The following is a 72,089-nucleotide window of genomic DNA, read 5'->3' on the forward strand; positions in this document are numbered from 1 at the left end:
CCAAACACAAAGGCTTTTTGTGTTAAAGAACGATCCCTGTACGGCAGCAACATCGAGGCTGCAAGTGCCCACGCTGTGTGCTCGCTTGCGTGCTAGAGCTGTTTAACCTCTGCAGAGCAGAGCGCAAAGTGCTGGGCGGGTGCAGTGCTGACCCTTGATCTCCTCTCCTGCAGCTGCAGCCATGGTGATTCGTTTCCTGCAAAAAAAGGTGAGATGCCAAACACGAGGAGCAGATTTTAGTTGCTCAACTGAGATCCGGTGTATAGTCAACAGAGCTGTTTCCGCTGGTTTCCATCTCACTGCTGCCTTTAGAGCTGACAGATCCAGAAGATCCAGCTGGCAATGACCTAAGCGGTGATGACAACATAGAAACCGGTGCCATGGCATGTGAAGCAAGCTCCTAATGTGTGGTGGGACCTTCTGATTCCCAGTGTGGGGCTGAACCCAGACAAGCTGTTCAAAACTGACACAAAAGCTCAGCATGGGAGGATTTAATAGCTGGAAAAAAATTTCTTGATTCACCCAGAAGTAATTTTTTGCGGTTTCTCTAACATACATATTGCAGATATTCTGTGTCAAAATCACTTATTGTCAGAAGTAGAGAAGTTAAAAGGAAAAATACACACTATAATGATACTCCCACACGCACTTTTACAGAAACTAGCTCTTTTCCTGGATCATTGAACGCGCGCCTTGAATAAATGTGTATTTGCGACGCACAACTATTGGAAAAGCTACGCGTTGGAAAAAAAAGGGTATGGCCGTTTTTCAGGTCGGCCGCACAAACGAAGGGGAAGAGTGTAATGAAGTCTGCAAGGAAGCCCACGTTTACAGTCTGACACCACAGGTTAACTATTGCTGCAAGGTTGACTTCATGTCCTACGGTGCCAGCTCCTTTCTTTCTGTTCCTCTTTCACTGTCAAAAGCAAAGTAAAGCAAAACCTTGGCATCATTTGGGTTTTTTGTCTTTCATCTCATAAATATTGAAGAGCTCATAATATGGAAGTGTGTCTTATATGAATTCTCGGAGTATATGAAGAACATTATTGAAAACTCCTTTATCTCATTGTACTGATCAAGGGGAAAAAAAAAAAAGGCAACAGCTTCATAATGGTACTGATTGACTCAGACTGTGCTGTTTTGGGCTGTAAGGTCGTGATGCCTTCTCAGAACATGTGCTTCAAAGAGGAATTACGAAGCTTATTATAGTGGTAGCCTGAAATCTTATGGCATGTGTTATCCCGAGGTCACACTAGATGATTTAGCAGTCCTTTTAGGAAAATCTGAGAGTCTAACCAAAGTGTATAGATCCCCTTTGAAGACTGCTTGAGTAAAGCACTAATCCTTTTTCCTAGTGATGGAAGAATCGTTTTTATTTTGTGCAAGTGATCTGCAGCGTAACAAAGACGGTCCGGCTTTAGAGAAACAACTTTATAAACAGCTTCCTATATAGCCACCCACTCTGGGACCAAATATATTGTCAGTAATTGAGGTATAGTATGATCAGGAAAGGAAATTTCTAAGTGAATGTTTTTGTCTGCATGGAAATCAATTTGATCTGGTTCCTCCTAACTGAATATTAATTGAGCTAGAATGTATTTCAAAATTTTGCTTTTGCTGGCTGAGAGAAGCCTTACTGTATTTTTGGTGAGCTCTAAAAGGGCAATGAATCAGTCAACTTTTCTGTTCTGAGAAAGCATCTCACTGTTTTTGTGGAATACATGCTTTTATTTCATTTTATTTCATTTTCTCTCTTCTCTCTTGCTCACTGTAGAAATTGTCTGGGACGTGACTGTTCTGTTTGGTGACAGATTTTAAGCTCCAGGTTTGTTTGCCCGGTCTCAGAATGCCGTAAAAGAACTTGTGGACGTGTTGTGAATTGGACTTTGCCAAGGGCCCCTTACATGGGGGTATGTGCACGCTGGTTTTCTGCTCCATCCATCTCTTCCACCCAGTAGATTTCAGCAATAAGCCATGGTGGCCAGATTTCCAATTATCTAGAAGGCGGTAACAAGCTTCGCTCCAGGCTTTAGGAACTAACTCTGCAGACCCTCTAATCCTGGAGTTCGCTTTGTTTGTAAAATCTACACCGTAAGGAATTACCGTGAGGCACGTTCCTAAAAACAATAGAAAGACCGAGCACTGTGAGACTGTCTCCCAGTCTTGAGACTCTGACCTTCGAAGTCTGGTATTGAAACAGCTGTGTGAGCTTTGCACTTATAGCTCATTTCTGTGAGCTCCTCTCTCATTCTAGAGCTTACCAGGGATTATAACAGCAGTGATCAGCACCATTTCAGGTTACAGTTGCCCTAAATGCTCTCCTTCCTTCCTTCCGAGATAACCCTCTTGCTTCAGTCATGTTAGGCAACTGTAGCACACACAGGCGTTAAAGGATTACTGTAAAAGTCACCCACTAATACAAAACAGTTGCTCAACAGAATCCACAATTACCATCTCCCCATGCAACTCCACTTTATAGCTTTATTTTGCATGACAAAATGTTCTTAAATGATCTAATTTAGATTGACAGCACATGAGCCGCAGTTCTTCACAGACGGAAAAATAAACGAGCACACATTTATTTATGTATAAAAAGCAACGTGAACACCTTGTCAGTACTGCGACAGATCAGAATTCTGAAAATACATGACAGTTCGGCGGAGATGAGCCAAGAAGTCTGAAGCATCCCAAACTGCTACGTACTGGAAGCAGAAAGATGGCCTCAAGAGCAACGGGTGCTGCGCCCTGAACCTTCCACGCTCTGCAGAGCGAGACCTTGATAAGGGCTGACTGTCCTCTGGAGAAATACACGGCACAAGTTGTTGAAGGACGGAGGGGAAGAGCCTACCTTCCAGTAGCTGCTGGAAGCAATTGATCTCCCATTAGCTTTCCAAACCGACCAAAACCAAGCCAGAGCCTAGATAACTGGCTTTGTGCATGACTGCGTTCGGAAGTCTGATTAGAGCTTTTTGTAAAACACAACCAGCTCAAAGTGGAGCAGCAGGCAGGATTGTAGAAAAAAGCTTCTTTAGGAGCATGAGAAACAGAACCGGGGGGAAGTTGAAACCTGAGTGAGCTTGGATGAGTCGCCGGTTTGGGCAAAAGGATTTTATTATTTTTTCCCTGGCTCTTGTATGGGAACGTTAGTGAATGAAGATAAATCTGTCCTTTGGGCTGCAGAGAAGACACTGGAGTGGACTTGGGTTAGCTGACGTGGAAAAACTAAGTAGGCAGATCACAAACTTGTAAAGGTGATGAACTGTAATTTAATAACAAAGGACTTCCAGCAGATGGGACTCAGACCATAAAGCCAGTACTGGAACCCAGACTTTATCTCCAAGGAAACTCTAAAGCCCATGGGTGGTAGAAAGGGTCTTCATTCCTTTGTCAACTTTAGCTCTCTGGGATAAGTAATTTCCAAGGAATACTTCAGTTGGTGGTTGTTAACATTTATCGTAGTCCAATATATTCTTGCCTGGTATAAATTAGAGTAAGTCCTTTAAAAACATTCGACCTATACTGGTCTACACCTGCCCTAGAGTTTACTCTGCCACCTATTTTAAATTCGTTGCTACTTCTGACAATTTCCCCCTCCTCTCTACTTTATTCCTGATGAATTTTTCTCTGACTTTGTTCCCATCGGATTCTATTTTACCCCTACAGATGGGTCGAGAAATGTTATGCTGTCATCCAGATTATGCTGGGCTGGAATCATATAATTCTCTTCATTTCTCCCCAGTTGTTCTTCAGTATGTCGGTACATTTGCATGAGAAGAGGATCTTTGTGATCTTTGTTCCTTAAGGGCCCATCTGCTCTTGCTGCTTATTTTCCCCACCTGAAGTCATAATCCTGTTTTTGATATGATAGTAGCGGGGAAGAAATTATAGTGATGTCACAGAAAGAGGATTATGGCACTTTCAGGTACGGGAGCAGATGGACTTTACACAAACAAGGTTGCAACGTTCTCACTTGTAGAAAGCAAAAGGATGGGGGAAAACACAAGAAATGGGTATAAGCGTTCTGCCAAAATGGGTCTATATGTTGCTAAATGGATTTTTTTTTTTTCTTCCAAAACAATTAGGAGACAGTCTTAGCTCTTGAGATCCAATGCTGATTAAAGCAGAATAATATTCAAAAGGCAGCTGTTTTATTAATTTCTGTCTGGAGAAACAAAGCGATCTCAAAAGGAAGTCAGAGCCTCAGCATGCTACATATGGAATGCAGCCGTGCTAAGAGATTGCACCTGTCATTAAAAATTTGCAAAAAGAAAATGTAACACGCCGGTGAAAAAAGAGTTTGGTTTGCTTGTGGGTTTGTTTTTTGGTTTTTTTTTTTTCCTCCCACTGTGGTTGCTGAGGCACAAAGCAACTTCCAGGAGTCAATGAGTCACTCAGGGTATTGCTCAATACGACGTGGCCTTTTGCTTGTACAGGTTGGTTTCCTGCACAGACGTTCAGGAGAAAAAAAGCCAGTTTCCCATGCCAACATCTTGATCTGCAAGTATCTTTCTTCTCTGCAGTATGTGTCCTAACCACCGTCTGTGTGGAAGCAAATTCTCTCCTGATGCTGATCAGAAGTTAGAGTAATAAAATTCCTCCTAAAGTTCACTCCTGATAATTCAAGCTCTTGCTGTCCTTTAGCTGTCATTGGAGCTACCCTCTGCTGAGAGTGTATATTCTTTTCATTCCCATAGTCTTGATCTTCTGGAAATGTTCTTTTTTATATTTATACACATATTTCATTTGTTATTGTGGTGCATTGCTTATGAACTAGCCCCAGAGCAATACTTTTGACAATATTTTAGGCTTTGATGGTATTATCTGTTCCCTGTATAGAGAGAGAGAGAGAAAAGCTAGTGACTTTGATTTTGAAGGATAGTAACTGTATTATCCTGAAAGCACACAAAGGTCCCTGCTCCCTTTCTTAGACACTCCCTATGGTCATGGTAACATCTGAAATCAATGCTACTAATTCATCCCTGACATAACTCAAGTGATGGCAGCTGGCCTCATGCCCTGTTAGCCCACGGATGTCTCTGCTTACAGAGCCTGGAGAACTCAGTATTTTGGAGTTTCCCAGTTTCACCATCAGTAAATCCCAGTAAATCCTGCCCTCAACACATTTTGTTCACTCTCTTTAAAGCAATCAGATAACAAACAACGTTTGAATTGAAAATAGACTGGATGGCAATGGAGAAATTTTTCACATGAGTAATGCTGACAGCTTAGGGAGGATAAAATTTCCGAGGCTCCATCCTTATGCTTTGAGGCTTAAGACTCATTGCCAGACTCAGAGGTGCAGAAGTTCTTCCTTAGTGGGACTCCATGCCATGATTTTGGCAAACTTTAGGGGATTTGCTTCTATTTGCAAAGAATCCAGGATTTGTCGTTGTTGGATGCAAGATACGCAAAGGATTATTATTGCTGGGTGCAAGATATGCGAAGGATTATTATGGCAGGTCCTGTGATCCAGTTAATGTGACTCCATATGCTTTTAATAGAAGGGTGGGAAGTTATCTGTTGCTGTCTCCCTAAAGCATTCCCTAATGCTAGATTGAGGGTATTTGCATGTTTGAGTCGTGCTGAGACAACCCAGATACGCGACAGGCCCCTTCGATTCAGCTTGCAGTGATTTTGCAGACTTCCCTCTTACAAGCATGGACTTTTTTCCCCATGAATTTTCATCTGTAGGATGGAAGAGGGATTTCTTTCTTGAGTTTTTATGGTTGCAGTCACACGGTGCGCTAAAAGGGAACGGAGCTGTTTGGAAAGGGCTCGATGCAGGGAGGAATGATGAGCCCTGGCTGTAGGTATCTGCAGCCTCTGCAACAGAAATGGCAGGAAATCAAAGGAAAAATTTAGGCTGAAGGTGAAGGCAAAATGTTCGTGTGTGGGTTTATTACTGGGGGAATGTTTCTCACGCAACAACCATTCCCCACTGACTGCCATGCTCTGTTTCTTGACAGAGCGCTACAAAAATAGTCTGGAGTGGGGAGCCAGGGAACTGAAATCCATAACGTAGTATTGACAGTCCTAGAGTTCGTAACAGAATGATTTTTATGATACACCTTAACTTTCCTTCTGTCGTTCTGCCCTGCTAGGTCCGGTAGCGGACTTATCAGGGTTCAAGTGCAGAGATGAGAACAGAGATCTGGGATTTCAGGAGTCCACTTCTGCTGCTCACTTGGGACACAGCTTTAAAGAAGTCATTTACGCCTCTTGGTGCTTTAGCTTACGCTTGGTTAAAATGGGAGGGGGTTGTACCGCCAGCCTGCCAAGACTGGCTAGCAGCGTTTTATCAAGTGATGCTCAGGCAGGGTGCTGTATGCCTAGGCGGTTCTCAGTGTGCAGAGGTTATTTTTGTCTTCTTGTTTTATCCTGGAAAGGTAGCGTACAGCTGGTTCCCTTTATCTGGGCAGTGCCTGCAGGTATGGGGTTTCTCACACGTGAGCAGTGGACCACTTGGAGACAGCTGTGATTTATCTGAATCATGCATGTGTGGTGTAGCTCTTTTTGAAAGCAAAACCTCCTCTAGGCATGAGCTGATCTACCACCGGAGGGAAGATGCATTGCAGACTTTTCTCCTCCGGTTAATTTAGCAGGTATCCAAATTGCCTCACAGGCAATCCATGTCCCACTGAGTTGATGTTTTCCAGCTGGAAAGATACAGCCTGCAAATAAAAATGGAAAAGAGAAGCAGAAAGAGAAGTTGGCTCAGGAGTTACCAGGGCGGGCCTCGGCTTCTGCTGACCTTGAGTAAGTCACTTAAGCTGCTCTGAGCGAGGAGCCACCGTATCTATGTACTCTGTTCCTCCAGCTCACCTTCCTTGGGCACTGTTGTCTTCGGTTTCCCCTAAATTCTTCATCCTCTTGTAAAGCTTGGTCATCTTGCTTGGGCCTGCACTGCAGCTCCTTCATCAGTGGGTGAGGCAGCCAAGGATTTTATTGTGGGAACGAGTTTCCGAACTACTCTAAAAACACTTGCTCCAAGTACACGTGTCCATGGCTTAGCAAACAAAGAGGAGATGAACCTTGTTCTTTACCGTACTCTTTAGATGAGATTCCTGTAAAGCAGCTCCAAGGAAATGGATAGCGTTTGTGTGCGTGCATGGAAGCACTAGCCACTCGTTGCTTAAATTTAAATGTGAGCAAATGCAATTTGGTAACTCTGTTATTTATTGCTCTTTATCTGCAAAATCCTTGGGTCTCCATCCAGAACTGTGTTAGGGAGAGTAAAGACACTTTTTCCGACCCTCCACAATAGGCTCGTATCTTGCGGTCCAAAAATCAAAGACTACCGATAGGAGAGCGAAAGAACAAGAGAGAGACTGAACTGAAGTCTGAAGGTGAGCAGCAAAACTGGAAATGTAGCCTTCCTAGCCTAGGCTACAGCTATACTGTGGGCAGAGCCGATTTCGCTCGTCCTGGGGGCAACACGGTTCACGCTCAGGCAAATGGGAACACCCCTTGGTTTCTTTTGTCCCTTGATCCTGCTGTGGGGCACTGCCCAGGGCTCATTTCCCTGGGCCAAAGGGAATCAGGCTGATAGCTGAACTGTCTGGATGCCTGTGGGTCAGCGTCCGAGTCTCTGCTGTGACCCTGGTTGGTGTACTACTGCAGATGTAGCCCTGCACGTCAACCTGCTGTTGTATCTGCTGAATCGCGTCCTGCCCCACGCAGTCTCAGCAGTGAGCACCAGCCAACACGCGCTGATTCTTGGTGTGCTCTGGCTGCTTAGCACTCATCTGACAGCACGGAGCAGCCAAAAATATGTTTAAATGGCTCTTGAAAACTACCTTTGTGCAAAGAGGTTCTTGAGAGCATAATATTGCCAAAGCAGCTTTCTAGTAAAGGGGGAAAAAATGGGACTTGGCAGCGATCCTCTTGCCAGAATGCTTCCTTGGGGCTACAGCATCCGGCCATAAATCTCATTAACCTTCTGATTACTACATCACCTTGAGATGTAGATGAGTCCCAGTTAGGCTTCTGTTTGGGAGAGCCCAGTGAGTGGCTTTAACTTCTCACTCTCCAGTCAGCCCACCACGTCTGGACATGGTTTGGCCAAAGTTCTGACTCCCCGTTGTCTTCTTTCTCCTCCTGCTCCCAACCCAGCTGAAACCCTCTGCTGTGGGAGTCTACAGGTTCTGACTGTGCCCCAACTCAGTTCAGTTCATTTGGTGATGGTGGGAAGGCATCTCCATGCCTGCCTCAGTCTACCCTGCCTAGTTTAGACAAGCTTTTTGAGACAGAAACTCTTAAGTCCGTCACATAAGACACAGAGACCCTTTGTTCTCAGAATGCTATAATCTGAGAAAGCCGGCCCGGTATGCATTAAGAACGTGGGAATTAAATTATTTAACTTGGTGGGGGGAAATGAAAACACTGAAAAATATCAAGTTTCCTTAGGAAAAATAAAATTCATCCTTAAATCACACCTTGTCAGAGGAATGCTGCAAGCCCTCAATCTTTCAACAGCAGCCGAGTTTCCAGTTCCGTGTAGGTGATCATTGCAGCATATAAATAAGATAGTCCACTAAAACTAACCTGATATTTTGGGATTTATTTCTTCCCTCTCCTGTTGTGATACTTAACTCTGTTTTCACCTCAAGTCACTCCTGCGTTTGTTCTCTTTTTATGAATAAATATGCATAGAAATAGGTACCCTGCGGCAGGCGGTGCCTGGGAAACTGTCGTGGCTGTTGCACGCTTAGGGCAGAGATGTGCAGGCTGGGGAGAGGGGCCGGGATGCTCCACCGTGCTCTTCATACGAGGGGTCCTGCAGCAAAACAGGGATCCCTTTCCGAACGGAACACACCCGGCCTTCCCATCTCTTGGTTGAAGCGGGAAATTGTCTTTCATAGAATCATCGAATCATCAAATAGTTTGGGTTTGGAGGGACCTTAAAGGCTGTCTAGCTCCAGCCCCCTGCCATGGGCAGGGACCCCCTCCACTAGCCCAGGTTGCCCAAAGCCCCATCCAACCTGGCCTTGACCACTGCCAGGGAGCCAGGGGCAGCCCCAGCTTCTCGGGGCACCCTGTGCCAGGGCCTCAGCACCCTCATAGGGAAGAACTTCTGCCTCACATCTCATCTAAGATTTCCTTTTCAAAAAAAGGAAAAGAAATGCTGCCCAGGTGCAATCATAGGTCTAAATCCTTGGGTCTGGCGTCCTCATCCAGAATTAATGGCAACGATCTTTGAAATGTAAGGGAGCTATGGGCTACTGGGAGGAGGCAAGTGAGAGTTTAATGGAGGAGATTTGGCACGCACACAGCAAAGTACTTACAGCATATGTGTAGCTTCACTCATGGCTCCCGCGTTAAAGTTCAGCACGTGCTGAAGCGTGTTACCAAATCAACACCTTAACGAAGGTGATGAGTGGTGGGATGCCCTTTTCAGAGCAGCACTACAATCACCTTTATCAGCATACCTAAGACGAAACTGGATATTTGGTGGCAGACACTGAGGTTCCTGATAGCTCCTCTCAAACTTCCTCTGGGTCTCATACTACTTTCCTTTCTCTTCCTACAGGGGGAAAAAAAAAAAAAATAATTGCTTGTGCCCTGCCTTGTATGTGCTAGCCTGCTGCAGCAGACACTGCTCATGATGCAAAGCAGCCTTCCCACCACACTGGAGCATCCAGGCAGTAAACTCTTTAAAATAATGCGAGGTTTTTGAAATTTCCATTAAATTAGAGTAGGGAGAAGTGACTTTGAGTCACTTCTTTTTTTGAATAAAAAGCCAGTGGGACTTTCTGTAAGCAAAGATCCCCTTGGATGCGGTGTGGACAAAGATGCAGATTGAAGAAAGTTTGTTTTGTTAAAGGAACCAATGGAAAAAACACAGTTTGCAGCATATTTCAGTATCTGGGGAGGAAGGCAAGGGAGTGAGATGCTGTGTATTGGGGAGCCGCGTCTCTACCTAAGCTCCACAAATCGCAAGAGCAAGTATTAGCACCGGGCTGTCGAAGGTGAGGTTGGCGGGGCTGCAAGCGTGTGCGGTCCAGCGCGGAGGTGCCGTGGGGAGGACGCCTTGCTCAGCATCACCTCCGCGTGAACGTTATAAACTCTCCTGGTTGCTCAGACTAAAGCGGAGGGACCAAGCTGACCTTTAGCTGAATTAATCCTCGCTGGATGCAATGCCTCAGGAGGAGCAGAGGTAGCAGGAGCGGGTGGTGTGGCAGGCTGGAGCAGTGCCCGCAGGCATGGGGACGGTGTGGGTGCTTTTATTTTTTTTGTTGAATTTGCAGGTTTTCTCTTTCTGTCCTGGTCTGTGAGCACCCTGGCTGTGCACCGATTAACCCACCATGTTGAGACAAGTGGACTTTGTGCGCACTTGGCAGGGCCAGTTCCAATCTTGTGCTGTAATAGCATGTCCTTACGGGGTCAAAAAGTTTATTTAGAGGCATTTATTCTACTTATATCGAAATTAAAGACATAAATCCTATAGTAAAATCAGTTTGGGATCTCAGACCACTTCTTAGTGCGTAAAGATGATACACTGACATGGTGCACGCTTAGGGAATGAAGAGGGAGAGAAATTAAACCTTACTCTCATTTATTTTCTCTAAAGATTTATCTTTATGAATCAAATAGTTCTTCCAAATGGGCTGACGTCCTGTTAGCGGTGTCTTGGGCACAGGAAGATTTCCTCTCACCTCCATAGAGGGTCAGCTTTGCTGTCTAGTGCATTGCTGAGGGTGGATTGATGGACTTGTTTCCTGGTTCAGAAGTCTTTTATGTGTATGAAACACGAAACGGGAATAACATTGTCCTTGTTTCCTTTGAAGAAAAAAAAAAAAAAGCTACGAACTCTTCTTTTTATAAGTAAGCTTCTAAGCGCTTGGGTTAAGGACAACATTTTCCTGGGCGTGAGTTGGTGGGTGCTGATGTTGCAACAGTTGGTCTGACTCCTTGGGCAGGGCAGAGTATGAAATGGCGGCGGTATTTACTTTTTGTTCCAGTTCAATAGGTGTGTTGAGAGGAAAGATGATGTCACTGAAGAAGAAAAAGTACCCATGCCAACGAAATGAATGTTGTTGATAGAGAACCCACCACAGTCCGTGCTAGCCTGGTCCCATGGTTACATTACTGTCACGCTTGAAAACTTGTACCATACTTTAGGTTGAATTTCCTTTTGTGGCCAGAACTTCCAGCTGCTGGTTCTTGTCACAACATATTGCACGCTAAACTGAGAAGTCCTCTCTTAATTTTGAGTCCTCTTTAGTTATCCTTATTTACCCCTTGATCTTCTTTCTGACAAGCTAGAATATTACAGCTTTTCTCGTATTCTCTAATTAGCCTTGAGGCTTTTGTTTGCATCCTCAAAAACTTTTCTTCGTGACTGGTAGCACAGGGTAGGACACGGTGGTGTTACCCCCAGCATCGTTCCCAAAGGTAATTTCACTTCTCCTACTCCAAGATTATTTAGTTTTGGCACTCTTAGTCGTTATTGTCTTTTGTCGTTCACTCCAGTGTTGTACCGAAAGCTCTCATTTAACAGATCATCTACCACGATCCCTCCCTAGGTCCTTCTAGAAGAGCTGGTTTGCAGGGGAGGCAATCCTGCCATGCAGCTATATCCTGCAGTATTGGGTTGGATTTCTGGAAAAAGGCTTTGTGCTGAGCCGTTGGTCATGTTAAAGCATCTGCGCCCGGGTCACCAGGTTCTTTCTGCGCTGGTTACTCGCTTCCGTTGCCCAATTCCTTAAATGTTTTGTTGAAGGGAACCTTTGACAGCTAACGTCGAGATCGAACAGTGGCGACTGGAAGGTCGCCACTGGTGCACAAGTCCATGGGACCTGATGAGTTGCATCTGTGGGTCTTGAGGGAACTGGCGGATGAAGTGGCCAGGCCACTCGCCATCGTATTTGAGACGTCCTGGCAGTCTGGCGAAGTTCCCACTGACTGGAAGAGGGGGAACATAACCCCCATTTTTAAGAAGGGTAAAAAGGAAGACCCAGGGAACTCCAGGCCAGTCAGTCTTACGTCTGTGCCTGGCAAGATTATGGAGCAGACCCTCCTGGAGACTATGCTCAGGCACATGGAAAATAAGGAGGTGACTGGTGACAGTACAGCTTCACTAGGGGCAAATCGTGCCTGACAAATTTGGTGGCCTTCTATGATGGGGTTACAGCGTCAGTGGACAAGGGAAGGGCAACTGACATCATCTACCTGGACTTGTGCAAGGCATTTGACACTGTCCTGCATGACATCCTTGTCTCTAAATTGGAGAGACCTGGATTCGATGGATGGACCACTCGGTAGATAAGGAATTGGCTGGATGGTCACACTCAAAGAGTTGTGGTCGACGGCTCAGTGTCCAAGTGGAGACCAGTGATGAGTGGCGTTCCTCAGGGGTCGGTACTGGGACCAGCACTGTTTAACGTCTTTGTCGGCGACATGGACAGCGGGATCGAGTGCATCCTCAGCAAGTTTGCTGACTACACCAAGCTGTGTGGTGTGGTCGACACGCTGGAGGGAAGGGATGCCATCCAGAGGGAGCTGGACAGGCTGGAGAGGTGGGCCCGTGCGAACCGCATCAAGTTCAACAAGGCCAAGTGCAAGGTCTTGCACGTGGGTCGGCGCAATCCCAAACATGACTATAGGTTGGGTGAGGAATGGGTGGAGAACAGCCCCGAGGAGAAGGACTTGGGGGTGTTGATTGATGAGAAGCTCAACATGAGCCGGCAGTGTGCGCTTGCAGCCCAGAAAGCCACCCGTGTCCTGGGCTGCATCACCAGAGGTGTGACCAGCAGGTCGAGGGAGGTGATCCTGCCCCTCTGCTCTGCTCTTGTGAGACCCCACCTGGAGTACTGTGTCCAGCTCTGGGGTCCCCAGTACAGAAGAGACGTGGAGCTGTTGGAGAGAGTCCAGAGGAGGCCACGAAGCTGATCAGAGGGCTGGAGCACCTCTGCTATGAGGACAGGCTGAGAGAGAGTTGGGGTTGTTCAGCCTGGAGAAAAGGCGGCTCTGGGGAGATCTAATCGTGGCCTTCCAGTACCTGAAGGGGGCCTACAGGGAAGATGGGGAGGGACTGTTTGTCAGGGAGTGTCGTGACAGGCCAAGGGGGAATGGGTTCAAGCTGCAGGAGGGGAGATGGAGATGGGATGTGAGGCAGAAGTTCTTCCCTGTGAGGGTGGGGAGGCCCTGGCACAGGTTGCCCCGAGAAGCTGTGGCTGCCCCTGGCTCCCTGGCAGTGGTCAAGGCCAGGTTGGATGGGGCTTTGGGCAACCTGGGCTAGTGGAGGGGGTCCCTGCCCATGGCAGGGGGTGGAACTGGATGGGCTTTGAGGTCCCTTGCAGCCCAAACCATTCTGTGCTTCTATGATTCTGTGAAAGCTGGTGTTCATTATTTAAGGCACGTAAAGAAGCTACCAACATCTGGCTTGACTCCAGTCAAGTACAGCTTGATGAGTTCTTGGAGAAAGGGCAATGTGTTGCTGAGCAGGAAGCGGGGGGTGGTGAGAACCCTGTCCTACTATGGAGTCCCTAAAAATAAGTCTTGTGTGATTAATCTGACGCAGCTGTTTGAGGGAATAAATGAGTTAACAGATGAAGGATGAACAGCTAATATTTTATCAACTACATTGCTGAAATTGATATATAAATCCTCCCAGTGAGGATTTTTCTTTCCAATTTTTTGGCACATTTTAGGAATGGGAGCCTGTGAGGGTTCTCTTGCTCTCCTAGCTCGCTGTCTCAAACTGTCATGTAATCATAATTTCATCTGCGCTTTTCTACAGGAGAAATTGAGGCTGGGTTAAATTATGCCGCGCTTTAACGGATCCACACTGCGTGGGTGGTTGTTGGCCTGATGGTTTTACAGATGATCTCAATGGGGCTCGGCAGGTTCCTGCCTTCAGAGCTCCCTCAGCTGGGACCATTTTCCATAGAGATGGGCAATGTCCAGAGCCTGAGACTTGTCAGCTCCGTGGTTTTTCACATTCACAGTGTCTGTGAGCCTGTCTTTTCTTTTCTCTTTAAGGGTTCTACATGTATATATGTGTATTTATGTGCATATTCAACCCAAAAGACTTCTGTTTTGTACAGGGGATACAAAGATGGAGTGTAAATGACACAGAAACTGGAAATAAGGCACGCATTTCTAACACTGAGGGTAATTAACCATTGGAGTAAGTTACCGCCTTTCAGAGTATCCCTTTCTCAAAGTCTTTACTTAAATATCACTTATTTTTTCTGAAACACAGACGTGTTCGGTTAGCGGTTATTGGGCTTACAGCCAGAGTCACCAAGTGAAGCTCCGTGGCCTGGAAGAGGTGACCGCTGGTGATGACAACGGTCCCTTCCCGCAATGATAATTGAAACCCAAGGAGGGTTGTGTTCAGGAGCCTGAGCTCTGCCGCTTGCTAGTGCAGCAAATGGAAATCGTGGGGTAGTTTTATTTAGATATAAACATGATATGTTTCTAATGAACCAAAGAGGCAACATAATCAGTGCTATAAACCCTTCGATTATATTTGTTTTACCGTGCCCAACGCTTCAGCTTTCTCAATACGCCATAAATGTTTGTATTGACAATTTATCACTGTGAAAACGCAGCTGGAGGTTTTGGAAGGGTAGAGACAGATGGGGTTTCTGACCTCTGGGGAGGCAATTTGAGATGGAAAAGAGGTACGTTAACAGAATAAATTCTACTAAAATTATGGTTAAGTGACTAGCTAAGAGTGTTGACCTTTAAATCACCATATTTATGCTTTGAAGTCAACAAATGATGGGGATAAGTGAGGTGGTGCTGAAGGGAATGAATTATTGTTGTAGGCTGTCTGCAAACTCAGGAAGACAACATGGTGCTGATGAGTTCATGTTTAAAACACGTTTTATTTTAGTCAAGTGAACGCATTTTTAAGAAGACCCTTAGATCTGGGACACAGAAAATGCAACGCGTGTGCAGGTAAGGTGAGGCAGCTTGAAGGAAAGGAGAATGTGCTTTGAATAACAGATGTGCAAAACCAGCAAAGGAAGGAGACTTAGGGATAAAAGCATGTGATAATTAGAAGGTAAAGATCCAAGTGTGTGGCAGATGCAAGAGAAGCTAATCAGGTCTTACGGCGAATAAGCAAGAGGATTAGTTAGAATCAGGAGAGAGAATGGTTTCATTATACAAAGCCTTTGTAAAACCTCATTTGAAATATCATGTCCAGCAGTGGGCAGTGGGTTTAGAGAAGGATATTCACAACATCGCCAGAGTGTAAAGGCAGCGTTACAAGGCTTATCAAGGCATTAGGAGGGCGAGCCCAGGAAGAGAGGCTCCAGGAGCCGTCTTGACAAAAGAGGGAAGGTTGCATTTGGTCAATGCAGTTTGCCTTCAAAGAGGCTCAAGAGCCCGAGGAAGGATTCCCAGCACGCGGGGTTGTGGCAGCGTGAGAGGTCGGTGGGTAATAAATGTTTAGGGCCAGCTACGGGAGGAATCTTTTCTGACCATAACGTGATGGTGTAAAGAGCCTGAAGTGCTGGGTGCCGTCCTGTTGATGGGCACCACCTCAGCCTTACCTGGGGTGTTTCGGAGACAGCGAATAGAAGGCGAGAACCCAAGGCTTCTCTCGCAGCTCGGCTTCTCAGTATTGATGTGTTGAGGCCAACCGTTTTAAAAATAGTCACGGTCTCCCATGGGACAACCTTGAAAGCTGCGTGACAATTAAAGCATAGGGTTGAGCGAGAGTGTAAAAGCACAAATGCTTGTAGAAACGCTGCTCCTACACACCGGGTGGGCACAGACCATTCTTGAAGACTGGAAAGGAGCGGTGCCAGGACCAGACTCACCAGCGTTGCCTCCTCCAGTGCTTCGAGAGGTGCTTGGAGGCACTGTCCCTCAGCGTCCTTTGCAGGTGGGAATTATAACAGCGAAGGAAAGGCGCAGCTTGTAATTATAAACAATACAAGGTTCAACACTGATTCCTGTGATACGGAGTGAATTTGCCTTCCGTGATGGAAAATATGACTTCACAGAAGAAATGCTGTGAGAGGCAAATCAGCGCTTAGTTCAGCTTGTGATTAGAACAGGACGTAAAGTAGAAACTCCAGCTAACGTCTACTTTGTAAAATAACGTGTTGGTTTCTCTGTGGAAATTCATAAGCCAAAATTGGACCATAGTGACCTAACGACAGCAACAGATGGGAGATATCCAGCTCCAGTTTGTTGGACTGGACATCGTCTGGTCGTTAGTAAGAAGAAGCCTCAAATAATTAATCACCCTTCCTCTCCGTTTTTTGAAGAGAAAGATGTATCTTTTTCTTTACTCCAGGGCCGAAGGCGTAGACATTATACAGTGCAGGTATGTCACTGCTCATTTCAGTCTTAATGCAAACATATTGGAATTTTGATTATGTTTGTTCATTGTTCTTCGAGCCCTTCATGCAACCTGATGGAATTGAGCTTGTTTATGAAGATGGAAAAGGAGGGGGAAGAATCATTATCATCTTTATGAGGTATTATGGTCCCACCGATCAGCAGCCTGTTCGATTCCGAGTGGTAATCAACACGCACCTTTCATCTTTTTTTTGCTTTATGCTTTTACTGTGACCTACGGTCTGCCAGACGTGGGCATGTAAAACAGAGAATGGGCAATTAATACTTTGCATTAGCTTCCATGCTCGCGGTATTACAGAAACGTGTATGTGCATGCATAAAAACCCCAATGCTCCGGTGATGTACAGAGCATCCACCCATGCAATTTTTTATCCTTCTTAAAATAAACTCCAGCCTCATCTTTGAATCCCGTACAGGACAAAAGCAAAGGAAAACGTGGCCTATCAGAAAAGTCAGGAGGTGCCAGTGCCTCTAGTGTCCAACTTTTTTTGAAGTTACTGTGGTTTTTATGCCAGGTACGCAGAAATACACACAAATAATACTCAGATTAATGAAAGCATTGTCAAATAATCTGTAAGATGGTCTCTGCTTGTTAAACCACAGGCTTTAGAGCACGTTTATTTAAGGTTTTTAGAGCAGCCATACTGATAAAATGGGACTTTCCAAAAGAAGCCAGAGGAATTCAGTGTGGTTTAGAGACTTGCCTCAGCCCTCCTAAATTTTTCTCCTAACTTGGTATGAGGTTGTACCTAGCAAACGTATCTCGTGTTCAACACTTCACGGCAGAGACCCGAGAGTAGGAAACCAGAAACACCAGAAACCAGCGCTGGTTGCCGCGGAGCAGCCTGTCAGTGCCAAACTGGCACCTCTCCCTGGATGCATCTGCACAGAGACTGAAGTCACTTGCAGCGAGATCACAGACCTTTGCACAGCTGGAAGTTTTCAGTAAAAGCGGTGTAATTCGGCTGGTACAGAAGTGTTTACAGCTCCCGTTGGCAGCTGCTCTGGTTCCCTCCCCTATCTCTCGGAGCTGCTCACAAAATATTCTCCAGTACAAGAGAGCAAAAAGTTTTCTTTTTTTTTTCTTTGGTAGGAATCCTTGCTTCTCCACTGCTATACAGTGGTGTGCGTATGAAAATGCATACTCATGAATACAAAAATCGGCAAAATAAAGCAAAATGAACCAGAGATCCAAGAAAAAAATCTCTTTTTTTTCTGAAATGAAGGGATTCTAAAGGGCTTTCTTTTTTTGTTTATGTCTATGAATACCTCACAGAGGAAGATCAGCCTGGGATGATATCATCCTGAAATGAAAGTGGGGTTTTGCACGTTCATTTCCAGACCATGCGTTAGAGCTCTTAATCCGTATGTTTTTAGGCAGATGATGCACCAAGCGACAAAGCATAGGCTGGACCAGCAGATCCTTTCGAAGGGCCTACCCGCTGCTGGAGCAGTATTTGGAACAATGGCTCCTGCTTTTTCTCTTGAACTGCTTGAGACAGTGCACGTCACTGACTGCTCCTTTATAGTGTAATAATTTAAAGACACCGTTTGTTTTTGCCCCTTGTGTTGGCTTACTTCTATAGTGGTGATCTCCTGCTTCTGAGACATGTCTCTGCTGGACCTCGGCCGGAATATATCCTTTGCTGAGAGCAGGCCGTGTTGAAAGACATGTTTATTTGATTTGGCGTTGGGTGGACCGTCTCTTGCGGCCCCCTCGTCTGCTGGTTTTGATGGCAGTAGCGGAGCGGTGCTCTACTGGGCTTCCCAGTGTGGCATCCTGAAAGCTGAGTGCTGGGAGGAGGGGAGCGGAGATGCAGAGAGAGAGGCCGTAATCAACTGGGGATGCTCCACATCCCTCCTAGCAGGGTGGCTGTTTCAGATGTTGGTGTTGGACTTCAGGGTCCAAAGCTGCAAACTGTTCTATCCGTCTGTTTGTCGTAGAGTCGGGTGCTGTGCAGTGTCAAACCAACCAACGTCTTTCCTCCAAAGCTGCTTGCACAGTCCCCGCTACTCTAAGGTCTGAGGAGTTCACTGTCTTGAAGGGAATTATCTGTGTAACTGTAGGGTGAAGCAGAAAGTGCTGCTTCTTCCTATGGTAGAGTTGGCATGCTCTTCAGACACCAGCTGATGTTGACCTTTTGGCTTTTCCCTCCTCACCAGCGTCAATCATCGTCTGTCTTCCCCTGGATTCCCATCTTCTCAGCCCCAGCAAGGGGGATGCAGTAGTGGAGCGCTCCAGTCAATATGAGGAACGCGGTAATTTATATATTCTGCTGATGCTGGTGAAGAGGAAAGTAAATTTATGACTTGCCTATCCACATCTCTTCACTTCTTTGACAAGATTGGTAAGGCAAATAGAGCAAAACCCCGTCTGCAAGTCCAAGGACAGCGACTGCCTGGCCTGCAGCATCGGGGACTGGAATAAGGCTGCAGCAGAGAGAAATCATCATCTAGCTTGGTGTCTGAGGATGTTATCCCAAGAGTAGTTAATACATTCATGTTACTGCACTGTCTTCTATTGGATTCAATACATTAAAGTGTTAGTCAATCTATTTTCTATTTAGTTTGCGGTAACCTCTGCTATTAACCTTTCTTTCTTTAGCATGTGCTGGGAGAACAGAACAGACAGCAAAAAGAGATCTGCCTGAAATTATGTGGCGTTTGCTGAGAATGTAAATCTATTTGCGAACGTCTTGGAACAAACTTTGAGTGGGTGGAGCTAGCTAATAAATTAGAATACTCATTTTCACGTCGCTCAAATAGTTGAATTTAAGTTCTTGCTAAAAGTGGTTGGTTTTATGTTACGTTCACCTCGGAATCCCTCATTACTATCAGGGAACTGAGGCATCAGTTATCATTTGCTATTAAAAGAGTTAAAAGAAAAATGTGCTAGAAGATGAAAGCCACAGCCAGCGTTACACATGGAAGTGTGGAGACCCTGCTGTCAGTGGGAATATGTGTCCGTGCTAAGAAAGCTCTGCTCCAAAGCTGCTGGAATTTGGAGCCACGTTAATCTGGAAGTACCCGAACACCAGTCAAATTTTGCTTTATTTCCTGATTTAAAAGAATTTCTTTAGGCAGATGAAGAAAAGAATATCTAACCCCAGCATCTCAAGTAAAAACAACTGGCTGAGAGTGAATTATTATGTCAAGAAGTCATAGTATTGTTGAAATATTGGTAAGCCAGCGATAGCCTTGAACAAGGTGACCCCAGCTTTTTTACCAGCTCTCCTGATGTTTTCCTATTCTTCCAATACAATCCCAGAACCTTTCGGGTCCGATCGGTGTGATGTCTGGCATACAGTATCAGAAACTTTTTTTAGCTGTCATTGATAAAGGTAGTTTTGTTATTGGGGACTCTACCTTCTTTTAAAAATGTTTAAAAATTTTGTTATTGGGGACTCTACCTTCTTTTAAAAATGTTTTTTTAAAGTAAATTATGCAATAATCCTTTCCACCTAGAGTGCTGAAAGCTGAATTGCAGAGAGGTGAAACTGAACTTTTTGTTGCATGCATCAATTTTGGATAATTATAGCTTTAAAATACTTATTTTCCTGCATTGTCGAAAAAGAAACTGTCATGGAAACTTTTGCAAGAGAAAATTTCATTATTCTGGAACAATGCAGTTGGAGAAAACAAAGGGAAAAAAAGTGGTAATTAGTACAGAAACCTCACCAGGAAACATTATGCAGTCATTTATTCTCTCCTACGCACCATACACTATCACATGGTTCTTCGTATTCGCCTTACAGACAGCACAATAGACTGCCCTAAAAAAAGAAATACAAAGCTCGAAGGGCCAAACACTGAATTTGGAGGTGCTCCAAAATTGAACCTACGCCTGTTTGCTTTACGGTAGCTGATAAAAGTCCTTGCCATTTTGATACCTATAATTTTTCATAGCAAATCCTTCCTTTCTCCTTATTTCTAAAATATCTCGTTACCAGGAATCACCCAGCACAAAGGTGATATTGCCAATATTTTTAACTAGGGGCTTCAAACCAAACTGTTAATCAGCCACCCACGACAAACCTCCTCGTACTGACAGAAGGGACTTTGTTTCTTTCCCCGTTTTAGAGAAAAGCTCTTTTTCATATCCAGGATCCAAGTGGGCAGGGTAATACTACTGGGCAAACAAACATATGTTTTACAGACTTGTTGGAAACCTTCCCACTTTGTTCCAAAAAAATACTGTATGTTGAGGGTACAAGAGAAAGTTAAATGTACCTCTAAGGGAGCCAGTAAATTCCCATCCTGGGAAATCTTTGGGAAATGTTGCTGTTTGGCGCAATCTGTTCTGCACCCAGGGCAAAATAAAAAATACGCTCTTTAGAAGTAGTTCTGTGACCCTCCGGGCTAAATCGTCGCTGGCACTGATGAATTAGCAATATATGCAGACGGGGATTAGCATTACCAGAGGCAGGGCAGTTGGCCCAAGCTTCCTTCCGATTTGGTGACGGGATTTTATAAAGGGGTTTCGGGGAAAATGCTGGAGGAGATTTTGGTTCCAGTAAAGAGATGACATTGAATCATGCAGAAACGCAGAATGATTCCTAAACTCTGTATAAAAAAAGAAAAAAACCAAACCCCAACCCAACCAAACGTTTTGATGCTATTTATTCAAATGTTTTACAGAACCCATTGAAGAATATTTTGGCAAAAAGAAGCTTTTGCTGTATTCTGACCATTTTGTCTTCCTGCTTGAATTTGGTTGCTCATCTGTGCTGGAAGGCAGACGTCAGTCTTTGTCGTCTCAGACAAGTTCTCGGGGTTAAAGGGTCAAGAGTCACAGATTGGAAGCCAAAGCAAGATGAATCGAGAAAAAATAATGTGCACAGTTTTAACAATGAATGCAATTAACTGTTGGGATAATTTACCTCGGGGTACGATAGCTTCTCCATCACTTGAAGTCTTTAAATCATGACTTGAACGGTTGTCTAAATGATGCTGTGTAGCTCAGAATTAAATTATGTTGATGGAACAGTTGAGATTTGATACAGTAGGGAGTGATAATTTGTCCTTTAATGTCCTCTATGTATATGTGTGTATATAGAGAGACACACATAGGCTTTTATATAAATATAATATCCCTAAAAGGTGAAAGGCATTGAGCACATCTCCATGTTGAGGAAACATAAGCTTTCTCTGCTTGTAGTTCCAGAATTAGAGAATATTAGCATAAAATTCACATCCTGCTCATTCCCATGTGTATATGCTTTCATTGCAGATCGGTGTTTTCCCCATAGAAAACTCTTAGAGAATACTTTAATCCGTGATCCGCAGCCCAGCAGATCTGCCTGCAGTAAAGAATCTCCAGTGTCAAAAAATAGTTTTAAATTTTCATGGTTCTTCTCACTGTAAAAGAAGTCTTCTCCTCCCCTACAAACATTTAATAAATACTGCTAAAATGCCCAGTTTTAATTGGAGTGAGAAACTAATCTGAGCTATGAAACAGGACAAACTATTTCTTGTTGGAATCGAAAATCTTATTTTTTTTCCTGAAAACTTTGCTCTTGTTTTAATGACAGGCATAGGTCGGGTTCGATTAAATTCACGACCTGTCTAGCTGCCCAGGTATTCGGTGCCACCGGGGAACCCGTGCTTACGCAGAGCCGCACTGCGGACGAGGAGCTCTTCTGCAATAGCTTCACCGCAATTCCTCGGCTGCAGTAGCTTTCACCGCGCGATCCTATTGATTCATCGGTCGATTGACTTCGCGGGGCCTGCTCGCGTTTGAGTTTCGCTTATCTTTCCGAGCGTCATCCAAATTTACTTCGGGAGGTGTGAGGGGAAAGAAGGAGGGGCAGGGATCCTCTGCTGCCACGTGAGTGACGAGGTGTTTGGTCCCTTTCGTGGAGCCGGGGTGACAGCTTCACTCCAGTGCGTTAGGCGTTTATTCAAGAAACACGAGGTACTGCTGATGCTGCAATTTCAGCATCATCCTAAGGCTTGATTTTTATTTTTTTGGGGGGGGGGATCCTTGTTTGATGGGCTTAAGCATTAGGGAGTGGTAAAAATACAGCAGTCCTCCCCAAGATTAAGGATCTTCTTACACAAATACAGGCAAGACAGGATGATTATTTCAGTCTGAGGTTTGCAGTGAATGTTAGGGTTGGTCTCTGGTTTTGGGAGGCTACGAAATGCTTCACTCGAGAGTTTTTCTTCCTTTTCTTTACCTGCCCTCCTTTAATAACGTCACCATGTAAATATACATTTACATTCTTACCATTGACACACAGCGAGGATTGGGTGCTGAAGGTTTTGACAGTCCAATCCTTCATGGTCTGAGCTGGATAAGTTGAGTAAAATGAGGTGCCTGCCAATCACTTTGAATGAGCTGTGTGTTGTAGCAGAGGCTGCCCGTGTTGTCAGTACAAGTCAGATCAATTACATTTGAAACAAATCTTTTATTTTAAGCTTAAATGATCTATTTAGGTCAGCACCTTAGAAATTAATTCTGTGCCTCTGGCTGTGCAGCTGGTCCTCATTGAGCACCACTTAGCCTTACTATGAGTTCAGATGCACTTTTTTATCTTTGTAAGTCAAATGTCCTCAGTGTGTTTATGTAAAGTACCTAACTTTCACAGCTGCGTGCTAAAAAAATGCAGCTTCAGCACTTTCTAACTGTACCTAGCACGTAGTCACTAGGGAGAAATAAGTAGTTATGCTCAAAAGAGAACGAAAAATCTTCTTTAAATTCCCGCTGTTGCCATTTCATACCGCAGCCTGCCGACGTATCACTTTCTTCCACGGCTGCTCTGCGAAGCAGCGTAAATCGGGATTGCCTTGAGGCTTGCGCGGGGATCCGGATGGCCAGGCAACTGTGTGGAGGTGGCAGCAGAAGCATCTCTCCCAGTCGAGGACAAGAATACGCTGGGTTAGATCTGCCCACCCAGTCCAGAACCCTTCTTCCACAGTGTTCAGTGCCAGATGTCGCAGAGGTATATAAAAAAAAAAAAAGTTTGAGAGTTATTTTCTTTATCAAACAGGTGATGCCCTGAAAATCCAACCAGCTGCGATGTTCTCAGCTCTTCGAGTGTCCTGTCCTCCTGTGACCTTGTTTTAAATTTCTCTCCGCTATAAAACATCTCCTGTTCCTTACTTGTACACAGCATTAATCACTAGGGTAGTTTTATTTCTAATTTACCTTTATTGGTATAACAAAATATTTCTAACCAAATGTAGCCTGTTAATAACACAGTATTTTAAATGAAATTGAAAAATTGAGGTCTCGGTTGCTTCAGATGGCAGCATGTTTGGGTCTGAATGGTGGTGTTACTCTGATGTCCGGCTTTGGCTAACCGCCTTTCCCACGCCTGCTTTTCCTCTTCCTTTTGCCTTCGATTGGGAAATCTTCCCTGGTCTATGCTAACGTGTGGATTAAAGTGTCTGAGATGTTTGCAGCAGCTAAAGGTCTATGAATAAACATTTTTTTGTCGTCTTTTGCTACGGCTGACAGTGTTCTGGGGTCATTTGAATAGAAGCAGAATTTATTTTTATAGCTGGTTTGCTCCTGTGCATATGACGACAGCGTATCAGAGCCCAGCGGGCTGCGGGACGCAGAGATCAGCTGGCCTCGGTGCTTTGGTTTTAAACATCTCTGCTGTGTCGCGGGTTCTGTAATGCAAAGACACTTTTCCTAGTTAACTGATTCATAATTGGAAGGAACCGTTTTCTTGGCACAGGAAGGGATCATGTGTATGGGCAGAAGTTACCATTTGTCCTTCTGGGAGGAAGGGCTTTTTGGGTACGTGCGATAACAGAATGCTTTCTATTTCCTTGAATAAAGCCTTTTAACGTAACAAAACTTGATTGAGTAGAGAACCGTTTTTACATGACTTCCCTCTATTTCTCTTCTGAGTTTCAGCATGTTGTTTCTGGCTAAATTGACAAGTTTATTATGTGTGTGGGCATCCCAGGAAGAGCCCAAGTGTTTTCTCTTCTCCACTTTTAAGCACCAGAGGCTTTAGCAAAGGGCATTTGGGGAAAAGAAGCTTTGAGGTACAAAGACCTTTTTGCTCTCCTCTCTGCACAGCTACATAAAGAAACAGCACAGAGCTGAGAACTGATACAAAACCACAACCTGCTCACCAATTTTACTAAGTTGTCTTGCTCTTGAACGATGCAATTGCATAATTTTCTCAGGGTGCGTTTTACATGGCCGGTCTTTTGAACCTAAGAATTAGGCATGAGCAAGGTCTTAAGGCCCCGCACGTACGAGCGGGCTGTCCGTAGCTTTCATCGCAATACAGAGTTTCGGTATTGTTACTGACTCAACTAAATGAAATCTGAAAGAAACGCCTTACTGGGTAAACATAAAGAACACGAGACCCAGAGCGAATGGAGAGAGCATAGTGGTAATTCCAGCACGAACAAACAGCAGCGTACAAGACAAAGACAGAACAGATAGAGGCTCTTGCATACTTTGCTAGCAAGATAGCAGAATGAAGTTGTTTACACTTCAGCTCGTCTCAGGAGTATTCAAGAGAGACGTTCTGGCTGCTGTTAAAGGGCGTGGAGAGAAGTTCCTCCAAGCAGTGGCCATTTGTATTTCTCATGCGCGTATTTGTTCAAACCAGGGGTATCCCAGGGAACTCACGGCATCAGTTTGTACCCTGCTACTGGTTTTGAGTGAAAAGGACCACATTGTGACTGGCGTGACCTGCGGCTCCCAGTCTGGTCCTTGGGCAGAGGACCTTCACGGGCAGCGGGGCTGGTCTGCAGAGTGAGACCACTGGTGCGGAGGACTCAATCTCTACATTGCACATTTGAGGGAGAACTGATTTCAACCTCTCTCTGCTCTGGTCCTGTGGTCCCCTGGGCAATCAGAGCTCTTTTTCTGCTGAATTTTAACCAAAAGGAATCTGGTTTGCGTAGCCTGAGAGCGCTCTGCAGTGCAAACCAAAGCTTGGGAGTGGGTACGGCCAGAGACCGCCTTCCTGCCCCGAACTAAAATGCTGTTTGTAACCTCCTGCAGGTACCACCGTAGCAGGCTGGCCCTGGAACGGTGTCTCCGCACGTTGCAGCGTGGCAGGGTGCTTCGGGAAACCTCAAGCCTGAAACATACCCATCTGCTCCCGTGCACGGCTTCCTCAGGGAGCCCAAGCCTGCGCAAAAGGCCACCAAGAAGAAAAGGTTTTCCAAGGATTAGTCTCGTGCTTTGTTGTCTTTTGCCGCTGTTGATGACCCCGAGATGCTGTTGATGCTACATCTGCCTGTGAACATAGATGCAGCGTGGCTGGATTTCACTCCGAGACCATGGAGGGATGTCTGTGTCACCTGTCACCGGAGTTGCCTGATTTTTTCAGGCGGCAACTTCACAGAGATGCACAAAAAGACCTTTTCAGTTACAGCATCAAAGGCAACAGGAAGTAAAAAGAATCCCAACCCAAAACCTTCTCTGCTGACTCATCAGACGAGACTGAGAGTGATGGCTGTAGTCTGCACCCGGATGACAGGTAATCCTTTCTGACGTAAATTAACTCCGGTGACAAGGCAGCTTGGGCAGTGGTGCTCAGTACCAGAGATCCCTCTACAGAGCCTGTGCAGGGGCTTGAGTAAAGCTACAGTGTGTGCATATTGGTGGCAAGCAGGTGAAGATTGTTACCATTAAATTTGCTTCCTTTGTTGACCAAGGAAATAAAATTGGTCCAATGCTTGCATGAGCAGAACGAAAAACCAGAGTGTGATTAATGGGGGCTCATGGTTATGCCTCACCTCTGCAATATCGAGTCCCAAACTGCGCTCCGTTCCAGAGTAATGGAAATACCACCTTGCTTTGAGCAAGGAACAACTCCTGGTAGTTTACAGCAGTGATTAGTCCCTGCTGAACGTTAATGGTGCTGTGCTCCCCGTGCAGCTTTGGAGAGGGCGGCAGAATATGAAGTTGGGGGCCTGATCCAGAAATTTGGACTCGCCTCCGTCCTGGATCCCCTTTAACTACCCATGACTTGCTGTTAAAATTGTCTCATGTGCTGAAGTGATCTCACTGCAAACGCTTGTTTGATTGGGGCTACTTTTTCTAGAAAATATTTGCTATTGGCGTAATTCTCATATATTTGTGGGTGTCTTGCAAGCAGGCGTCAGCCTCCTCTGCCAGATGTCCGTGTCAGCCGGACGTACTCCGGCTCGGCACAGGGGGCATGGCTGCAGGCAATTTCTTGGTCGGTGGTACCTTCTTTGTGCTTCTTCTAGTGCCTTGCCTTTGAATGTCACAAAGTATTTCACAAGATAATAACTACTGAAGTTTTATAAGTAGTCCAGTGAGGCAGCCGCTCTGGTTAAATGTTTTGCTGGTGGGTGAACTGCAAAAGTGCTGCTCCAGCCAAGGCTTGAGAAATTAAAGTGCGACGTGTTGCTGAGCCCTGTGAAACCTGGAGGAAAATAAACCATCTCTTCATCTCCTGGGAAGAGAAGGTGAAGAGGCCAGCGGCTTAGAGCATGACTAATCTTAAGGGCAGCAGAAATTAGATTATTAAAGTAATAGTCAAATGAATCTGAAATAGTTTCACTTTCGGGGCTGTGACCTGAAGTCACAGAAGTTTTGACTCAGTTATTATATCGAGGTCTATTAGCAGTGTGAGAGGCAGATGGAGCACAGTCATCACTGAAGTCACGGAAGTGCAGGGGTGAGAATTAAGAGATTAAAAGGTGGGTAAAAGCACGGGGTGCAGGGGGAAGCCTGAAGTCACGCACGAGTGGGGCCCTTCGCTACCCCTTGTGTCCTTGCCACGCGTCTTGTCTTTTTCCTTCTTGAGCTGGAGGCCGTGTCCCTCCAAGGCCTTCCCTTGCAAGCAGGTCTGCTGCGATAGATTTGGAACTGTGCCTCTCCTTCCTCATTAGTAATTTTAAAAGCTCTACCTTCCAAAGCAGCTTTTCTTCTCCTTCCCTGTCTCCTTCTGTTCTGTACTGCTCATTATGGAGGTGACAAATGAACCAGAGGTGACTGAGCCATGGGCCTTCAATTGTTCGTTGACCTACGCTGTCTTTCCTCTGAACAGATCCTAAAATTACAAATTACAAATCTGCTATGATGCTATTTAGTTTAATTGGTATGTTCATTTTATGGAAAGAAGGTTACTGAACTCTCGACACTCTAGTGTCAAAAATCTACAAGCTCCTGACACCCAAATGACTTTGCGTGGTGAAAAGAATAATCCACCATTACTATGCTGCTAACATTTATTGTTGCTGTGACTTGCACAGCTCCTGAAACTCCGGAGTTAAAAATGATGAAGTGGTGATGGTTATGGTTTTAATGCTCGCGTCTTTGTAAATTGCTATCTGAAGTGTCACTGAAACAAATGATTTGTAAGCATGATGGTGCACTTTGCCAGCTGAGCATCTCATTAGCACAGTGGACTGTAAACTGCTTTATCACTTGCTATGGTTTATAAGTGCATTCTAATAGCTTCCTCCTCTCAGGGAGGTAATGTTTTGCTTTGTAAATGCGAGCCTATTATATATTCCTGTTAATCAGCAAAATCAGTATTCCCTCTTGAGAAGTCTGAAGGTACCTGATGGAGAAAATACTTGCGGCTTCCCTTGTATTATGCCCCTTTTCTCAGATGTGCTTTGCATGCATCGCTTTCCTGTAACTCAGCAGCTTGGTGAGGGAAGAACTTCCTAAAATCCAGCTCTCTGTTATCGCAAGCGATCTTGGCGTATAATCCCTCGCCTTCCCCTTGACTTGCTCACCCTCCTCTCCGTAACGTTCGGTTGTTCCAAGAAGCTCGTGTGCTTGGCTGGGCCGTAGTTGTTCTTGGGCCAGCCTTGTTCTCTAGCTCCAAAGGTCATCTTCTGCTCAGTGCTACCCCCCCGGGATGGGCAAAACCAGACACAGATGTGGGGGTTTGTTGTGTGCCTTGGCTCTTGGTTGTCTTATTTCAGCGGTGAAACTTTTGGCTTTGTACTAAGGGTCTCACTCGGCTCGTTTTTCTGCAACCAGCATCGTCTCTCCGGGCAATTTGTAATGTCCCGGGAACACCGGGAGGCTGCGGTCACTGTGGCTCGGCGGAGCTTATGTACTGAGAATAATGGGAGATGGCAGTCCCTTCGATGTAACCTGGTGGCCAAATTTCATTCACAATTTTTACATGTGTAATTTTTACTGAGCTGCTGTAAGTTCTCTAATGAGCTCTCCATAAAAAAGATCTATTTATGCGTGTGTATATACACTTCTCCTTTGTGCTTTTCTTCTTTGGACAGAAAATTAGTTATGTTGCATGCACTGACATATTTTTTTCCCCATTCTGCTTTCTTTTGCCTAATTATACAACAAAGAGGTGAAATACAGTGACTAAGAATCCTATGTGTTTTTTTTAAAAGGGACATGAATTAGACTGCAGAAAACTATGACTGTAGAGCTTACCTTTAAATTGGATTTACCTTGGCTGAATTCCAGGCTGTAAAGGAATAATCAGTGTTTGTGAGTGAGTTACCATCACCACAGTCTTTAATAGTTAATTCCGTCACTCTGTTGGCACACAGAAGGCTTCTGCTAAGGGCTCCTTAAATTCTTCTCGTTTTTATAGTTGTGATAATTAGTGCTATGTCATAAAGGGCTACGGACAACATTTCTAAAATCAGCAGCTTACCTTCAGGCCTCTCAATCTGTATTTCAATGGACTGTTTAAGTTAATAGATAAAGTAAAATCTTCACTTTATCCTAAAAGTTAAGAAATGAGACAGGTATCTTGGATATAATAGTCACAGTAATGCTTAAAACTCTCGGGGGCCTTGTATAAATGACATTTTTTCAGGCTTTTATATCAGCGCACTTTGGCAAAGAGCAGCTTGAAGAATAACGCCACATGATGCACAAGGCAGTGAAACACGATATGAACGTTTGGGTGAGTTAACCAGTTGCCTTGTCATTGAACGCAGCGAAATTCGGGGTACTCTAAGCCTCTAAATATCAGTCTGCTCTACAGAGTATCTATCCACAGGTTTGGAAGTACAGCTCGAAGCATCCAAACCTTCGAGGCTCGGATCCAAAAGCCCCACGTTTCTACTGCTGAATAACAGTTGGTGTACGTAGGTAGGGAACGTTTGTATGTATGTCCTTTCTTCCGAAGTTAAATGCAATCGACCATAAAATGATGACTGAAACTGTAACGACTAAAACAGTTTACGTTTTTTACCACCTATCATCCGTCAGCGTCCCAAAGTGCCTCTGTTTGATGGGCAAAATTCGCTCTTGGATTAAATACCAGAGTCAATGGGAGCTGGACAGACACATCTGAGGACAGAAGTTGGCCCTACAAGCTGTACATATGGTACCCCTGAAAAGCTGCCAGGCACCTTTGGGATGCCGGACAGCAGGCAGATGGGTGGATAGTGCGCAGCGGGCTGCCTTGCAGCGCAAGGAAAGTAAATGTTGGCTGAAGACCTTGGGGCCAACCCAATGTCACTACTGCAAGAAAGAGCAGGAATTTGAATTCACAAACGGCAGGGGAGAGGATCTCAGCGAGATCTCCTCAATGTGCTGAGTAATCCCAAAATCCGTCATAAGCGTACCAAGGGTTAACCCTTCCTGGTGTGCTTCCCAGCTGTTTCAACCAGCTTCACCTGGAGCCCGAGCGTACCCGGGCTGTGCCAGCACACCAGCCAGCATCAGGAGCTCCTGTGTCTGGGCTGGTTGGCAAAGCTGGTCTCAGCCTGAACGTGCTGCGCGTTCAGGGACCCAAGCGCTGCACAGCCACGCGTGGGACCTCAGGGAGAGCTTCCTCTGACTTTCAGAGAAGATGGCAAGTCTTCTTCAGCGAATGAGTGAGTTTTTAAGCAATAATCAAGCTGAGAGTGCAAATGAAAGCACAAGCTGAAGCAGGAGTAGCTGTTGGGTTTGGCACACCTTTGGTGCTCGCAGTGGGAAACATGAGAACACGTGGGCTTTGCAAATAAAACTCTGCTAGTGGTGGGATTTTGGGAAACTAGACTCTTTTGGAAACTGTAGCAGCAAGCTGGAAGTGGTCTCCTACACAGGTGATTGGGAAGATGCTTTGGATGTTGATTTTTGGATGTTTCCTGTGACATAGCCTCATCTATTAAGTCACCAACGTTGATGTCAGGAAATTAGGAGGGGCAGAAGTGGACGCACGTTCCTCGCTTCTGCTGTTCTGAAAATGCGACTGTCAAGCATGGCAGTTAGATACTTTAATATAAATTACTGAGCAACTGCTTGTTTCTCCCTGATGATACTATTTTGAATGGACTTTCTAGAAAAGCCTGGGCTTTTCTGAAAGGTAGAAGAGGAATCTCTCAGCCAACATAAATTAAAGTAACTGTGAAGTGCTCAGGCCAAGGAAAAGGATTTGGATTTTCTTGGTGTTGTTTTTTTTCAGCTGTGGAGGAATGGAAATGTTTCAGGTCAAAGCATGAGCTCACACTTTTCTATTTTAAAAGCGCTATATTGCAACAAGTATCCTGCCAGATTTGACATCTGCGTTCAAGGTTTTAGGTATGGAGGACGTGATAATTTTGCATGTGAATTTTTGGATGGATGTTCTGCTTCAGCAGAGCTGTGGTTGGTGGAAGGTATAGTGGGTTTGGAAGAAGAAAAGAGAGACACATGTGGCTGTAGGAAAGGCCTGATTTAGAACAATCTGGACCCAGCCTGAACGAAATCCAAGTTGTCAGGTGGCAGCTGGTAGGAATTAAGAGTTGAACCACATATAAGTACAGTTTCTTCCTTGTTCTGAAAGGGTCAGAAAAGAGAAAGCAGGTGACTGGGGGATCTGTGCTCCCCAGCAGAAATCCTGGTTTTAAGGAAGGTTTGTAGTCGGTATTATGTGACCTGACTGTTCCTGCTGATTTTTTTTCTTACCCTTGGTCACGTCTATTTAGCTTTTGATCATTATGTGTCAGGGATTGTCTGTGCAATAAGGGCTTGCTTTTCTGCTGAGTAGATCGGTAATATAACAACTTATTTTCTGAGCAGATGTGTGCATAGGAGAGGTTTCTGTTTTATCAATAGCCATGTGTCTCCTGGATAGGATTCTCTGCCGACTATTAACCTCTTGACTGAGGCTTTTCTTGCTTTAATGTCGGTTATTTATAATATTTTTCTGTTCTGTCAAATTCAGTTTCAGGGAACCAACATCTTAAAAATAATGAGAGAAAAAACAGGAAGACCGTTACATGGATTGTCTTCCAACAGTCCTTGCTTCCTTAAGAAACCACATTAAAACCATACAAAAGGATGAAATAATCTTCCGTTGAATTTTTTCTATCAATTTACTATTATGCTGACATCACTTGAAAGTGAAAACTTGGCCAACTGTCCAGGTTTTTGCACAGCACTTTGGTATGTGATTGTTGCATCTTCCTGAGGTTTGCCACGGCTTCATCCGAATATGTGCGAATTGATTAACTGAGCGTGAATCCTAAATATCTCACATGGGTTTGCGGAAATCTTGAAGGTTCTTCAGTTCTCTGTAGATTGAACAAGTCTTGGAGAAAATTTTTTAGGACAGCACGAGGTCTTGTCTTTTCCTTGGTACGCACAGGTACCCCACGACAGGCCTGACATCTGCTGTGGATCTATGACTTTGGAAACCTCTTCACTTCTGCAGCTCTAACTCCCATACATTGCTTCTCCAGCAGTTCCAGGTCAGCTGCTGGTTCTGCCCACACGTCCCAGGAAATCCTTTAAAAAGGGTAAAAATGGCGGCAAAATCACACATGTATTCCTTGCATTGCCCTTTCTGCCCAGTTTTCGCTCGACTGACTCGTCCCCCTTGGCTTTTTTCAGTAGGCTTCCCAACCGGTATTGCAAATGTACCAGTCACTGTGGTGCTGGTTTGCCAGGGGCCGGACTGGATGCATCAAGCATTTTTGAAAAGCTTTAGATCTACTCACCTGTGGTGTAGTAAAGAATTTAAATTACCACTGGCTGTGCATTTGGGAATGAGTTGTTAACCAACCCTTTGCTTGCCGGCCTTTGGACAGCTCTGGTTTTAATTTATTCTGAACCCTCCCATGCCGTTGTGAGGTTCAGCTGGGACGTGCGTAGTGCCTCTGGAGTAATCACACCAGCGTTTTATCCAGGGCTGTTGATAGGAATGGTTGTCTCATTGGGAGTAATTATGGGTGTCACGATACCCCCCTGCTGAAGGTCATCCCTTCCTGCGTGGGACAGACCTGGTTTCTCCACGTACTTTGAAGCAGAAGGTCAGTCAGCTCAAAGAGCATGGATATTTATTTCCTGCTAATTTCCATAGTCCCGGAGGAGAGGGCGGTTGCTCTGTCAATAACTAGGAAACTGAATTCTCCAGGTTTTTTGTAACCAGTTAATTTCACCAGTTCCAGACTATTAGATTTGCTGGTGGAAACAAAGTTTAGATACTTCACAAGCACCCACCTAGCAAGTATTTCTCAAAGATTGTACGAAATGTAGAATGGACCCCAAAACAGAGGTGAAATCAAAACTGTGTGTAACTGGATGTACTTCAGCAGACACTGTTCCAGAAACTAGTGGTCTGATTCTCGGGTGGAAAAGACATCTGTATCTATCGAGATGATGCCCAGAGACATTATGTCCCCATCTGGTTGGGATTTCTTGGTTGTATTACTCTGCTCCAGGCCCCTTGGTTTGCAAGGGTTCACCACTGGACACCAAACATGAAACCCACTGTGAATCCACTGAGCAACGGCGGCTGGCCTCACTCGCAGCTCTGCTGCATGATAAATGTGCCTCGAGAGCAGTCTGGCTGTTGGCATGTTGTAAGTTTTCTTGCACTTGCTCAAGCTATGCGTGTAGGTTGTGCGCCAGGGCTCCATGAAATTCAAGAAAATCCCTTCCTGAAAGCCACCTTTTGTCTTTCAAATAGGTTTATAAATGTTGTTGGATTTGACACGGAGCTTGAAGTAGGTCAGAAGTAGCTGTGACTGCATCGTAGAATCATAGACTGGTTTGGGTTGGAAGAGACCTCAAAGTCCATCTAGTTCCAACCCCCTTCCATGGGCAGCGACACCCTCCACTAGCCCAGGTTGGCCAAAGCCCCATCAGGTTGCTCAAAGTCATCTACCAGGAGAGACAGAGAGGCCGGTTAGTAGGAGAATGACTAAAATTGTTACAGGGAAAATTTGTCAGATATAATAAAGGATTCCCACATGAAAAACATCGGTTCCAACGTCAGTAAACAGACTGCGTAAGTAGTTACTTCCTACGCGTGGGAGGAGATGGTCCCTCTTGAGACAAAGTCACGGGACCTGGCAGACCCTGTGAATGAAATTTTGGAGGCTGTGAGGTGGCAGCTTCCTTGGCAAGAGATACAGAGGGAGGAGAGAGGGACTGTGCTACCAGCCTTCAGCTGTTCGGTATGACAAGACTAATGCCAATGGTTTGTTTCTCTGACAAAAACAAAAGTCCGAAAGTCTCCGTTTCTCCTCAGATCTATTTCGACTGGCCACGGTGTCCTTTGTGGTACCTCATCCGATGCGCACCCATTAAAGTCTTGCTTGCTAGTACCTTTTGCTAAAAAAAAAATAATACTGTAATTACATTTCTTCAGGTGTTAATTGGAATATAGTACCTAAAGGTGAAATGATGCCTGAAGGCTAATGGGTTGCTGGCATCATAATCCCAAGGAATAGTGAGAGATGTGTGAGCAGATAACAAGAAACTGGTTAGGTTTAATTAAGGGTTTCAAATACTACTGGGTGCCCATGCAGATTTCATCCACATCTTTAACAAGCGTGCAGGCGGGTGATGACCTGCGAGGAGTCTGTAGTGAATCGGTTGTGAAAATAGTACGTTTTGGCAAAGATCTGTAAGTGAAAGGAATGCTGTTGCAACTTTCTGGCGTTTGTCTTTAGTCGTTCTGGGGAGGTGACACGGAATCACAGAATCACAGAGAATCACAGTATCACACACAATCCCAGACTGGTAGGTGTTGGAAGGGACCTCTGGAGATCATCTAGTCCAACCCCCCTGGCTAAAGCAGGATCACCCAGAGCAGGTGGCACAGGATGGTGTCCAGGTGGGTTTGGAATCTCTCCAGAGAAGGAGACTCCACAACCGCTCTGGGCAGCCTGTCCCAGGGCTCGCTCACCCTCACAGTGAAGAAGTTTTTCCTCATGTTCAGGTGGAACTTCCTGTGGCCCAGTTTGTGCCCCTTGCCCCTTGTCCTGTCACTGGGCACCACTGAAAAGGGTCTGGCCCCTTCCTCTAGACACCCACCCTTTAGATATTGATAAGTGTTGATCAGATCCCCTCTCAGTCTTCTCTCTCTTCTCCAGGCTAACCAGCCCCAGCTCTCTCAGCCTTTCCTCATACCAGAGATGCTCCAGGCCCCTCCTCATCCTCGCAGCCCTCCGCTGGACTCTCCCCAGTAGTTCCCTGTCTGTCTGGAACTGGGGAGCCCAGATCTGGACACAGAACTCCAGATGTGGCCTCACCGGGGCAGGGCAGAGCAGAGAGGGAGGAGAACCTCCCTCGACCTGCTGGCCACCCTCTTCTTAACGCACCCCAGGTACCATTGGCCTTCTTGGCCATGGCTCATACATAACCTGAAAATTCTTCTAAATACTGTTCAAGTGGCCTTCTTGAAACTTAGCTTATGGAGGTGATCAATATCCTCAAGGGTTACAGTACCTTATGGGGGAAAAAACCAAATAACCTCATGAATTCTTCATTAAAACATTGAAAAGCGGTCGGTGTGTGGGACAAAGTTCAGCAGGGCACAATCACGTATTTAAAATGGCTGTGCCTAGCCTGGATGCCCATCTGAACGATGCTCTTCTGAAGTGCGGATCTCGTAGAGGATTTGGATCTCTCCATCCGTCCGGAGGGCAAGAGGAGGTCTGTCTGCCTTCCCGTGAGCCTGCGAGGCCAAGCAGCACCTGAAATATTCAGCCGGGTTGTTGGAGAAGTGTTCCTTCAGGATTACCTGTTTGGGTTCCAGCTGGAAGTAAACGCATTCAGATAGAAACGCAGAGCAGAGGGAATGTGTTCCCGTCCTTTCAGCAAATGCATCTTCACGCATGGACCGCATGGACCACGGCACTGCTGTTTTAAACATTAACCTGTTGTATCTGGGGGAGGTTTCTTTTTTTTTTTTTCCACCTTCTCCAAATGCTATTTTGTCCTGTTTTCTGAGATTTAGTTAAGCGTTTTGAGCCTCCCTGATTCCTGCTCTCCCAACGCGTCCCGCGCATCTGGGTGCTGCCGTAACTCTAGGAAAGGCCATTGCGGTCGTGGGATGTAAGTACGTGCCGGAGGTGGCAGGTTTTCTCCTGAACTGGGACGCTTTCTGAACGTGTCGCTGGTGAGCGATTAAATTACCCATTAAACACAGAACTGCTTGTCAGGCAGGATTACTAGCTGAGGTTTGGATTAGCCCAGCTTTATTTTTTAATGTACCATGGTGTGTAGTCACTTGCGGTCCTACAGCATTCTGGCAGGATTTAGTCCCTTGGACAGAATATAATTAACATTTGAAAGCCTATAGGTCTCTTGCTAGTTTTACTGGTGAAAGTGGCATCTGTTCTTATGTATAAATAAAGAGCAATTTGTTATCTCAAGACGTTTTAGACCTCAAGGAAAATCTTAGACCGTATCGTTCTGCTCATTACAACAGGTATTATAATAGATTCCCATGGAGAAAAAAAGCTTGGGTGATAACATTCAAAGGAAACTGATTGGAAAATCTACATGATTTATAAAATACCTCTTGGTAAAGAACATGGGAAGTGTAATGAAAGCATAATAGTAATTATATGAAATCCATACGAGGGATTCATGCTGATACGACATTTTGCAACGAAAATGAATTTGTGTGATGAAAGGAGAAATGAGACAAAGGAATATGGTTTTAAAAGACAGCGTTGAGGGAACCTGGATGTTCTGGAGAGGCTGGTGTTGGACTGAAATAAAAGGTCAGTTCTTGTTTTTGTCTGGAGCTGGCAAACTGCTGAGCCAAGCTGTCAGGATTGCTTCGGCTTCCCTTGGAGAGTCTGCTGTGGGCAAGTAAAATCAAGCAAACTTTGCTAGGAACAGAAGTGCCGCTTGACAGGAGAGGAGCAAAGCTGTGTTTGGGTAGACGGATGGGTTTCAGACGCTCATTTCTGCCGGTGGTATAATTCAATTTTTACCACTTGCAGTTTTGTAGTAACTTCGATAGTTGGTTGGGTTTTTTCTTAATTTTTAGGTGTAGCTGGGTAATTAGAAAATATGTTGGAGAGCCCACAACAGTCAAACTATGGCTGAGGCAAATTTAAGTCCATTGGTATTTCTGAAAATTCTGATGTCGTTTTCTAAACGAAATTTTGTTTGAAAAGGTATTATATGGCTCATGGTCATATCTCTCTTATTTTGCAGTGTGCACTGAGTGACAAACCAATAGATTAGTATTTCTGCCTTGGTATTGCTTCACGCGTATCTCTACTACCTCTACTTAAGTTTTGCTCTAATGACAGCAGCCTAAAAGTGTTATTTCATGTTATCAGAGCTATTTTAATCCAGAAAATAAAGCAGCACACTTCAGTGAGCACCACATCGCAGCTGCCCTTAATTATTCAGTATACAATATTTTAACTATTTAATTTTAATGCTATACTGTGGTATCAAAAGATGTAATTTTAAAACACATTAGTTACACTCGTATAGCTTCAGAATATAGGTGAGTATTTTTTCCAATACAAAATTTTCTATGTTGTCTCAGGAGATTCTTCTTCTGTGTTGAGAACTTTCCTTACTTTTTTTTTTTTTTTAAATCACTGCACTGCCAGGAGAAAAAAAGAATGAGTTTCAGTAAAGAATTCGAGCTAAAACAGTACCTTAAACCCAGCTGTTTTATGGGAATGCTGTGAAAGTCCAAATGAGACTTTGTGTAGTCCTGTGAAGGGCAATTCATCTCGCCCTAAGACAAGTTTTATGCCGGGTCAGAGGGCTGCGGTGCTGAGCTTGGGCTAAGATAACTAATTTTCATATGCCAGCTTTAAGACAGATAAATCCCTTCTTTAAATTTCTGCAGCACGCCTTGCTCTACTGTGCCGGTTCAACGCACGGCGCGAGAACGGGGAAGAAATTATCCTGGACCCGGGTACGGGCTTAAAACATCCCGTACCCCCGAGACTACTTGCATCAAACCTGGGGTTGGAGCCACGTCCGGTAAAACCTTCCTTTCGGCAGTTTCGCTGTGCCGTCTTTGCGAGATCCGTGCAGAAAATGTGTTTCCATCTCGTTCAGCGGCGTGGGAAATCCAACCTTCCCTTTCAGGCATTTAGAAAGAGGGCAGGATGAAAAGAGGGAGTTTATTTTTTTGCGTATTAGATGTGGTGCTGCCATGAGTAGACGTGTGGGGTTTTGTCTGTTTCTGAAGCGCAGGCGGTCTAAGTTAGTGCCACGTTGCTTTTTTTCCTATATTGGGAATTGGTGAATAAATAACTGCTGGCCGGCGAACGCTGCTCCCTGGCAGATACAGATTCCTGGCACTGAAGGATTAATGGCTTGAATAAGTTTTTTCAAATTCCATTCTGCTGAGGCAGCACGAATGGGGCTCATGGTCACTTTTTGTCACCTAATATGAGTCCTAAAAGGTTCAGTAAACGACACTGCCGAAATAGAAAACCAGATTAGCCGTCCTATCTCGCCACCGAGCCTGCTGTGGGCTGCGGGGGGACGGGGCTGGGCTCACTTATCTTCCCTAAGCCACAACCAGCATGGACCTTCTGGTCAAAATACAGCCCTTAATTTCATTTTCTATCTTTAGTACATATTTATTTGTGTGTAGTTGAATGTTTTCCTTCGTTCTGATTTCATTACGGTGAAGTAATTGATAGCGAGTAGAGTACATTGGGCATGACATGATTGCTGGTGCGGCGTGTGATAACGTGCGTCTGGGAGGGATGGTTCGTACGGCTGTAATAGCAGGCAGAGCTTTTCATCTCCGTGTCGGATTCAAATCCCTGACATGAAATGAATTAGAAGGATCAGTCTAGCCTGTATCCTGGTGGACTGACGCCCTTCACAAAGCACATTATTACTCCTGGTCCCAATTTTTGCCTTTGTTGCAAACTCAACCTGCAGTCCAAGAGCCTGAAGAGACATGAAAACAGAAAATGAGCTTCGAGCTTATCCCACAAGCTCCGGCCCAGGCCACTCGGGATCAAACAACGTCAGGGAGAGAGTACAGAGGAGCTTCGATTGCTGCTCTCTTAGGTGGAAATAGGAGGAAGCTAATGTTGAGGTTTAATTTTCCAGGAACTACCAATTCAATAATTATAACCATTGAAATTAATAATAAATTGCACTCCTACGTAGTTATTTTGGTTTAAAATTTCCCAACGCCTCACTTGGGAAACCAGCATCATGACCTCATTTTACAATTTGCAATTGTAATTGCAATTTTACAATTTACAGTTCCCATGGGGAAAAGCAAGGCAAAGATGAAATGAGATATTGCCGCAAGGATGCGGTGCAGAGGCGATGATACACCTCCGTTACGGTGCCCTGTGTACTGGCTGTAGTGCAAAATGACCGGTAGTTTGGCTGTACGGGTTGCCCGTAATAATGAGCGTTCAGTTCTCATGAGAAGACGACGTATTGCAAGATGCTAGTAGACTCTCGTCCTCCAGATTCTTTGCACTATGCCAGAATCTTTTATTTCAAGGATTTTTGGGAGCAGACCTGTTGTTTGGCATCTGTTTGTGCCTGTTTTAATCGCGTCTGTCGGTTCTAACTTTTACACAAGTGCATTCAGATACAACTAATTTGAAGAGCTGAGGGTTAAATTTTTCCCGCTTAAACTGAAGGTAAAACTCCTCAGTACATCACCGGAGCTGGCCCTTAATTGCTAGTGTTCATTTCAGATAACGAAAGCCTGCTCTTTCTTCAGAGCCATCTGCAGATTCATCATTTCCAAGCTCTGAGTTTGCACTCCTCCATTTTCTTAATTCAGTAATCTCTTACAGTCCGCAAGACTTTGATTTCTGGCTGTCAGCACTATGTAAATCCACAAATTTCTGTGCGGATCTCTGAACGGACGTGCTTTCGTTTGGAGGGTTTACTCTAGCCCTCGCCGGAGCCCTGGGCTGCAGCGCAGGCACGAAAAAGTGGGGATTGCGTGCCTGCAGTGGGAAGACGCAGAGATGTTTGTGCTGCTCTGGTTATATAGGCTCCTATATATGTTATTTGGGAAGCGCTGTGAGATTTCGAGATGGAAAGTAGTAGCATTTGACGTGCCTACAAATTATAATTGCGGCATCACTATATAAAATGAATATTGAAACGAAATACCTGTATACAGATATCAAACTCTTAAATATCTCTTCTAGGTAAATTTTTTTTGAGCTTATATGTAAAGAAAAATGGGCAAAATCTGTTCTTTTGCCTTCATCCTCTGAAAGCCATTTTATTGAGAACATGCCGTGTAGGGGCGCGGGATCTTTCAATTTGGAGACAGCAGGTTTCCCTCAACGGTAAGCAAATAACCAAAAGAGAGAGCTAATTGCACGATGGAATGAAGGTACAAAAATTAACTTATTTTGTATGCCAAAAAGAGGGGAAGAGAAGCAGAAAATAGGAGAAAATGTACAATAAAACAGGTGTAGACAAAAGAATCATAAGTAAATTACTACAATAGAAAAAAGTCTACAACGAAGCAACAATATAGGTAACATGCTAAATTCCAAAAGTGCTGGAAGGCACAAATAAAACTCCATTTTCCCCATGCAGTTGGTGCAATGAAAAATGAAAGACTCATTTTTGGTCTTACTGTCCTGCGGTTGGCAAGGATTCCAGTAGAGGTCAAGACAGCAAGCTTCTGAAAAAGCTGTTTCTAATTCCCACGTCGCTCATCTAATTCCTCTACGCTCCTCCAGTTTGTGAGAGGGTCAGTCGCGCTGTGCCCTGACTCTTCCCTCGAATGCCGAGGCAAACGGAGTTAGCCCTGGAGACGCGGGTGGCCAAGGTTAAGAGCTGGAAAGGGGCGGGTGGCTTTTTGCTCTACCCGTTCTTGCATTCCTGAACACCACGTGCATTCTGCTACGCCGGCATCGTGATAGCTCCGTAACAACTCCCAGTAGCTACCGGAGCTACGTTGCACGTACTGTGTGTTGTCCAGTCTGAGTTCCGGGCGAACCCCGAGAGCTTTGACTGTTACGCGCACGCTAGCAATATTTTATTGATCTACCGGTTCCTCGGCGATCGTTGACAAGCTTCAGAAGCCCGATGATTTGGTTACTGGAGAAGGTTGGAGTCAGAAGGTCCGTGGGTGCAGCTCCGGGCGCTTCCTACCCAGGGAGAGGACTTCCCTGTGGAAATACAAGCCCTGTACCAGGCATCAAGGTTCATCCCAGGAGACAGCGCTGCTGTGACCATAACTTGCCATCTCGCAGCGATAAGTAAATGACATGCTGGGGTTAAACTTTCAGTGAGACTTCAAGTTCATTATCGTAACAACTTTTACTGGCATCTGGCATGTAACACAGATGCATGAAATTTTGTTTAAGCGTGAGAAACATTAACAAAGCAAATTGCCTGCGCTTCTGTGTGTGTGTTTTAGAAGCCCTTATTCCACAGCTGTCCTACATCTTCTCCTATATATATATATATATGTATATATACACACACATATTATTGCTGTGGTTTGTAAACTCTCTTCTTGTCTGCATTCAAACAACAACCTCTGGTCTAACTACGGGGGAACGTTTCATGATTTTCCAAGCATTGGCAATGGCATTAAATGATCTTCTGCAGCAGGAGAGAGGGAAATAACACACTCCCTTGATAACGCGCTCCCTTAAAAAGCTGCGCGATGAATGCAGACCGCAAGGACCGCTCCGTTATGAAAAGTGTCGTGCACCGTTGCGTATAGGTAGAAACCATTTCAGAGAAGGAAGTGTGCCAAGTGAACTCTAAGCCTGACATTTTAATAAGGGAAATATCTCATTTTAACTGTGTATAGATTATTTCCCCCTGAGGCTGATACTTATTTTTATTTTCTTTTTTTTTCATAGAAAGGCAGCAGGAGAGCTATCAGCAGCTGCAACCAATGTATATGACACTTTAAAGCAAACTCCTATAGTATACAGCAGAAATACAGTATTTGCTTAACGCTGTATTAATAAATATGTACTCACACATTCTCCGATAAGGTCTTCGAAGGCATAATGAAATACAGTGTCAGAGTTCATACGAGTAGGAGGTTGGTGTAAACTCATGCATAGAGCTGAAAAAAAGATGTTACTCTGTAAGAAATGACCAAACTTCACCATTCTCATTCCTGGTGGGAGCAGTGACCCACTTTCTGCCCGCGCTGGTCAGATTTTGGTCCTTGTTCTGAGGAGGCAGTGTTTCCCTACAGATGTTCTGCCTGTAGGGAAGGGACCAACCTGTGACGTACCTGATGACGTACCTGATGATGGTCCCCACCATCAGCCTTCTCCGCCAGGTTTCAGGCTTCATCTCAACTTCCATTGTCCAGCCTCACCTTAACTCTCCTTCTCACACGTGCTGCTTCTTATTTCTCTGATTTCCCCTTGCGTATCGAGACTGCAACTGCCACGTCTTTCTGATAGCATCTCCTACTCGCTGCATGTCATCACTCTAAGGACTGGTGTTTTCAGAGCCAGTGTGGTCATTTTGCCCAGTCTCCAGTAAAATCGATTGTGTTTCCAAAGCTGTGAGGAGACTTTGAAAGTTGTACCGGAGTCTTTAGAGCCAGCCGGGTCACAAGTTGTGCCTGCTCTCAACAGGACAGGATCACAGCGGTTTATGGTCCTCCTGCTCCTTTCAACCTCATTGGTCAGGCAGGATTTGGATAACTTCTTCATTCACTGCTGAGGAGCAGGAGAACCTCAGAGATAGGACCTAACATCCACCTCCAGCAGTGGCCAGTACCAGTTGCTTCAAAGAACTGACTATTTAGCACAACTGCTTCTGGTACTATGTCGTAATTTGGTCTTTCCAGAGCCCTTCTTCAGTCTTCTAACATCCTAGTTTAAGACTGAAAGCAAAAAGTTTGAGGCATGCCTGTAGGCATTCTTTTTTTTTTTTTCTTTTTCTTCGATTCACTCTGTATCTGGTCATGATCTCAGACTGAAAAGGGATTTCTTGTGTGTTATCTTGAATACTTCTGCTGTACTTGCGCATCATCTTAGGCATCTTACCCAAAAGCTTCTTCTTTCTTCCCGCCTACTCTTCACATTTTCCTGTTACTTATTTTTTTGTCCCAACTCTGTAACTAGATATGATCAAAAAGTAGTGTTGGCAAAAATCCCCAGCCAACCGACACATAGATGTTTGTCTATTGAATTCATTTTCAATGTACACTCAGTCATAAAAAATCATGCATTGAGCGTTTTGATATAGAGCATGCCTGAAGAAGGCAATGTATGTTATGCTATATTCTCTATTTCCACTTTTGGAGGTTGTGTATTCTGTTTCAGTACGCAGGTGTAGCACAGATGGAAATCCTGTACACACAGCTACTGCTATTTATCCAGATCTCTGGAAGCTCAAATCTCTCTTAATCCACTGTTTCACTCTGCTCCTGAATGTCAGCTTTTGTTGCACACATCCTTTTTGAGATACATAAAAAAAACCAAAGCTCATCTTTAATATCAGCGTAAGAGATGGATTCTACGTTCGGTAGCTTTCAGTTGCTTGGTTGTTATGCTCAGATATTGTATGCTACAAATTTCTTGAAAGTGTTATTGTTTTGTAATCTGGAAGATTTACAAAAGACCTTTATTTGACATATATCACACCAGGACATTTCTTGTTGCCCCTGGCATGCAGGACTGGTTATTGTATTGACTTGATTATCGGGCATTTGATAAACCTAATAAAGCACTTCCCAACATCTGTGGAGTGTTAGGAGGAGTAAGTTAATCCTGACATCATGACATGATAAGATTTTATTTTTTTTTTTTTGTAGAGTGATTCCCTGAAATCAGCCTTCATGCTGGAAATAAGTGAAAGCTAATTAAAAACTACAGTTCTCAGGCAGGGATTACAGAAACCATGGCCATTTAGCATGAATGACAATACAGCGAGACATTTCCCTAGCCAGTTTTCACAGCCAGAGCTATAACTGAGGCAGCGAGGATGATTTTCCCTTCTAAAGCAGAACATTCCCCTGTGCTGTACTCTTCTTGTCCTCTTGCTAGTTACATTTCTCAAACTATTATGATACTTCCATTATATTTGTATGCTAATTTGAATTAACATTAAAAAAACTGGAATAAAACTTGATATGAATTGACATCTAGGAGCTGTATTGATTTATATTCATTGAGAAATATAATCTAAATATGAAGAGGTAGGAGCTAACTACATGTATAACTTCAAATAGGTTACCATAAAGGACTAAGGAGAATCTCCATCCTTTATTGGAGGCAGGGGGAAATGTAGTGACAAAGGATGAGGAAAAGGCCAAAGTACTTAATGCCTTCTTTGCCTCAGTCTTTAATCGTAAGACCAGTTGTTCTCTGGGTACCCAGCCCCCCGAGCTGGAAGACAGGGACGGGGAGCAGAATGAAGCCCCCGTAATCCACGGGGAAATGGTCAGAGACCTGCTACACCACTTAGACACACACAGGTCTATGGAGCCGGATGGACTGAGGGAGCTGGTGGGAGTGCTCACCAAGCCACTTTCCATCATTTAGCAGCAGTCCTGGCTAACCGGGCAGGTCCCACTTGACTGGAGGTTAGCCAATGTGATGCCCATCTACGAGATGGGCCAGAAGGAGGATCCGGGAACTACAGGCCTGTCAGTCTAACCGTGGTGCCAGGGAAGGTTATGGAGCAGATCCTCTTGAGTGCCATCGCATGGCACGTACAGGACAACCAGATGATCAGGCCCAGTCAGCCATGGGTTTATGAAAGGCAGGTCCTGCTTGACCAACCTGATCTCCTTCTATGACAAGGTGACCCACTCAGTGGATGAGGGAAAGGCTGTGCATGTTGTCTGCCTAGACCTTAGTAAAGCTTTTGACACCATTTCCCACAGCATTCTCCTGGAGAAACTGGCAGCTCATGACTTGGACAGGCATACGCTTCGCTGGGTAAAAACCTGGCTGGATGGCGAGACCCAAAGAGTTGTGGTGAATGGAGGTAAACCCAGTTGGCGGCCGGTCACAAGTGGTGTTCCCCAGGGCTCCGTACTGGGGCCAGTTCTCTGTAATATCTTTGTCAATGGTCTGGATGAGAGGATCGAGCGCACCCTCAGTAAGTTTGGAGATGACACCAAGTTGTGTGGGAGTGTTGATCTGCTTGAGGGTAGAAAAGGTCTACAGAGGGATCTGGACAGGCTGGATCGATGGGCCAAGGCAACTGCATGAGATTCAGCAAGGCTCAGTGCTGGGTCCTGCACCTGGGTCACAACAACCCTGTGCAAAGCTACAGGCTTGGGGCAGAGTGCCTGGAAAGCTGCCCAGCAGAAAAGGACCTGGGGGTGCTGGTCAACAGCCGGATGAACATGAGCCATCAGCTTGCCCAGGTGGCCAAGGTGGCCAACAGCATCCTGGCTGGTATCAGGAATGGTGTGGCCAGCAGGACCAGGGCAGCGATCGTCCCCCTGTGCTCGGCACTGGTGAGGCCGCACCTCGAGTGCTGGGTTCGGTTTTGGGCCCCTCACTCCAAGAAGGCCATTGAGGTGCTGGAGCGTGTCCAGAGAAGGGCAGAGAAGCTGGTGAAGGGTCTGGAACACAGGTCTGATGAGGAGCGGCTGAGGGACCTGGGGGTGTTGAGCCTGGAGAAGAGGAGGCTGAGGGGAGACCTGATGGCTCTCTACAGCTCCCTGAAAGGAGGGGGTAGCCAGGTGGGGGTCGGTCTCTTCTGCCAAGGAGCAAGTGATGGGACAAGAGGAAATGGCCTCAAGTTGTGCCAGGGGAGGTTTAGATTGGAGATTAGGAGAAATGTCTTCGCCGAAAGGGTTGTCAGTCACTGGAACAGGCTGCCCAGAGAGGTGGTGGAGTGACCATCCCTGGAGGTATTTAAAAGACGTGTAGATGTGGTGCTTAGGGACATGGTGTAGTGGTGGGCTTGGCAGTGCTGGGTTAATGGTTGGACTTGATGATCTTAAAGGTCTTTTCCAACCAAAATGATTCTATGATTCTGTATTATCTTTGCTTTTACTTCCTGTATCACTCCTGAAATTCGAAAGGGTCTTTTTGCATTCCTGGTCTTCTCGTGCTACCTTAGATAGCAGAGACCTTGTTGCTTCTGGTTTTGCACGAAGCAATAAGATCAATTTATAGAAATAAATAGAATAAATTAACAAAGTAGAAAATAGTGGGTTTTCATGGAAGATGTGTTTGCACTTGGACATTAATTAATATATTTCATGTGCATATCTGATTGGAATATTTTGACATCCATTTCATAGCACTCAGATCGCAGGCTGTGCTCCGATGCTCCGATGGTAAAACAGTGATAGCTCTGGGAACCCCTTTTTGGTCTGCTTTGGTTCAAAGGCTCTGGACGTACGGAGCATGAGCGTGTCCATCCTAGTGGAGGACATAGCACGTACTTCATTCAGCAGCAATGTAATGTCTGGAATGCTGATTTTTGAGAGATGTTGAGCAACTCCTGTCACTGAATTATGGTTAGAGCACTCAGTATTTCCCAGGAGTGGCCCCTGGGGATGAAGAGTGAAAGTGAAGATTCACACCTCTATTTTAGGCAGCATTAGGTAACTAATTGAGTTGTGTTTGAACAAAGTCAGAAGCCCGATTTCCTTAAGGAGCCAGTGGAGAAAAATGAGGTACCTTTGGGGCTGCGTCTGATTCGGAATGTCAAAATGCTTCTGGCAGAAACATACCCTGTAGAAAAGGGCCATTATCTGTAAAAGTCAGGCCTCCGTTAGGGTTTTTTTGGGGTTCCAGGATCAAAAAACTTCTTGTAGGTAACTTCCTAAAAGTCAAGGAAAAGAACTTTTAGAAGCAGTATTCAACCTCCATGTCCTAACTCCCAGTGCAAGTGTAAGACGTGGAAATGTCTTCATAATGAAAGATTGACCTAAAATACAGAAAAAAAGATCCGTTTTAGGAGGAGAAACGTTATTTAGCATGCTCTCAGGAGCATGTGGCAGATTTCAGTTGCCCCAGCTGCTTTGTGGACTGTCACCTGTTGTATCTGGGGGAAAAATGTGGACATCTCCTGCCAGCGTGGAGTGACCAAGGCTGGATAGTTACACGGAGAAACGTTAAACCCATGGCAGCCTCTGCTAACTGAGATAGCTGCAGGTGCTGAATTTATTCCAGCAATGGGAAAGCGTAACTTTGAGTAAGTGGATTGTTAATGAGCGATTCTTTGGCAGCCCAACAATAGCGCCATGAAATTAAACAGATGTAATGACAATTTGTCTGTAAGTATCAGTTTACTTTCCATTAAAAAATATGGTAGCTTTTCAAGCCGAAACATGGATTTTTAAACCAACGAGGGGTCTATAGGAAAAAGAGATTTCGAAGTGGCAAATAACCACTGGCTAACATTTGGACTAGCATTAGGCAGTGTGTTCTGTTTCTCATTGGGAGCCATGGCTCGGTTGGCGAGCTGAGCCGCTGTGGGCTATTTTTTCCTTTCGTTGTAATTTTGTCTCATCTTGGACACGGTCCTCTTAGTAAAGGACTTCACATTTGAACAAATTGCTTCTCAGCCTGAACAGTTCAACACAGAAAAGGAAAAAAAAAAAAATGACCAGATGCTTGTCTCTTTCCCAGAGGGAAGAGCGCAGTGGTCTAACCGTCAAGTTTGACATACCTAATGAGCAGTTCAAGCCCTGGCAGTCAGTCAGAGGTAGATAATGCAGACTTGATATTTTGGCTGGGGACTGGATGGTGTAAAGAATTAGGCTCCGGCAAAACAGTTTCCGAAGGGAGGTGACAGGAAATGAAAACAAAATTTGTTCAGTAGTGTAATTTGTTGTCGACATGACTGCTCTGAGTTCACTGGGTGTTGGGACAGGTGTCTTCTCAACCATGACATGAGAAAATTCAGAGGAAGGCAGAAAAGAGGCTTAGCTCGTGAAGCTGGCAGAGGGCAATCTGCTCTGCGGTCGCGCAGCCCCTGGTTTAACCCATCCTGAGCATTGTCCCTGCCCCAACCCGGTCAGACAACATTTCCATGAGATACGTGAGAGGATCTCAGCAGCTTTGACAATCTGTAGTCGGTGGCGAGGAGTTTTCCCCAAGCGAGCCATCAGTGCACCCTGTGACCCTGTGGTCCCCTGCCCGAGGCAGAGATACGGCTCTAGGCAGTCGTTGCAGGGACAACTTCCACCTATGTGTAGCTAATATCCTTTTTGGTCCCATAATTACATACTATGAGTGCTATCACTTCTCCTGCGGATTTCCACAGGGGTGACTTCAAGGCCAAAGATACACAGCCAAGAGTAAAACCGGGCACGTGGCTTCACTTCCGTTACTGACAACGTCTTGAGATCACCAAGAATGCTACTACGGGATTCGAAGTCATAGCTGTGGTAAAGGTTTAGTCTCTTCTACAGGTCGGGTGCGGGAGGACGGCGTGATTGTGCAGCCTCGCTCACAAAGACAAGATGCTGTCAGACGGACAAGTGTGCCCTGAGGTGTCAAAATCGGTTGTTGCCCCAAGTGAAGGGCAACATTTACAAGAGTATTGGGCCTGTCACGATTCAGCAGTAAGGTGTTGCCAATTATGAATTCAGCTGAATCTACTGGAAATCTCTTCCGTCTCCGATTTGTAAGAGTTGCAGGCACTTCCTTAGAAAATTTCTGGCATTTAAATTTAGAGGTCATAAATGATTTTCTTATCATTTAGTATTAGCTATAAAATATCCGTATTTTAATATATTAGTGCGGCATTAGCTGTAATCCTCTGAGACCTGCTATTGACTGAGAATCTGATTTAGCAAAGCTTTTCAGCTCTTGCTTCCTTTTGCTCTTGTGACTAAGCTGTTGACATCAGCGGGGCTTGTCTGATTGCTCATGCACTTAAAATCAGACACGTCCCTGAGAGTCTTTTTGGCAATCTGTTTACAAGTAACTTCCATGCCCTGCTAGTGGGGTAAAAATGGCTTTGTTTCCGAACAGAGGGGTCATCTGGTTGAGCATGAGGGTCAACAGAAAGGATTAAGCTCTTCCAGAGTTTGGATTACTTGATCCTAAAGGAGTTTTCTAAGAGTGATGTATTGAAACTGTTTTTTCACTCTGTTGACTGTACGGAAGAACCTCAGATGATGAGGTCAGGTGGAGACATCTGTATTTCGCATGCTAAAAATTTAAGGCAAAGGAACATTGCCAAGACTTTGCCAGTACGTGGGGAATCCAGCTTTTGCTGTCAGCACTGTCGCTTATCTCCCAGGGCGGTTTAGGACAACGGGTTAGTGACGCTAGAGTTCTCCCAATACCTTCTCTGGGGAGTAGCAGCGTTTGCTGAGGACGAGGATGCAGTGATCAGGATTTGCTCTGAACTCTAAAAAACTCCGAACTTGAAATCCGTGGAGAGGATATACGGGTTCCTGACGGGAAACCAGTGCTTGCAGGGAGAGGTACCTGTGGTGAGTAGGACTAGCGAGGGCTACAGGAGTCGGTCTGGGGGAGAGAGTTGGTAAGAGGAGATACTGTGGCTCAAAAGAATTTTTTCCCTGGAGAGCAGGGTACAGAAAGAGCATCTGGAACCCAGAAAATACACTGAACTCATTTCTGAAAGCTGTCATAAAATGAGCATAGGTTCCAAAATCATTAAAAATGAAGCAAATTCACTCTTCAACCTAACTCTTACAGGCAGCTTCCCCATGTAAGCATGAGGATTTCTCAAAGGGTGTGCTCTGATTTCAGTAAACCGTGGGGGCATGACAGAGTGCGTTGGGCACAGGTAGACTTCAAGATAACCTTCAGGAAAATGTCACGAGAGAAGCTGTGCTTTTTGCAGAGGGAAGATTGAATTGCTGAGTTTTTGTAGCATGTGCTGGCACAAGGTACTCTGGACTTTGCCCTCATTCTCTTTAGGGAAAACAAATCTTTCCAGGAGACTTCAGAACTGCTTTAGGAGAAGAAACATCTTGGCAATCCATCAGAGAACATAATGCACCAGAGGCACCTGGACATCTGATGGTAAGTCACTGAGAATTTCACAGCTACATTTTACTCCGAAAGAAGGTCACTTTCATAAATTCATAAGGCTGAGCTGACTCCCACATGGCTTGATGTCCAGAAAAGTCCACAGTTCATCCAGCTGGGACAGGACCAGTACCCACTTGCATAAGAACAGAAAATTCGGCATTTTTTGTTTGTGATCCTCTAGAGAAATGCCAGTTGTACCTTCATGTAATTTCCAGAAAAGAAACTTTTCCTAAGAAAATCCCCGTCTGGAATTATAATGAGTATCAGTGAAAATGGAGGAGTGCTGACCTTGAGAAGAGCAGCATGTGAGTGAACTTTGCTGAGACATCTCTCACTGCTTATGCTTGATAACTTTGAGAGGATCTCAGCTGCTAAAGTCCGGGATCATCAAAGGAAGAATGACCGGTATCTTTAAAAGTCTGGATATTGCAGCAGACAAACCATTTAATCCTATTTGTTACAGCAGATTTGCTCTCCTTTGTTCAAGTTATAAAGTTGTTGTGGGAGGAGAGGGGAAGAACTCATTTATTTTGATGAAATAAGGGAGCTAACAGGAAGGTCCAAAATACAGCTGCATCCCTATAACCTGAAAAGTGAACTCCAGGAGAAGTTTGGCCGATAGCCACGTATTGCGGTGCCCTCTCTGCCGTTCCTGGCAGTGTGATAGCTCAGCAATTACCCCTTGCTAGGTGAGGTTGCCTTTAAAGTCGGAGCTCGGGCTGAGGGTGCGTGTGATCTGCGAAGGGCTTTCCGGACCAGCGTGGATGTAGGATACAGGCAAACGATCACCTTCTCCCAGCGGTGAGAACCAGGGATGGGACCTGACTGACCGTGCTCAGCCGTGGGGAATTTAAAAGCACGGAGGATGTGTGCTTGCGGGAGGGCCCTGCCACTGGCAGCAGTCTGGTGGATGGCCACCTTTACCTGTGACGTTGTGACAGTTTTATTGCTCAGGATGGAGTTATTTCAGCTTACGTGCTGTGTGGACGCTTACTGAGAAGCTGCTCGGTGCACAGGAGAATGTGAACTAATGCAAGGACTCTGCAGAAGAGAAACAACGTTTAGATTTATCAGCTTGACTCACAAGTGGCAAAACAGGAACGGTGATTAAACTCTAATCACAGGAAAACAAGAACTTATCATACAACGTTAGACCTAGATTTCTCAAGGCAGCAAATCCAATACTCTACTCCGGAGGAGGATGAAGCCACAGATGCACCGCTTCCTTCAAAAAATATGCCGAGGCAATCGGAGTACTTGTTTGTCCTGCAAAAGCGAAAAGCATTCTCTCTTTTGCATGAAAAGTAGAGACTCTTACTTCATCTCATCTGTAATAAGCTCATTAATTGTAAGCCATTTAGTTAATTTGAGATTATTTGTAAGAGGGACTCAATTCTGCACTGAGGTATATTGCTGTGCTTCTGGAGTAACATCAGCGCGGCTGCTTTTGTGGCTACTTAATGCTTACGTTAAGAAAACTGCGAGCTAAACAAAAAGAACAAAGAAATCGAGTTAATGGGGAGATGCCACAGACACGGAGGAACGTACACGGGATGTTTTGATCTTTATAAAGGAGAAGGTTTGTTGGCAGCAGGTGGAGGCGGCCGATTGCGTGTGCAGCGACTGGGGCGCTGGTAGGAGGAAGGTCATCACGCTAACACCGGAGAGCCACCTAGAAATGAAGGCCTGGGATTTGATGGGAGCCCGCATCAGGGAGAGCAGCAGCACGTTGAGGGGTGGTGGGAAGAAAAAACAGGTAGGAAAGGAGAAAACTTCACTGCAGCTTAGCTTGACTTGCACCAATTTTCTAATTACGTTTAAAAGGCACTTAAGTAAGTGTGATGAAATTATGTGTTCTGATCTACCGCATAGTTGGATGAATTCATAAAGGTGTATAAAATATTCCTTGTAACAAATGAAAGGGGAGTGGTAGTTCTGGAGAACAAAATTACATGAGAAGGAGGTAATTGCACATAATCTTACAGTGGATAATAGTACCTTAAACATGGTTATTGGGATGTAAAAGTCGGTAAAAGAAATGTTCAAGTTTTTGAACAGGTCTCTTGAGGTAGAAGGAACCAGATCCTAGAAAAAGTGGTAATGTGTTACAGAATAAACTCTGCAGACTTCTGCCTTGAATAGCCCGTTGATCACTGCACAACATCGTGGGGGTTAGAGAAGGAAAAGCCTACTTGTTCATACCGGGTGAGATGTAAAAAGGAAATCATACGTGATGGAAAGCATCACCGCGGAGCCGAACTCGTGTGGCCCCGGGGCAGGCTCCAACGGTGCCGATCAGAGTATCGGCTGTAGCCGGCGACTGGTGGATACGGAACAGCTCAGAGGTTTTCATTGCCTGGACAGGAATGGAAATCTCCTCCAGCCTAGTGAGTGCTTTTAACCCCTCACCTTCAGGGTCACGCTTGCTCTTATAACTTCTCAGCCCATGAATGTCCATTTTTTTTTTCTGGCTCGGTAGAAGGAATGGGGTTTGGCTGAGGAAGGCGGTAGATTTTACCGGAGAAAACGTATATGCAAAAAGCCTGTTGGCAATAAACCTGAAAGTTAACCCAGGGCTGATTTTTAATCTCCGTTGCAGGATCTACTGCAGTATTTAGGATCTGGATCTGACGTGAAGACCCTTCCCAGGGCTCGGCTCTGGGGCTGTAGGCAAAACGGCAGGAGTTTTCCATAGCCTAAGGGAAGAGGGCAGCTGAGCAAGTCAAGCAGTTGTTGCCCATCGTGCCACGTCAGGATGCAGTGACTGGGCACTTGTTTGTCCTAAGACCCAGATTTAGCTTTATGGGTCTCTGTATATCCCCTTACTTCCCGAAAGACCATCGACGCTTACTTCCACTGATGTGGAGCCCGTTTGTTTTAAGGCACGCAGGATCTGCATTCCAATTGAAAGCAAAAAAAAAAAAAAAAAAAAAAAAGTTTAGTGGTGAAAATCTGCTCACCCATTTGTGAAGCTCATAAACCCCCAGTGCACAGCACAGCACAATTGGCAGTCTGTTCCTGAAGAAGCTCAAGGCAAAAAAATACGAGAGATCACATGTCAGAAGAAAGCGCAGCGCTTGCCCGTTTTCTGCTCCGTTCCCATCAGTTCTGTTTGTCCTCCGCTAACAGTCACGCGCAGGTTGGGAAAAGTACGCAATTGCCGTACAACTCCGCCGGACAGCTTGAGAGAGAACGGCTGCTTTTAATACTCTTGTCTTTGCTCGTTGTTTACTTTCATAGGCGATTCGGCGAGACTTCTTATGTTTTCACTGCTAGAATCCATGCAAAAGTTAAATAGAAAACCAAGATACGGAACTCGCAAACTGCAGTGCAAAAGCTCGCAGTGCCGCCTTGAAAGAGCTGAGCTGCAATGGCATGGTTGTACCTTTAGCCTTAGGTTAACCAATCCAAATTTTATATGTCTTTTTTTTTATAAATTAGAAACATTTCCCGCTTCACCCTGACCGCTTTTTGCTTTTTGGGTTTCACATAGCACATACAGTCATGTGCTGGGTGATAAATTGCAATCCGGCTTGTGGTATTCTTTGGTCACGTTGGTTTGCTCCTGCAGACGTTCCTCGTGCTTTGAAGTCTGCTCCCCAAAGGACTGGTAGAATCTCAGAGAGAAACTCCCATCTCAGTGTGGCTACAAGTTGTAAGTAAGATTATCACCGTATGTTGCTCTGCGTGTTGAAATAGAAAGGGTCTTGGCCACATACTGGCAGAAGTCTTGGTTCTGTTTAAAACAGAAGCCTGCGTTTGCTCAGCTTGCTGTTTCCTTGGAGCCAAATCCGTATTTAGAGTTAAGATTTTTTTTTTTTTTTTTTTGTATTTGTAAAATCAGGCTTTGCAGGAGGAAAAGGGTTTCTGCTACATGAGCGGACACTCGAGGAAAGGGTGATTTTGGAAGGGCGGTTTTTAGGAACGGGTCGTGTTCGCACGCTGAGAACGGCGTTGTGGCGTGGCACTGCAGAATTACGGAATTGACTGTTGGAGCTTACGGGGAAAGTGGAAAGGAGAAAACCCGTCCCCAACCTCAGATCCCTGCTGCACGCAGCCCTTTCCCTTTCAATAAGGGCTGCTCCCTCTTAACCTTCATGATAATGGACCAGATGCAACTCATCAGGCGGTTATCTCACTTTGCAGCATACTCGTTGAGAACTGAAGACGGAGCAAGGCTGTTCGGAGGAGATCCCTCTGTGCATTTGTGGGAATCCAGGGCATGGAGGTGTCTGATGTTATCTTTGGTGATCAAAGGGCTGGAGCACCTCTGCTATGAGGACAGGTTGAGAGAGTTGGGGTTGTTCAGCCTGGAGAAGAGAAGGCTGCAGGGAGACCTTAGAGCCCCTTCCAGTCCCTGCAGGGGCTCCAGGAAAGCTGGAGAGGGGCTGGTGCCAAGGGCAGGGAGTGACAGGCCAAGGGGAATGGCCTGAAGCTGCAGGAGGGGAGATGGAGATGAGATGTGAGGCAGAAGTTCTTCCCTGTGAGGGTGGGGGAGGCCCTGGCACAGGGTGCCCAGAGAAGCTGTGGCTGCCCCTGGCTCCCTGGCAGTGGTCAAGGCCAGGTTGGATGGGGCTTTGGGCAACCTGGGCTAGTGGAGGGGGTCCCTGCCCATGGCAGAGGGGTTGGAACCAGGTGGGCTTTGAGGTCCCTTCCAACCCAAATCAGTCTGGGATTCTATGATTCTATGATTGCGAGAGCCGTGTCGAATGCTCAGGCTATAATTCTGGTACACGTGCAGAAGTAGTGACGGTGGTCCTGAAAACAGAGATAAGGCAGGTCACAGAGGAAACGAGGAAAAAGAAAAGACCAAAATAAGAGCAAAACCAGAGAACAGCAGAGGCAAGTTGTGGACAAACACCAACAAGTGCCAGAAACACAGTCTTGGCAGACAGGGATGTCTTGCAAAGTCAGAGCAGAGGATTTGGTGCATGAAAGCTCCCGGGGATGACAACGGGAGCGCCCTTGAGAGCAAGGAATGGGGAGGGTGATGGAGCAAGGTCAGTCCGTTGTGAGGAACAGGGTTGCAGGGTGCCTTCCCCTTGCCCTGGAGTCTTTTCCAGAAGACTTATACTTGACTAGTGGAAATTAACTCAGTCAATTAGTTGTCCGAGCTCCTCGGCTTTCATTTCCTACCCAACGTGTGCTTTTTCCAGCAGCCCAAAAGTTACTGAAATGCGCGTGGCAGCTCGGTACGTTCCGTTTGCCGGAAAAGCGGATGGGAGAGCGGCCAAGTACAAGGTTGGGGTTCCTCAGCTGCTGGCAGTGCTTTTGCTGCTGTGGAGACCACAGTTTGACCTAAGGCATGACACGCTCTAATTAAGACAAAGCAACAATTGCAGGCTGAGCATATTGGTTTGCTGGTTATTTTAAATTATTCTTGCATGTTGAACCGGAAAGTCAGAATCCTAGAAGAAAAACATCCGAGCTGCAGACTTCTGCCTGGGATTTGAATCCTGTTTCCCCCCCGAGGTGCACTTTATGTAAATGTTGGAGCTGTTGATTCTCACTCCTCCAAAATTCACTCTCAAGACGCAGCCAACGCCACCACCACGGCTGCAACGTCCTTTCTCTGCAGGAGAAGGCCTCCTGGCCGTGACCCTGGACGATGAGTAGCCTCCATCCCACCTTCACGTACAAGTACGTCCAACGATGCCTCAGCACGCGCCTGGGTCTGCTGTGGGGATCAGCACCCAACGCCCAAACGTTGAGCACTTGTGAACTGCGACAGGTTATCCTGAAACAGCCCGAGAGCTCCTGAACATCAATTTACACTCTTGGATCCGGCTCGCTCACTGCCTGATTGCAATTGGAAGCGTTCAATCCTTTTTTCTTACCATTTCACCCTAAATTATGGGTTTTCTGGGTTACGTCGTGTATTTGGGCTGCCATTCAGCCACCGCCTCAGATTTAATCCAGCCCTTTTGGCTACTCTCGAGCCTGCGTCCTCAGCCCTGATGTTTCTTGCTTCCGAAGCATTGGTGCCGATGATCCTCAGCTGCAGGATCTTCCCAGGGCTGTGTCAACCTCAGGGCCGACTTATGTGGTGGAAGTCTTCAGTCTCTTGGTTTTGCTTTGTGATTCTCTCCTCTCTAGAGATTATTTTTTTTTTTTTCCCCTCAAGTGCAAAATTAGATGTTTGGAAGAGTCCCGTCTTCCTCGTTCCAAACAATTCTCCGTCCTGTGTGGGTTTCTTTAACCAGAGCATTCATGCAGGCCTGTTGAATAGCCGTAAAAACCCAACTGCGATGGCTTGAAGTGTTTGGAGGAAGCTGAGAACATCCCACGAGAGAGAGGAGGCAATGGGTTGGGTGGGTGGTGGTGGTGGTGGGGAACGCAAGAGGTGCTGCCGAAGCGTGGGGTGGGCGAGTGGAAGGACAACATGAAAAACCGAGCAAAGCAAAGGGGATAAGCGAGCCGGAGGTGGGACCCCATTCCTGCTCTTCCACGGCGGGACGGCTGCATCCCGCCTGCCGCAGGGTAGGGAGGCAGGGTTTGCGGGCAGGGTTTGCGGGCAGGGTTTGAGGGCAGGGTTTGCGGGCAGGGTTTGCGGGCAGGGTTTGAGGGCAGGGTTTGAGGGCAGGGCTTGCGGGCAGGGTTTGAGGGCAGGGCTTGCGGGCAGGGCTTGCGGGCAGGGTTTGCAGGCAGGGTTTGCGGGCAGGGCTTGCGGGCAGGGCTTGCGGGCAGGGTTTGAGGGCAAGGTTTGAGGGCAGGGGTGCGGGCAGGGTTTGAGGGCAGGGTTTGAGGACAGGGGCGCGGGCAGGGTTTGCGGGCAGGGCTTGCGGGCAGGGTTTGCGGACAGGGCTTGAGGGCAGGGTTTGCGGGCAGGGCTTGCGGGCAGGGTTTGCGGGCAGGGCTTGCGGAAAGGGCTTGCGGGCAGGGCTTGCGGGCAGGGCTTGCGGGCAGGGTTTGCGGGCAGGGTTTGAGAGCAGGGGCACGGGCAGGGTTTGAGGGCAGGGCTTGCGGGCAGGGTTTGCGGGCAGGGCTTGCGGGCAGGGTTTGCGGGCAGGGTTTGAGGGCAGGGGCACGGGCAGGGTTTGAGGGCAGGGCTTGCGGGCAGGGTTTGCGGGCAGGGTTTGAGGGCAGGGCTTGCGGGCAGGGCTTGCGGGCAGGGGCGCGGGCAGGGGCGCGGGCAGCTCGGGCGCTGCAGTTCCCCGAACGGCCCCCAGAGGGCGCCGCAGTTCCCCGGCGGGGCGCTGCGGCGGCCGCTGCCGAGCGCGGCCCGACCCGGCCCGGCCTCCCTCGGCCCGGCCCGTCCTCCCTCGGCCCGGCCCGGCCTCCCTCGGTCCGCGCCCGCCGCCGCCGCCGCCGCCTCCCCCGCTCCGCGGCCCCCCCGCCCCCGCCCTTATGGCCGCCGCTGCTGCTGCACGTCCGGGCTCGCAGGCTGCGGGGCGGCAGCGCCCGTAACAAGTGAGACGCCGCAGCCCTTCCTCCGGCGGCTGCTTGCGGCGCTGCCCCGCGTCTGCCGGGAAGGAGACAGAGCCGCACGCTCCCCGGGTTGCACCGCTCCGGCTTTTTTCTAGCCGTGCACCGGGGCTTTTCCCCCTCCCTCTCCTTTTTTTTTTTTTTTTTTTCCATTTTTTTTCTACTTTGCACAGCGTTGGACATGGAGCCCCCGCGACTCTTTTGATGCACGCCGGACGGCTTTTTTTTTTTTTTTTTTTTTTTTTTGACAGGATTTTCTTCTGTATGGTTTTCCAGCGGTGGGAGGACCCTTCCCCATCCTTCCCCGTCTCCTTGAGTTAGTTCCCTCCACGCTCGGAAACCTCGGAGCCTCTTGGACTGAATGCAACTTTTTTTCCTCCCTCCGCACCCCTTTCCCCTTGGCTGATCCTTGTCAGCAGGGACCAAAAAAAAAAAACAAACAAAAACCACCCACAAAAACCCCAACCAAAAAACCAAACCCCGGCGAGGAGGAGGAGGAAGGAGGAGGAAGGAGCTGTGCGTGCATGTGTGGTTGCTGCTGGTGCTTAGGACCCGAATCTGTAGGTGCGTGTTGAAATATGGAGAATAGTCTTGGATGTGTTTGGGTACCAAAGCTGGTTTTTCTCCTCTTCGGGTTTACGTTGGCGAGCCTGCATCCTCGAGTCTCCGGTAAGTCAGCTCTACCTTATTTTGCCTTTGCGCTCCGGGGAGAGGGTGATTTTTTTTTTTTTTATTTTATTTTTTTTTTCCTCTCCGCATCCCAAAGCAATGTGCTCGTTTCTCATGTGCTAATGGACTTTTCTCCCCCTCTGCGAGCCTGATTTGGTTTTTCGGGGGGTTTTGTTGTTGTTGTTGTTCGCTAGTGTGAGCTTTTGCATCACTTCCCACAGATGGGAAGGGGGAAACCGGGGTTAGAAGCGCCTTGCGCAGCCTTGGAGAGAAAGGGCAGCCTTGGAAAGAAGGAAATCCCTGGAAAATAAAGGAAAAATGTGGCAGGAGGTGGCATAATAGGTGTGTAAGCCTGTACGCAGTGGCGGTGGTAGGGTTAGTTCCCGTTGTCTTTTGCACCTGATCCCGCTTGCCATTTGGATGTATTTGCCTGTAGCTTTTCGGATCTGTGTGCTGAAGCCAAGGGAAAGGGTTGCCTTTACTGGGTGAAGGAATAAAAGCAGCAGCAGAGTTAGCAAGGCAGAAAACGCAGTTATCCGCAAAGCATCTTCCAACTCTATTAGGCTGCGATTCTTTGGGGCTGCACCTCTCTCGCTGCACTTGGCAGGCACATTTTTTAATTATAAAACGGCAAAACCGGTTGCGTGTGGAACCGGGGTAAGGGAGGAGAGAAGGGATCTGACACGGAGATGCTCCGGGGCTACTCGTGCGGGTGGTAGAGGAAGGCTTGGCGGTACACGGGGTCTCTTATTTAAAAAGAAAAGAGAAATGGGAGCGTGAGCCAAGAAGTGTTAAGAACTAAGAAAGTGCAGCTTTGATTTGCAGGAGGCTCGGGGTGCGAGTGCGTGGTGGAGGGAGATGCGTGCAAGGAAATATTATTCTTTAGCGCTCATTTAATTTTCTCCAAAAGAAAACGAGGAACACTTCAGTAGGAGAAACCTTGGGAAAGGGGGAGTCTGGAAAATACAAAAAGGGATCCGAGCACACGTTTGTGCACGCTGCTTTCGCAGCAGCGACGGAGGAACAATGGGAACCAACTCCCCACACCACGCACACCAGCGCTAAAGCAGGGGTTTTGTGTTGGGGAAAGTGCTGTATATGAAGCGTTTTGCAAAAAAAAAAAAACCCCAAAAACCCAACAACAAAAAAACCCACCTTGGTGTCTCCTGGCAAAGCTCAGGTTCTCAGCTGTATGCAGATGGCAATCGCCCATGGAGGTGGTGCTTCCTTTGCACAAACGGGTGTATCTTCTCCTGATTTTGGGGAGTTAGCAAGTAAACTGGAAGATGCTTCTCTACCAAACCGGGAGGTTTATTTTGTTACGCGCGTGGACGCGTGTCCCCGGCATTGTCCTCCCCAATTACTTGCGTGGAAGGTGGCACCCCGGCAGTGGGAGCAGGATAATGAATAGGTGTCTCTCTCGCCTTTCCAGCGTAAAGGCTGGGAGATGGGAGACATGGCAGTGATCCTCCTTCGTGAAAGATGATTGACTTTGCAGGCTGCTTTGCTGCCAAAGGAGGGGATGGAGTGAGAGCTTCCGTGCGAGTGCCTGAGGAGGGGAGGAAGCCGTGTGCTGTGTCAGGGGCCAAACGTGCTGCAAACCCAGCGCTCCCAACAGCATCGGTATTGTTTTTGCGGCGCACGGGAGAAACAGGCTGTTTTCCAGCTGCACGTCTCGGTTGCGCGTTTCACGCCCCGTCTATGATACACAGGTGTTTATCGCACTGATCTGGAAGGTGGCATCTTTGCTTTGCACCCAATTCCTTGCGCTGCGCTTCGCAAGCTGCAAATGGGCAAAGTTTTCCCAACGTCGCAGCCCTGGGGGCTGTCGTGAGTTTGCGCTTTCCTGAGAATCCCTGTTGCCATCCCAAGTCAGCCGACAAAACCGTAGAAAACGGATCTTGCCCCTCTTGGGAAAAACTGCAGCCTCTGCTCGCTCACCGTGGCGTTTCCGCTCCACCCGCGAGCTGGCGCGCTGTGGGCAGGAGGTGCGGGCAGGAGGTGCGGGCAGCGCGCTGTGCCTGCCAGGGTCCCTGCGCGGTAGGGCACGGGCAGGCAGCGAGCGCTGTTAACAAAGGGCTCCCGGAGATACCGCACAATGGGACCGGCTCCTCTCTCGTTCCCTGCCCAAAGCCCGGAGGGGCCGCGGGCGTACAGGGATGCGTTCCAAACTTCGGTACCGAAGGACGGCGGCGCGTCCACACGCGGGCAGGGACAAGCCGCTTCTGCGCCGGAGCAGAGTCCTGCCCCTGTCTGCCATCGTGTGCAAGGGGCGAAAGGTTTTGGGGGATGAGAGAAAAAGTAAAGCGCAACGTTGGACTTCTGGTTAAAAGGTGTATGCGTGAACGGAAGACCAGATTATGGGCAGCGTTTGCCATTTTGGAAAGAGACCATGGAAAACCTGTTCCCGATAAAAGCAGATGTAAATTATGCAGCGTTCGATCACGGTTTAGCCTGTGTGCATATTAAAGTAACTACAAAATAGTTCCCCCCCCCCCCTTTTTTTTTTTCTATCCGTAGGTGGGAATTTAACTCCCGTCTCAAAGGTTTTTTGTGAATGGCTTCTGCGTTTGGCGTCTTTGACTCCCACTAGATCTTGGTGAGAAATTTAGCGTTAGTGCAGCATGTCGGAGCCCAGCGATGCCTGGGTACTATGGCAATCACTTCTGTGAGTGGTGCAGTATAAATCACCAGTGACCTGTCACAGCATCTATTTCACATACGCTGCAGTTGCCCTCTTTGACGAGGCGTGTGAGCCACCACGTGTATTATAGGAGTGGGGTAACCTCCGTAAGTTCCTGAGAGTATTTTTAAAAATGGAAATGAGTTTAGTTAAAGATGAGCTATTTACATTTGAGTAGTCATCTTCTTTCTATAGTTTGTTGAATATTTTTATCTACAGCTCTTCATGGTTTATGTCTTTTTGTTCTCACTCTCCGCTTCTCCACATCCGTATGGATACAGGACCAATGCTGACTTCAAATACAGAGTCAGGAATGTTTGTTTCCAATGAGATCACGCCATGATTTCACACTTAGTTCATTTATTCTTGATTACTACTCCCTTGTCCTTCCTAACACAAAACTTAACCGTGAAAGGTCTGTTCCAGGGCTCAAGACATGGCGGTGCCGTCCAGATATTCTCCTTGCATTTCTCTGTTTGCCTGAACCCTTCTTTGATTGCCTGTTTTACGCCGGGACAGTAAGATTTTGGGGGGCAGGACTGTAAGGGCTTTGCTGTGCAGATTCAAAGCAGGATCGTGGTCCGCAGTGAAGGGCTTCCAGGATTAAAATGATTAATAAATACATCTACGCTTCTCAAATTTAGAGAAGCAAATCTGTAGAACTACTTTGTTCCAGATGCAACTTCCAATCCAGGCGAGTTCTTCATATCATCCGACCGAGCTTAAGTTCAGAGCTGGCGTGCTGACCTTGCTGTTTGCATTTCCCGGGAGCAGCCCCGGGGGGAGATGGAGGAACAAGTGCCGCCTTCTCCCAACCCAGCCAGGCTTTCGCTCCGCCGCCGAGGAAGCGAAGCGCCTTGTTTTGCATCCCCGTCCTGTCCCATGTTTTGACTGGTGCTGTGTGTGGGCTGGTATTCGCCAGCGGCCTGTGGTTTAACACCATCCTGCGATAATCAGGGTTCTGCCTGAGCTCCGTCCCCGAAGCGCGTGTTGCGTGTGATGCCTGGGTTGGCCTCTTCTAACGGGAGACTGCTGTCAATCCAGTGACACGACAGCTAAAATAACTCTTTCAGAGTCATTCATCAGATGCTCAGCATGTGGATTTTCCACCAGATGTCCTTTAGAGGGCCAGGACCGATTTTTTAAATGTTATTTTTATGAGAGAAAATAATGCCACAGAATCGAGTGTTTCCTATGTGCCTGCTTGCGTGGCATATCCAGCTGCAAGGCTAAAACTCTGCAACGGGTTTGCACCTCCATTCTTGGTGGAAAAGGTTGTTGTAGAAACTCCAACAAATGTGCAAATATGAATAAACTGTGAAAGAAGTTTGCCCTTTCTTGGTGTTTTAACACCTTACAAGACTAAAGCTCGCTGGTTCCCCTCCATCCTAGCCTAAGAGAAGGCTTAGCTGTGCAGGTGACCCGAAGGCTACACGTGAACCAACAGGTAGGTCCTCGCCTCAGTTTTACCGTTGGAAATGCCTCGATTGATGCAATTTATGGAAACGAGTCAACTTTGCGTGTTGAGTAAGGGGGTTGTGAAAGAAGCTGACCCTCAAAGAGGGGACCGCGTTTTCACCCGCCTAATTTCCCCTTCTGCTGAAATGCAGATCTGTAACAGCGTGAGTCAGTGCAGCCGGTCTCTTTGTTGTAGTACGAATAGATGTCCATTTCTTAAAATGTTCGCCTTGCTTGAATAAAAAAAGTATACTGACAAATTCCACCAAGGCTTTCATGATTAATTAACTACAGGCAAAAAAAATTTCACTTGCTCTGTTAAAATTATCCCTTGGGTGAAACATTGACCTAATTTTTTTTATTTCCATTGGAATCCAAAATAAACACACTGGCCCTGTCCTCATTTCCCTTACATTCCTCTTAACGCAGCCAGGCTGGATGGAGGTGCTCCTGCCCAGAGTGAGTAACTAGCGATAGGATGAGAGGAAATAGCCTCAAGTTGCGTCAGGGGAGGTTTAGATTGGATATTCGGAAAAAATTCTTCACCGAAAGAATGGAACAGGCTGCCCAGAGAAGTGGTGGAGTCCCCATCCCTGGAGGGGTTCAAAAACCGTGTAGACGTGGCACTTGGGGACATGGTTTAGTAGGCATGGTGGCGTTGGATCGACGGTTGGACTTGATGATCTTAGAGGTCTTTCCCAACCTTAATGATTCTATGAGAGCATCAGCTCAGGAGGCAGCACCCAAGTCTGTAGGGTGCGGAGCGTTTCCCACTCCTCTGGAAGGCATCACCACCAGGTGCTGTTTGCTATTCTCGGAGTCTCTGAACACCCTTACTTTTGATTTGCCCAAGGGACTTCCTTTCCCCATGCTGACCTAAAAAATTTATCATCTGCCAAAAAATAGGTACCGCAACGTTTCTCATCTGAACTGTGAGGTTGCGCCGCGGGCAGACCTGGGCTCAGGTGGTTTGCGGGGAACTGGCTTCAGTACCCGTGTTCATGCCATTTTCTATCCAACTCCCTGGTGAATGCTCACTTGAAAGAATTTCTTCTCAAATGTTTGTTGTGGGCTTGACTTAAATCATTACTGGTTCTGATCCTTGGGAAATAAATCTACTTCATGTGTCCGTTGCTTATCTCCTCCTCCCCATCCCCTTTTATAAACTTCACAGTCTGTTTGACCGCTTTTGCTGTTGAAAAGCAGCAGTGGTCGCCTCTGGAAGGGAAAGGATGCTTGATGTTTGGGAATCTTTGTTTGTTTTTTTTTTTTTTTTTTTAATAATATGGCTGGAGAGCCTCAGGCATTTGAGATTCGCTCCTTTGGGTCTTCTGCACAGCCTCCTGTAAGGAAAAATATCAAACTATGGAAAGCGATGACTGAAAGCAAAGTGTATCTCCTCATTTCTGACAGTAAATTCACTGGTAAAATAGAGTATATTATTCCTGAAAGATAACACATCAGATAATTGTAAACCCAGCAGAATTGTTTCTTTCTGACAACGTTTCTCAATTTCAGCTTTGATGTGAAGGGCTACAGCTAAATTGGGCTAATGACAGAACATCTCGCTCGAGAGTTTGGAGATGTCTGCACTATAAAGGAAACGAAATTCTCAGAGAGGCACGATAAACGCACACAGTTAAATGTCTCAATTTCTGTCTCTGTTGATGGCAGTCATTTGTCGATGGTAATGCCAATATGTGCTGTAATTTTATAAATGCTCTGAAGTATTCAAAATACATTGAAAACTACTCTAAATTGCTGCCCGAAGTTTCAGCAAAATATTGGTTGTCAAACAGAGAAGCTGAAGGAATAGTATGTTCTTGGAAATTGCGGTACTGGCTGAAAACTGGGTATCTTCTCGCCCTGTGAAGTAGAGTTTAAAAGAGGGAGACTACTGATGTTTTGATGATTTGGTTTACTTTTATGGTACTTTATGAACAATCAGAATCACCGGCTTGATCATGTGCACCCAGCCCATGGTCACAGTTTCCTGGGTGGGAGGGCTCACAAGGTGCCTCTTCTCCCAGCTTGGAAGCAGAAAGTGAACAACCAGCAGTTTTGTCATTTCCAAAGCTTTGATAGCAATTTCCATCTTTTTTTTTGGGAAACAGTGTCCTGAGCAGGACAACAACTTGTTTGTCCTTGACAACAAGTTTGATTCATTGAAATAAATACTCATGGTTGTTCTCATCTGGAGTCTTATGGCAAGAAAAAAGGGTGACAAAAATAGGTAAAGTGTAAAATATACTGGAAATTACACAGAATAACTCCTGCTTTGTGCACGTAGCTTCCTGACCACTGATGGAGGCGTTAATAAAAACATTTGTTTTAGTTGGAGAGCGTAGGGTAGTTGGACACTTAACGCGACACTGTGTTAAGAAAGGCAGAATTTATCCAAATCACGAAGGTGGTGCTTGCACGACGTGGGATGAGGATGTACCGTGGGAGGTGAGGTTGCTCGTTGGGGAGCGGATGGAGAGCTTTATAAATTACAGGGTTAGGACTCTTTGGAGAGGCTCTGTAGATTAGCTGAGCTAAGGTCAGCTCTTCGATCGCCAGAAGAGCTCTGTAATGAATGACAGTCTCCTAGTTCATATTTTTATCATTTCTATATAATAATAGTTTCCCAGCCTGGTGTCCACATCCTGCATACCCTGTCAGTCAATGAGGGCTTCACATGTTGTGCTGACAGGGACTGTGTCTGTCCGGCACAGGTGAGGAGCTACATCTCTGTTATTTCCAAGTTGCCTTTGCTTCTTGCTTTCCTTTTTTTCCCCCTCAATATCGTAACTCCATTCTTGTCTCCTATTTCTCAAGTTTTTGTTTACAACCACCACATACCTTCCGCCATCTCCGCAGTTGCCCGCTGCTTGATTAAATCTCGGTGCAGCGCTTTAAGTACAGACTGTTTTGATAGAAGTAGCAGCAAGGTTACTCTTGGATTGGTTTCTACAATAAAAGATTAAGAAAGTAGAGAGATTATAGCATTATAAATTGGATTGAAGCTAACTATTATTTTGCAGTTCCCTGCTTGCTCTTGGGTACACTGAGTAGAATCGTCATAAAAAATAGCGGCACAAAGTTTGTATCTGCTGCCTGGTTCGTCACAGATGTGAGTCTCAAGAAAAAGCAACTAAGGAGAAGTCCTCGCTTGAGCCCTGTATATGATAGACTTCTGCGTGTGCTTGAGATCTTACAGCCAGGATGGGAACAGATAACGTTTCCACTAAAAGAGGGATGATTTGCTCAGTTAGTCTGTTCTGCGTATGGACAATCCATATAACTTCACTTCTTTACCTTGGAGAACGTTCTTCCTTGGCATGGCTAATTGCATTCACTGGGTTGCTTTTGACTTGCTTATTTTTCCTTTGTTTCTCATTTGAATTTGCTTGGCTTCAGTTTCTTGCCACTGGTTTTTGCTCTGCCTTTCCCCGGTAAATTAACAGTGAATTCTCCCTGAGAAGGTTTGAAGTACAGCGAAGGCACATCTTCATATCCTTTCTGACAAGCTGAACAGATTGACGCTGGATGGATGCTCGGGTGCTGCGCTGAAGGTCCAGGCAGCCTGATCTGCCCGTGCTGCTGCCTGTTCGCCCGGCCCCGACCCATCCCACGCCGATAGCTGTGCTGCTGGCAGGAGCAATCTGCTGAGCCAGAGGCAGTTGCTCTTGGCATAGCTGAACACCGACCTCATAAATATTCTTTCAGAGGCTTAGTCCAAGTTCCCTGTCCCTTTTTCTTGGAGCGTATTTGGAGGAGGAACATAAAAGTACCCGGCAACCAAATCTGGTTCAGTGAATCTGCGAAATTGCTGTTTGAAAAGTGTCTGAAGGCTCATGCCTACGTTAACGGTGTGACCTGCAGCTAAACCGGTGGGCATTTCTGTCTGGCTATCAAGCTCTGAGAGCAGTAATTAGACGAAACATGACAGCTCTGGACAAGGTCAAGTGATATAATTGCATAAAGTGTTTCCTTCTAAAGGCAGGACTCCCAAAACCTTCTAATTAAAAGCCGAAGGTTGCTTCCCTAGGAGTGGAGTTGACTTACGAGCAAGGAGTGGGTTATCTTGGGGCTGGCAGCGGGTACCGAGCGGAGTCGGATGTTTCATCCTTAGCCCACAGCTACCCAAAAGGGCTCGTTCAGTACAGAGTACGTGCATGAATCTCCTTCCCCCGAGTCTCTCTCTCTGACACTTTTCTTCTCACTATCCAAAGACTAAAAAGCATTTTAAAAGCATTCTTTTAAGTTTCTATCCACAATATTTGTTCGGTTTTTTTCTTCTTAGAAGCATCAGGGGAAGAAGACAGACATTTAAAAAGGCTCTGAGGGGCCTTCATCCATATTGCCTTCCTTTTTTTTTTTTTTTTTTTTCCTTCTCTGCCTTCTGATGCTCAGAAGAAGAAGGAAAAAAGCCTTTAAAGCTTTCCCTCTGCTCTTCCCTGATGCTGAAGACACGCAACAGACCGCGATCGTGGTGAGACCCAAACGCACCAACCTGTTGACTGCTCAAGAAGCAGTGGGTCTTCTTGCTCCGGTTGAAGTTTTGATTGCTGTTGTCTTGGTTGGAGGCGCTTCTGCCAGATCCCAGGGAAGGACCGATGCAACTTCTCTGTAGGTTTGTAATCGGTAATCGTGATTTTGGCTGGAGTTTGTGCTGAATCACCCGTAGAACAGCCTGAGCGAGGGCCATGAAGAAGGGTGTTCTAGCAGAAGTGGGTGTGCGTTTCAGGAGATGGGTGTAGATGGCATTTCATATCTATATACACACGTATATAATACGGTTGCCGTGATGTGGGGTTTTCCCCGTATTCATCAAATTCTGAAGGTTTCACACTGATTTTTCAAATGCCGCAGTGCTTTTCATACCGTGTTTCCCTTATCCAAAGTGAAAATCCTTTTTCCTAGTTTGTCCCTCCCTTCTTGTATTATAGATGCTGCTGAACGTGCTGTTGGCATGACCGGTTATCCTAATTTCCTACATTATTTATAAATTTGGCCAAAATCCCCCATTCTGCTTGGGAAGGAAGCTTCCTACCTGGTTTTCTGCTCAGAAGATTGAAAAGGTTTAGATGAATTATTAAAGAGGAGTCTGTCATACATATGAAAGTAGTTAATGGTCTTAGATTTAGACTTTGCTGTGAAAAAGGACATTGAGATTTTTCTGTACTTATTTATGGCGGCTCCGGACCTTTTTATTTTCTCTGGATACAATGAATTCTGTGTCCTCCTCTGTGAGAAACAACGTGAAGTGAGTTAAAAAAATTAACCGAATCTGACAGCTCTTGTTTTACCGTTCATGATTAGGAGGATGCGAAACGGAGACCGTTTCATACCGCTGGATAGTGTCAGAATGGCTTTTTTTTCCGCGTCCACAGAGATTCATAAAGGTAGAAATTTTCTGTGCCTGCGACAGAGATGCCAAAAGGGGCTGATAGCTCCCACGGTCCAAGGGTTGATAGGACATTTAGCAAACCAGGAGGTTAAGGACGCTTAGAAAAAAGTAAGGAGATATACTCAGTTTGTGGAAATTAAAACGACTGGGTGCTTTGGCGTGTGCTATGAGAAATCTATTCAGTTCTGACGGAAACTGTTACACATGGCAGTTTGCTGTGATCCCCCTCTCACGCAAACGTTATTCATTCTTTGTTTTCATTAATCTGAAATAAAGGTCATCTGGATGAAAGATTCAGGAGAAAACTGGGTAAACAGCTGTATTTCCATACTGCCCACACAATTCTCTAAGCCTACAGTAATGGAGAATAAATCAGATTTTTTTTTTAATCCATCAATTTTTAATGATTTAAACAATTATAAAAAGAGCCAGAAAGGTTGTTTCAATACATTAGGCCAGATTCTCAACCTGAATAAATCTTCACTGCCTTCCGCAGAGACACCTTCACGTCAACAAAATCCTCCTCACACAATTTGTTGTCGATCATTTGCATTCTTTATATGCTCACATAGACGCTGATTCTCTGCAACCGAATAGCTTTGCTATAGCAGGTGTATTGATATTAAAAGGGTTGTTAACATCTCTCCAGAGGGGGATATTCTGTTACCAGTAACTCTATCAAGCTTTTCCATCTGCGTAGGGAATTTGTCAGAAGCTGGTGTTGTGTTATTAAAAGTATTAGTTATCTCTTGATTTGTGTCTAATTGAATTACATCATTAATAGAACTCAATTACAATCAATGGAAAATGATATCACCGCAAGGACAGTGGCCACTCGAGGTTGTGAGTAATGCTTTGTGCTCAACCAACCAGTCACAACCGGGGCCGTGCCATGACTCTGTTAATGAGGAAATTTTCCGATCCTGACCGAGGGGAGGCTTCCTACTTAAATGGGCACGCTGGCTTGGAGCCACCCAAATCCCTTGGCACCATCTCTTCATTGCAAATTGGTTTTTGTGAATCAAGTATGAAATGGTTTTAATCTCAAACATGCAATAAAATAATACTCTGACTATGGTTCCCCCCCCCCCCCCAGATGCTCCTTACATAAGCTTAATCTGTCTTGATCACAAATTCTTGAAGTATTGTGGGGTGAGGCCGTTGATGAAGAATCACAGAGGGCGTCCCTGTGTGTGCCAAGTCCGGGCTGTTGGTGTTGCGTTGTTACTCACGTTACTCTTCCTTTTCATATCACAGCTTGCAGAACATCCCAGGAATGACAAATGCATCTGTTACTAACTACAAAACTAGCTAGCTTTCCAAAAAGACACCAAACTCATGAGACTGGGGAGAACAAGCTCATATCCAACCAGAGAGAAGTTGGAGCAGAGTCCAAAGTGGCAGTATCAGAGCGGTGGATTTCCATTTTTTTTTTTCTGAGTTGGAGATAACTAGCCGTAAAAGTGAAACATTGCTCCTCAGGAAAGTGGAGAGAAAGGTGTAGACTTTTTCTTAGTTGCTTCATTCGCTGCCCACCAGAGATGGACACCAGCTACTACTGGTGGCAACGAGACCCCTGGCTGCAGCAGAAGCGCCAAAGAAAGATAACTACAGTGACAATACAGAACAAACCAGATTATCCATCACCTGCGAGACTCTCAGAGCTATACCTTCAGGAGTATGTTATAGCAGAACCCTGGGCTATATTGTACCATTAATTTTTTATTTTTTTTTTTTAAAGTAATACTCTTGACAGGTTTTAATGGGAAATTCCACTTACAAATCGATGGCGTGATTCAGTCCTGTATTTATTAACACATTCCTCAGATTGCAGATGAGCGAAACTACCTGAGTACAATTCAAATGGCCTTTAAACGTGGAGTGTGATAGTATTTGAGTGTCCAATAATTTATATTGCCAGGCTCAGTCTCGGTAAATGAGATCTGTCTCTGTGCATTAATATGCCAAATACTTGATAGCAATAACTATTTCCTTAGTTCTGATTGTTCCTGACATCTCCTGCACGGCCAGGAGTTTCCCTGCATCACCCTTTGCTGGGCTCCAGGCTTTGCCACTAAACGCTCTCTTCCCGTGCGGTAGGTAAATGGGTTGTGTCAGAAATAAGTAAACCTTTATACAAGGTCAGTCTGGGTCATCGCACGACTTAAAAAACATCAGAAAATGCGGGCAGACACACTCCCGGAGCTGGGGTTAACTTTCTCCGTTTGCTCAGGCAGCTAAATGAATGCCGATGCAGAGGTTTCCATCCCAAGTGCTTCTCCTTGGCTGAGCTGGAGAGCTAAAGGTCCCCGTGATCCTTCCCACCGATGCTGAGGTCGGTCCCCTTTGAGGCAGAGGTTTGTTTTCTTCCCTCCCCGCCCCTGATTTTCTATTCGGTTGTCAATCATACCATTTTGAAAATCTCCTTTTCCCAAACTGCTCTGTGACGCTGCCGTGGCCTTGTTAAGTGTCCCGTTGCCGCTTCTCCACAAAGGTAAATGAGGATGAGGAGGTGCTTATCACGGTTCAAGCTAAACATCTGCAAACGCCTTTGAAGGATGCTGAAATTCTTTGAGATTCCTGTAGTAAAAGGGTACGACACAACCGTAATGTATGGCTGCTATAAAATGCTGATCATCCTAACGCTAGTAAGCTCCAAATGAGCCTAGAGTTAGCCTGACAATAAATTAGATTTTAAAAGGTAATTCGGTGAACGTATGATGAAAATTTGGCCTCTTATTATACGATCTGTCAGCAACTTACCTGAGTTTGTCTCTTATTTTCTTGTAGAATGTTTCTCGATGGCGTATATATTACTCTGTAATATAAAAAAGTGAGCAGCAAATGGTTTCCAAATTCCATCCCTAGGAATAGCCTAGTTGGCTCCTGGGAGGAAATCGGTCTTTTAAAATTATAATGGGTAAACATTTTCTCAAAAATCTTTGGCAGATGCCTCCCAAAACTATGACTGGAGAAAACGTATTCCTTCTTTGTACGGTAAGTGCTGGTAAGTGCCGAAGGTTTCCCTCACCCCTCCGTTACTACCTGAAATACATTCCTGGCATTTGCAGCCCCAATAAGCTGAAGAGTGGATGAAAAATATCCCTCGGCGTTCCTTTGAGCTGCAACAGATGACTTCTCAGCGTTGCTCCTAGTGTCGTTTTTTTGCTCGTTAGTGGCCTTCCCGAGCAGACGCGTGGTAACCTCGCATGAAATAAAAATGGCAAGCCAACAGGCAAGTAACAGGCAAATAACGAATAGCTGGGTGGAGTCTCACTGGGTCAAGCGAGATCTGGACAGACTGGAGAGTTGGGCAAGGAGGAACCAAGTGAAATTCCGTAAGGGCAAGTGCAGGGTCCTGCACCCGGGGAGGAATAACCCCAGACACCAGTACAGGTGAGGGCTTGACCTGCTGGGAAGTAGCGCTGCGGAGAAGGACCTGGGAGTCCTGGTGCACATCAAGCTCTCCATGAGCAGCAGTGTGCCCTCGTGGCCAAGAAGGCCAATGGTACCTGGGGCGCATTAAGAAGAGGGTGGCCAGCAGGTCGAGGGAGGTTCTCCTCCCCCTCTGCTCTGCCCTGCCCCGGTGAGGCCACATCTGGAGTTCTGTGTCCAGATCTGGGCTCCCCAGTTCAAGACAGACGGGGAACTACTGGGGAGAGTCCAGCGGAGGGCTGTGAGGATGAGGAGGGGCCTGGAGCATCTCTGGTATGAGGAAAGGCTGAGAGAGCTGGGGCTGGTTAGCCTGGAGAAGAGAGAGAAGACTGAGAGGGGATCTGATCAATGCTTATCAATATCTGAAGGGTGGGTGTCTAGAGGAAGGGGCCAGACTCTTCTGAGTGGTGCCCAGTGACAGGACAAGGGGCAAGGGGCACAAACTGGGCCACAGGAAGTTCCACCTGAACATGAGGAAAAACTTGTTCACTGTGAGGGTGAGCGAGCCCTGGGACAGGCTGCCCAGAGCGGTTGTGGAGTCTCCTTCTCTGGAGAGATTCCAAACCCGCCTGGACACCATCCTGTGCCACCTGCTCTGGGTGATCCTGCTTTAGCCAGGGGGGTTGGACTAGATGATCTCCAGAGGTCCCTTCCAACCCCCACCAGTCTGTGAATCTGTGAAAACTGAGGGCAAGTATCAACTGTTGCTTCATGGTTTGTACTTCAGGAATAACCATAATGTGTCCAACCCAGGACTTAATTGTCAACTGTCTGGACTAGAAGGGCTGTAGCTAATGAACACATCCCGTCCTCTGCTTCTACCTTCTTGCAAATCCTGCTTTGTATTTTTTTTTTTTTTTTTTGTCCTGCGGTGGTTTTGTTTGTTGTGACAGAAAGTCGATTGAAGCGGAGGAGAGGGGAGCGGGACAGTACAGCACACGACAGCGCCGTGCTGAACGCGCGCTGCAAAGCCCAGTGAAGGCTGGACTCTGGATCCAGCCTAGCAGCTCTAAACGCTCCCAACAGCTTTTCGTGTCTTGTAGTTTTGGGTTTTAGTTTGGTGCATATCCTTAAATACGTAATAAATCGGCATCTGATACCTAGGGGAGAAAACTCCTTAAAGGATACCAAAGGAGGAAGGGTGGAGGAAGGGGCCGTTGCATTCCTGTTAGCATCAGCTCTTGCACGTGCCTGGCTGCCGTCTTCGGTTTGTGCATCCGCAGTTAAAACAACTGCCAGATTTGGGGGCAAAAGGGATTTTTCCCTAATGACCAGACTGCCAGGGCCTGGTTTTCCCCCCCTTTCCTGTGGAGTGGGGTCTACTACGCTTCCTAGTATCTTGTGTGCCATACAGGGACTTCAGTAGCCCCGCGTCTCCTCTGGTAGTTCCAGCTTCTGGTCTTTAAGGAGGTCGTAAGAAGGATGCCCGCAAGTATTTTGGGGGTTCATGGCGTGTGGTGAAGCTCTGTGGACCTTTCTGCAGTAGGCGTCTGTTGTGTAGCTCTGCCCTTCTGTGGGGTGGGCTTGATGACCCTGGTTATCCCCTGCCATCTGAAGCCCCATTCCTTCTACGTGGTGGGTCAAATTGGAACCCTGCCTGCTGGGACTTCCCTGCTGGGAGTGCTACCCGGTGGGAAATTCTCT

The sequence above is a fragment of the Balearica regulorum genome, chromosome Z, assembly GCF_011004875.1.
Source record: "Balearica regulorum gibbericeps isolate bBalReg1 chromosome Z, bBalReg1.pri, whole genome shotgun sequence".
NCBI classification, from domain to species: Eukaryota; Metazoa; Chordata; class Aves; order Gruiformes; family Gruidae; genus Balearica; species Balearica regulorum.